The sequence below is a fragment of the Ovis aries genome, chromosome 4, assembly GCF_016772045.2.
Source record: "Ovis aries strain OAR_USU_Benz2616 breed Rambouillet chromosome 4, ARS-UI_Ramb_v3.0, whole genome shotgun sequence".
In the NCBI taxonomy this organism is placed as follows: Eukaryota; Metazoa; Chordata; class Mammalia; order Artiodactyla; family Bovidae; genus Ovis; species Ovis aries.
Genome location: NC_056057.1, coordinates 108,671,423 through 108,743,511, shown reverse-complemented (window position 1 = coordinate 108,743,511; position 72,089 = coordinate 108,671,423). Strand labels below are relative to the sequence as shown.

Genomic DNA, 72,089 nt, shown 5'->3' with positions numbered 1-72,089 from the left:
GAGATCAAACCAGTCCATTCTGAAGGAGATCAGCCCTGGGATTCCTTTGGAAGGAATGATGCTAAAGCTGAAACTCCAGTACTTTGGCCACCTCATGTGAAGAGTTGACTCATTGGAAAAGACTCTGATGCTGGGAGGGATTTGGGGGCAGGAGGAGAAAGGGATAACAGAGGATGAGATGGTTGGATGGCATCACTGACTCGATGGACGTGAGTCTGAGTGAACTCCGGGAGTTGGTGATGGACAGGGAGGCCTGGCGTTCTGCAATTCATGGGGTCCAAAGACTCGGACACGACTGAGCTACTGAACTGAACTGAATGACACAAATGAAATCTGGATTCCTTTGTCTTGGGAAAAGGCTCTTTTTAGACAATACTATCAGACTTCCATTCTGCCTGTTCTCTGCTGGTGAGGAACCAGTGAAAAACTGTGGCATCAGTCTTCCCTTGCACTGGTTCTCTTTCACTTCCCAGCTCATTTCCAGAGAACCATCTCCTTCTCTGACCCTTGGAGCCACAGTTCTTCCTTGTTACTACACCCACTGTTCACATCGCACTTTGGAGTCAAGCTGCTTTCTTTAGCAAATGCAATTCCTTTCTTTCGAAAGCCTAATGCCCTCACTGGTTTGAGTCACTTGCTTTGATTCAGCCTCTCGATTTCCCTGATTTTTACCCATGCTGCAGCTAAGTCACGTCAGTTCTGTCCAACTCTATGTGACCCCATAAATGATAGCCCACCAGGCTTCCCTGTCCCTGGGATTCTCCAGGCAAGAACACTGGAGTGGGTTGCCATTTCCTTCTCCAATGCATGAAAGTGAAAAGTGAAAGTGAAGTTGCTCAGTCGTGTCCAACTCTTAGCGACCCCATGGACTGCAGCCTACCAGGCTCTGTCCATGGGATTTTCCAGGCAGGAGTACTGGAGTGGGATGCCATTGCCTTCTCCCATAGGTATGCTCTAAAGAGGCCATTACCCAGTGGTAATGATTATAGGGTCAATAATCAGACTGCCTTAGTACAATCCTGAGTTGGATTGTCATTCGCTGTGAACTGGGTGAGTTACTCAGTCCCTCTGCCTCCATTTCCTTATGTGTAAAGTGGGGATTGTCTTTTGCCTCAAAGGGCTATTGTGAGGATGAAATGAAATAATTCTTGTAAAGTGCAGTGTCTAGCCGGTAGTGAGAGAAACAGAGAGACAAAATCAGAGATGGAGATAGAGAGAGAGAAAGACAGAGGGTGTTGATGTCTTTGTAATGACTTTTGATCTTTAGTTAAGTTCAGTCACTCAGTCATGCCCGACTATTTGCGACCCCATGAATCGCAGCATGCCCGGCCTCCCTGTCCATCACCATCTCCCGGAGTTCACTCACACTCACATCCATCGAGTCGGTGATGCCATCCAGCCATCTCATCCTCTGTCGTCCCTTTCTCCTCCTGCCCCCAATCCCTCCCAGCATCAGAGTCTTTTCCAATGAGTCAACTCTTCACATGAGGTGGCCAAAGTACTGGAGTTTCAGCTTTAGCATCATTCCTTTCAATAAGACCCAGGGCTGATCTCCTTTAGAATGGACAGTTTAGATCTCCTTGCAGTCCAAGGGACTCTCAAGAGCCTTCTCCAACACCACAGTTCAAAACATCAATTCTTTGGTGCTCAGCTTTCTTCACAGTCCAACTCTCACATCCATACATGACCATAGGAAAAACCATAGCCTTGACTAGACAGACCTTTGTTGGCAAAGTAACGTCTCTGCTTTTGAATATGCTATCTAGGTTGGTCATCACTTTTCTTCCAATGAGTAAGCATCTTTTAATTTCACGACTGCAGTCACCATCTGCAGCGATTTTGGAGCCCAGAAAGATAAAGTTTGACACTGTTTCCACTGTTTCCCCATCTATTTGGCATGAAGTGATGGGACCAGATGCCATGATCTTCATTTTCTGAATGTTGAGCTTTAAGCCAACTTTTTCACTCTCCTCTTTCACTTTTATCAAGAGGCTTTTTAGCTCCTCTTCACTTTCTGCCATAAGGGTGGTGTCATCTGCATATCTGAGGCTATTGATATTTCTCCCAGCAATCTTGATTCTAGCTTATGCTACTTCCCGTCCAGCATTTCTCATGATGTACTCTGCATAGAAGTTAAATAAGCAGGGTGACAATATACAACCTTGACACACTGTTTTTCCTACTTGGAACCAGTCTGTTGTTCCATGTCCAGTTCTAACTGTTGTTTCCTGACCTGCATACAGATTTCTCAAGAGGCAGGTCAGGTGGTCTGTATTCCCATCTCTTTCAGAATTTTCCACAGTTTATTGTGATCCACACAGTCAAATGCTTTGGCATAGTCAATAAAACAAAAATAGATATTTTTTTCTGGAATTATCTTGCTTTTTCCATGATCCAGTGGATGTTGGCAATTTGATCTCTGGTTCCTCTGCCTTTTCTAAAACCAGCTTGAACAACAGCTTTTGATCTTAGCTGAACTAAATCACCAATCTCAGTGAGAGTAGACTTAATTCTCACCTTCTTCATGGTCTGTATTCCTCTAGAAGTCCCATAACTCTTGCCACTCTGTCCATATATTTTACTTTCCAGGACAACTGACCTCTCATAAATTGTCTCTGATCTTCTAGGCCTCAGAGAGCAAAGAACAGCTCACTTTACATACATGAGACAGTGCAGAGATACTTCTTCAGTTAACATATTCTTCCTTGGGATATCTTAAACTTCTTCTTTATTGAATTACAATGATATTGACCTATGACATCGTTATGGTTAAGTACACAAGGCTCAGGAGTCAGACTGTCCAGGTAAAGGTCTGAACTGTTTTTCTGGTACATGCATACATAAAACAGACTGATAATAGGACCCTCTTCTGGGATATGTTATAATGACTGAGCGAGATGGTCCATGTAAATGGTTGATATGAGCGTGAAGTGTGCAGCATGGAGCGGTCAATTAAAGCCTTAACTCTTGTTGTAAAAGCCCACTGTTTCTACATTCAGTAAGCACTGTTGCCCACACACAGTAATTAAGAATAGGGCTGAGAAGTTATTAAAGCCCAAATGAAGGACACACCCTAATTCTACTGAACAAGCCTTCTGTTCAGTGTTATGATGAAATTGAGGAAGAGTCCGGGGGAAAGCGGCCATCCTTGTCTCAGGTCAAGTTATAAAGTGGATGTAAAAGTAACACTCTGAAAAATTACATCAAATATATGGGACTCAACTCTGACCGTTGGGTTTGTAAAACGGAATTAATTACAAGGCAGAAGAGCCAGTCATACCATGCTAGCCGCTTATACTATCAGGTAGAATTTCCTATGAAATTACTGTTGAAAAGACACTAGAAAATAATATACAGAGACACTCCGTACATCTACATAACTTACATTCAACCCACAAAATTTTCTGGGAATCTAAAAAACAACAGAAATTTTTTGTTTGTACCCATTATCTGCCTAGTTTTATTCTTTTAGCAGCCATGAGCTAATCAGTTTACCTCCAAAGCTGTAAACAACATACTATTTCCACCCCATCAGCAAGCTTTCCCTTTATCTTCCCTGCTTTCTCCAAAATCAGTTCAGTTCAGTTTAGTCGCTCAGCCGTGTTTGACTCTTTGCGACCCCATGGACTGCAGCACGCCAGACTTCCCTGTCCATCACCAACTCCCAGGGCTTGCTCAAACTCATGTCCATCGTGTAGATGATGCGATCCAACCACCTCATCCTTTCTTGTCCCTTTCTCCTGCCTTCAATACTTCCCAGCATCAGGGTCTTTCCCAAGGAGTCAGTTCTTCAGATCAGGTAGCCAAAGTATTGGAGTTTTAGCTTCAGCATCAGTCCTTCCAATGAATATTCAGGACTGATTTCCTTTAGGATTGACTAGTTGGATCTCCTTGCAGTCCAATTCCTTTTGGATTGACTAGTTTGGCTCTCCAAAATACCTTGTATTAATTATGTTCCTTCATAATTATCAGCCTGCTCCCCAATATGACTCAACAATTTTCATATGAGATTGTTCAACATTATGGAGCACAACTAGCTAGACATCTCTGACTGACTCTTGAACAGGGGGAGTGCAATTTTTGTGAGTGGACAAGGGTGCATCCAGGCTTTCAAGATCACCTCCCTTCATAACTCTTTTTTTCTTCCAAATCTTGTGACCTAAACCATTGATAAGCTCATATAGTTAGGGCAGTGGAAAGACTATTCAAATTTGTAGACTCAGGAAATCAATTTAAATAAATGTTAATTTCAGATATATTAAATTCAGAGCAATCAAAGAAAAAAGATCATAGTATAATCCAAGCTATGATTTTTCCAATAGTCATGTATTGATATGAGAGCTGGAGCATAAAGAAGGGTGAGTGCCAAAGAACTGATGCTTTGGAAGCGTGTTGCTGATGACAGCTCTGGAGAGTCCCCTGGACTGCAAGGACATCAAACCAGTAAACCCCAAAGGAAATCAACCCTGAATGTTGACTGGAAGGATTGATGGTGAAGTTGAAGCTCCAATACTTTGGCCACCTGATGTGAAGAGCTGACTCATTGGAAGACTGTGATGCTGGGAAAGACTGAGGACAGGAGAAGTGGGTGACCGAAGATGAGATGGTTGGATAGCATCACTGACTCAATAGACATGAGTCTGAGCAAACTCTGGGAGACAGTGAGAGACAGGGAAGCCTGGAGTGCAGTTCATGGAATTCATGGGACATGCTTAGTGACGGAACAATAACAATAAAAACACATCTGAAAGAAAAATCAATGAAAGCAATATAGCTAAAACATCAAAGGAAGAGGGAAGTCTTATTCTTGTATCATCACGGCACATATAAGAGAGCAGAGAACTTTTTTGGATTCAAATGTCACCAGTTAGAAATGACTCTTCTTGAATGGTGCTCTCCTCAGGGCACCCTTGACCTCTTTGCTCCTCAGGCTGTAGATCAGCAGGTTCAGCATGAGGTTGAAAAGATTATAAAACAGGAAAGGATCTTCTGCTGCTCCTCAGGGTGGCGGGACTTGGGGGCCATGGACATGACGATGGCACTCCAAGGCAGAGCCCGACCACGCAGAGGTGGGAGGAGCAGGTGGAGAAGGCCTTCCTGCGGCTCTCAGCGGACTGGATCCTCAGGATGGAGGCCAGAATGCACCCATAGGAGCCCAGCACCAGGCAGAGGAGCCCGACTAAGACAAACACGGAAGCAGCAAAGAGGACAAGTTGGTTGAGCCTGGTATCAGCACAGGCCAGCTTGAGGACAGACAGGATTTCACAGAAGAAGTGGTTGATTTCATGAGGCCCACAGAAGGGCAGCCTCAGGACAAGACCCATATGGACCAGGGCCAGGAGGGAGCCACATGCCCAGGAAGTCCCCACCAGGCTGATGCCGACTCTCCAGCTCACAATGACAGAATATCAGAGAGGGTGGCAGATGGTCATACCGGTCATAGGACACCACCACCAGGAGCAGACACTCAGTGTGAGCGAAACTCAGAAAAAGAAAGGTCTGTGTGATGCAGCCAGCAAAGGAGATGGGCTTGGCTGGACTCAAGAGGTTGACCAGCATCTGGGGCACTGTGCTGCAGGCATAGGCCATGTCAATAATGGCCAGGTATGAGAGGAAGAAGGACATGGGTGTGTGCAGTCTGCAGTTCAGTGAGATGAGCTCCAGGATGACCCTGTTCCCCAGCAGGGTGAGGACATAGAACAGGGAGAAGAGCCCAAAGAGGAATAAGTGGATCCTTGGACCAAGACAAAATCCTAGTAGGATGAACTCTGTAACCATCATCTGATTTTTCTCCATTTCACTATTAAGAGAGAATCAGACAGCTATGCGACATCTATTTTATTTAATACTTCATATATTTTTGGTGTATGGAAAACTATTAATAAACATCTTTAAGAACTCATTGAATTATAAATAAGGAAAGAAAGAATAGAAAGTTTAGGAAGGGGAAAGGAAGGAAGAAGGAAGCAGAAAAGGAAAGACAGACAGACTTATCTATCTAAATAAAGTTAAGTGTCCAATGAATTAAATTTTCAATCTCATATTCAATTTTACAGAAGAGAAATGTCATCAGTAAAGACTTACCTAGAGCCACTGACACTGTCCTGAAATTAAGAAATATCAAACCAAATTATGAGAAAATAATCATGAAATATGGATTGTCTAAGGTGTCCAATATGCTACTGGAGATCAGAGAGTCTGAGTGAACTCCGGGAGATGGTGATGAACAGGGAGGCCTGGCGTGCTGCGATTCATGGGGTCGCAAAGAGTCGGACACGACTGAGCGACTGAACTGAACTGAACTGAAGAGCTGCTTATGTTAAAATCAGTGGGAGAACTACCCGGTAGTAGAAAGAATCAGAAGTAATTGGTATTTAAATCCCATGTTCACGGATTAGATGAATTAGTACATGCTGCCAAAAGCCATAGATGGATTCAATGCAGCCCCTATCAAAATTCCCATGGTATTTCTAACATGAATTAGAAAAATAATCCTAGATTTTTAAGGAATTGCCAAAATCCCAGAATAGCCAAGGCAATCCTGAGAAAGATCAAAGCTTCATGCTTTCTACTTCTAGATCTCAAGCTATATTACAAAGTTACAGTAGTCAAAACAATACATTACTGGCCTAAAAACAGAAACACAGACCAATTAAACAGGATTGAGGGCACAGAAATAAATCCCTGCAAATACATTCAACTAATATTTAACAAGGGAGCCAAGAATACCCAGTGGAGAAAGGACCGTCTCTTCAGTAAATGTGCAAATTGGATATTCATATATAAAAGAATGAAAGTAGACTCCTATCCTACACCACTCACAAAAATTAGCACACAGTGGATTAAAGTCTTAAACAAAAGAACTGAAACTACAAAGAAATAAATGAAACATAAAATAAACAATCCTTGACATGGCTCTTGGCAATGAATTTTTTGACATAACATCTAAAGCAAAATAAAAAATAAACAAGTGGAACTACCTCAAACTAAAAAGGTTCTGCACAGGAAAGGAATAAAAAGATTAACACAATGAAAAGACAACAAAAGGCATGGGAAAAGATACTTGCAAACCATATATATTGAACAAGGGGTTAATATTCAAAATATATATTTTAAAAACCCCATACAACTCAGCAGCAAAAAAGCCAATCACTTCAGTTCAGTCACTCAGTCATGTCCGACTCTTTGTGACCCCATGAACTGCAGCACGCCAGGCCTTCCCATCCATCACCAACTCCTGGAGTCCACTCAAACCCATGTCCATTGAGTCGGTGATGCCATCCAGCCATCTCATCCTCTGTTGTCCCCTTCTCCTCCTGCCCTCAATCTTTCCCAGCATCAGGGTCTTTTCCAATGAGTCAGCTCTTTGTATCAGGTGGCCAAAGTATTGGAGTTTCAGCTTCAACATCAGTCCTTCCAATGAACATTCAGGACTGATTTCCTTTAGGATGGACTGGTTGGATCTCCTTGCAGTCCAAGAGACTCTCAAGAGTCTTCTCCAACACCACAGTTCAAAAGCATTAATTCTTCGGTGCTCAGCTTTCTTTATAGTCCAACTCTCACATCCATACATGTCTACTGGAAAAACTATAGCCATACTAGACGGAACTTTGTTGCCAATAATCCAATCTAAATATGAATAAAGAATCTGAATGGACATTTTCTTAAAGAATACATACAGATAACCAAAGGGACCTGAAATGTTACTCAGTATCACTCAATATCAGACAAATGCAAATCAATATCACAGTGACATATCGCATCATGCCTGATAGAATGGTTATGATCAAAAAGATGAAAGATGACAAATGTTGACAAAGATGTGAAAAAAGGGATCCTTTTACACTGTTGGTGGAAGTGAAAATTGTTACAGTTACTGTTTAAAACAATATGGAAGTTTTCCCTGAAAATGAAAATGCAATTACCATACGGTCTAGCAATTTCTCCTGGGCATTTATCTGAAGGAAAAATAAACACTAACTCAAAAACTTACCTGTGCCCCCATGTTCATATCAGCATTACTCACAATAGTGAAGACATGGAAATTACCTAAGTGTTCACCAGCAGATGAGAGGATAAGAAGTAGGGAGTGTGTGTGTGAGTCCAGCACAAAAATATGGGAGTCCTGCCATTTGTGACATGAACGGACGTTGAGGGCCTTCTGCTTAGTGAGATAAATGAGACAGAGAAAGACAAATACTGCATGATCTCATTCGTATGTGGGAGCTAAAAACCAACCACCAAACTTACAGACAAGGGATTAAATTTGTGGTTAAGGATCGAAGGGTAGGTATGGAGCAGAAAGTAGCTGAACATACTCAATAGGGACTAGTGACTATAGCTAACATAATGAAAATAATTGACATTACTCTACGGTATATTTAAAAGGTGTAAGAGAGTAATGACCCTATGACTTCTAACCACAAGAAAAAAAACAGTTTCTCTTTTTATGGTTATCAATATGTGAGATGGATTTTTAAATTCATTTTTTAGTTTTAAAATTTAAAAATAAATTTATGCTAGAGTACCAATTAACAATATGCTATGATAGATGTTTACTAGATTTATTGTGATCATTGTACATAATACTGTATGTTAATGATATCTCAATAAAACTGGAAAACATTTTTTAAAAGAGAATAAGATTGATCATAGCTTAGAATCAGGAACTAGACCCATCTTACTATTGATTCAATCCTTCATATTTGGGAAATGTTTTATATCTGAAATCCAAAACATATTACCATTTAAGCAAAAAAAAAATAGTTACTGAAATCAGCAGTAAGGATTAATACATACTTTATAAGTATCTAACAGAAACAATGATAAATTCAGCTTGCCTCTTGACAAATGGCAGCATTAGTATGTTAGTGGTAAGATATCTAGTCTATGAATTTGTGGTTTGGTAAATTAAACTTTTTTTCCTTACCTTGTATCTTGGATGATAGTTTCCTCTATAAACTATGTCAAAATTCAACATTATTTCTAGTGCAAACATTTGTCAGTGCCATTGCAAAAAACAAGTAACTTGAGGTTTAGCTACACTTTTAGGATTAGTGTTGAAAAAGGTGCTGTTTTTGGCCACACCTAATTTAGCTGTCCTCAATACCTGTGGAGATATCAACATGGATGTAAGAGACAGAACTGAATTTTGAGAGAGAAACTTGGAAGCATATACCGAAGTGATGAGAATAACAACCTATAGGTTAAAAAGAAGATAATACCAAGAAACACGTGACTGAAGCGTTTGGGGAATCTCCAGAAGTCCACCTAAAGTGCTTTGAAACAGTATCAGGGAGGCAGGACAGAAAGATGCGACTGAACCCAAATGTAGTCAGTTGAGTGAGTGACCTGTTAGAGAAAGACTGTGGGTGAAAGACAGGAGCTGCTCAGTACAGAGCACAGACATAAGGTCAGAGAGGCAGCGCTGTCTGTGCGCCTTAAAGACCTTCAGGGAAGGGGAAGCCTGACCAGTTGACAGGATTCTATGCATCAGGCAATTCTATGTCCACAGTCTAGATGGATGGTTTGGATGACCAGTACTCAGTAACGCTAGTCAGTAAGATCCCTGATTAGCCCTCCTGCTCTGATTTTGTGTTCACCAATTCACCAGTTAACTTAACACTTAAGAGAACGCTCAGTTGTGTCCGACTCTTTACGACCCCACGGACTATTCAGTCCATGGAATTCTCCAGGCCAGAATACTGGAGTGAGAAGCCTTTCCCTTCTCCTGGGGATCTTCCCAAGCCAGGGATCAAACCCAGGTCTTCTGCATTGCAGGTGGACTCTTTACCAGCTGACCAGGGAATAAGATGAAGGCATCAATCAGCAAAGTTGTTTGCTTATTATGCAATTGCATTTCAAATTCTAAACGAATGAACATTTAGATGTTCTGGCTTATGCATTATCCAATTGTGGTTTACATAGCATGACTTAGTTCCTGAACACTTTCCAAAGCTGGATCTAAAAAGTGAGGACCAGACGCCAGACCAAGGTAACCTCACTAAAGCAAAACTCGGAAAGAAATGGATCCCTTCCTAACAACGACAGATGAGATGTCTGTTTCCTCCTAAACATTATTCATAAGTTGTCAAATTGCCTGGACACAAAAGTAACCTAACTAATACAATAAAAAGTCCTTATATATCACCAGGGATTATTTGACTTTAGGTTAATATTACAGATTTCTATGCATAACAATGTTTCTGTATTTTTTAAGCACATAAAACATGGAAGAATATTTGACTGTGAAAGATATACAATATATTTGAATCCATCCCCTTCTGAAACAGCAATTTCCTTTTCCAATTGTCCTTCACAGGAACATATAAATGGAAAAAGAAATACAGTACAAATCATGATTTTTTTTTTAGTGAAATTGAAAGACAGATGAAAAAGGTCAGAATGAGTGTATATTCTTTTAAGCACAGTAGCCATATTTATTTCAAATTTGATTTATTTTAAAGCACAGGAATAGGCTTGTTCATTTTTATACCTCTGGCAGTTAATAAATATTTGTTGAATGGCAAAGTAATAAACATAAACAAATGAGTAAATATCTACATTGTGATGTCCTTATCTCAGGTCTGATGTCTTTTAAAATATGTTCTACTCTCACTATTTTGAGTTCAGCTCATTTGTCCCAAACAAAGTATAGAAATTCAAAAGAATAACTAAAGAATTTATAAATTGTTTTAAGTAATTAAATTTTGGATATACTTCTTTATTTTTTCTTATTTTTATTTGCTACCTACATATCTACTATTAGTTCAAAACAGTCAAATGGAATACAAGCAGATTAAACTGCTGGTGGGGTTAAAGGGGAAGTATCATAGTTCCAAGCATACCTTATAAGCATAGTGATGTCTGTTAATTCATATATGTACAGTTCCAGAGTTAAAAAATGCCAAATTATTATCTGGTTAATAAATAATCAGGTGACTCTAAAGTTCTAAAATAAATATTCAAGAAGGAAATCATTTCATATATAAATAAAACATCAGAACCTGATGAAACCTGTATCTTAAAAAATAAATCTTGAAGCAATAGCGAGCTGGAAAGTTCTTTTCTAAAGTAGCAGGCATGTGTGAAGAAGAACCCCTACGATGATCATCCATGTTTATCCATAGCTCAGTTCAACTGTAAGGGTGTTTACTTGCAAGTAATAAGAAAGAACTGAAAGCTAATTCATCTTAGTGCTTATGTAGGGCTAAGCCAAGACTTTGCAAAGTTGTTGTATGGGGTAAGGACTGATAAGTGACTTTTCCCAGATATAAGAACTACTGCTGAGCACAAAGAACTGTCAGTTTCACGTAATGAAAGGCTATTTGAGAACCTGTTAAAGGATAATAATAATTGATCATACTATTGAGTGCTTCCTATATACCAGGTCCTGTGGAAGTACATAGTGAATCACGCTGATGATTCTGGGCTCTGTGAAGACACGACTGTGAAAATATGCTGAAGGAGAAAGAGTGGGGATATATATTGAAAATGTGCATGTAAAATGGAAACATCCTATAAAAAGAAAATGTAAAGAATTATTGATGATCTCATTCTCCTTCCTTGCTATTCCACTTCTTAACATCTTGGTCCCTTTCTTTACTCTTTCCATCCCCATCACAAAAACTTATCCTCCAACCTACAGAAAATGTAAGTTACTCATATTTATTGAGTACATTCTAGATGCCTGATAGTTTTTAATGCTGCACTTAATGAAAGATAAATATAAGACATGGATTTAGTGCCCATTTGGCTTCATAACAACTGTAATAAATATGTTCTCATAGATTTAGCATATATTGTGACTATGCCTGCCATAATACAAATGCATAATTTATACAATAGCCAATATGCTGATAATTCTGAAATGTAACACCGTTCCATAATATACCTCCAATGGTTTCCTTCAGCTTGGAAAATTTCCAAATGTTCCATTTAAATCCACGAAACAGAAATTTCTTTCTTCTCTTTTTTAGTGTCATCTTTTTCAAGTAAATCTTTATCACATGGATATTTCTCCACCAATAACACAAAAATAACCAAATCTTAAACACCTTTGCATATTTTGTTTATAAAATGTGCATCTAATTACTCATACAGAATATGAGTGATGAGCATGTATTTTTAGCATTAACAGAGAATATTTATTTCTCTTTCTGAGATTTGTAGTGATAACAATGATAGCTAATAATAATAATAAAAAAGCCACATGCCATAGCAGACGTAAGAGAAATAAATGGTAAAATAAAATATGGCAACCTGGTTAGCACCCCCATTTGAACTCAAGACCTCAGAAGAGGAAAGCACCTGAAGGCTGGATGGGGTCCTGCCTTGGCGAGCTTCTGTAGGAGCTGTAGAGCCCTCATCTCTGTTGCAGATTGGAAATGGGATCAGATCCTCAGAAAAGGAGGATAATTCTCTGATGGGCTCAACCTCGCTGTAGCTCTTGAGGGTTCACTGGAAGGGGTGGCTGTGACATGTGGTGCACGCCCACCTCCACTGGGGAGGGGGACAGAGCCACTCTCCTTTTCTGTTTCCCTTCTCATCCCCAGCAGGACAAGATTAGGAAACACAGAGGGCCCCAGGGCACACCCTGAGAAAACAGCACTGCTTACAGTCCCTGAATAGTTGGCATTATTTGGATTTCATGAATTCCAGCACTGCTGTCTCAAATCTCCAGATGGTTCAGCTGAATCTGTAAGGAAGCAGAAGCAGTGTGACATGGAATAAGCTCCTGGCATTAAGTTCTATAGTTTCAGCTTCTCTTCTCCCCAGTGTGATCTGGGTCCCTTGTGTTGAGGAGAGGTGGGCGGAAAGCACCCTGAAAAAGCAGCTGATTCCAAGTAACAACTTAAGGTGTGGAGATGCTGCTGAGAGCTGGTTATAGAGGCAGGGAATGGATTGGGGAGTCTAAAGGGACAAGGTGTCCCAAGGTACTTATTAGATGCCACCTAAGGGAGGGTTTTCTGAGAATCTCTAATCTCCATTCAGAGTCCAGTCCCTAAGAGGAGTGGAGGAAAGGACCCTCCCCAAGACAGCTTCCCTTAGCAGTCTCCTGCCTCTTCTGGGAGTTAGAGAATATTTTGTATCTCAGATGTTGTCATATTTATTTGTATTTTGCTGCATTCTTTTACTGAACATAAAGGAGTTAAAATGCTATTTTTGAAATTTTAGGCAATCAATCAATCAGGTAATTTAAGGACTAATAAGTGCATCATAGTGTGATTCCTAACTTGCTAGGATCATGACATAAACTTGGGTGAAAGTGGGCACAGTTACCAAGTTTTGAGAACGTGTCCACCTGTGTTCCTGCTCTACGGACCCACTGTGAGAAGAAACACACATTTGAGGATACCAAAGCTGGCTCCTAATTGTGTGAAATTCCAGGTGCATATTAGGCAATCCATAAATATTGGGACTTTTCTTTCTTTCTTTTAATGTTCTTGGTGACCTGCAGAAATGTGGAAATCAGGAAACCAACACATAAAAGAAAAACCCAAATATTGTGAAAACACTAGATTACAACATGGTTTCTACGTTCATTTGCCCTGGAGAAATGTGGAAATCAGGAAACTAATACATAAAAACTAAAATACTGTGAAAACAACAGATTAGGACATAGTTTTTTATGTCCTCTTGACCATTATAAAAAGTAAAATATTTAACTAAGACAGTAATAAATATAAATGTTTATGATACCAAACCCCATCACTTCATGGCAAATAGATTGGGAAATAGGGAAATGTATCATCCCAAAGTTATAATTTTTTTCTACATATCAAGGTGACATAGCTTTTAACTCATGGACAACTTCTAAAGGTGATCAGAGTAACCATATACAAAACATAAATGTATACAAAGGAAAAGAACATACATAATATAGTCACCTTTTAATTACAATAAATATGTTTTCAAATATTTATATTATCTGTCAGCATTGGGCATTTTATATAATCACTGAGCTTAAGATTCTGATGCTGGGAAAGACTGAGAGTAGGAGAAGAAGGGAGCGACAGAGGATGAAATGATTGGATGGCATAATCAACTCAATGGAGATGAGTGTGAGCAAACTCCTGGAGATATTGAAGGACAGGGAAGCCTGGGATGTTGCAGTTCATGGGGTCGCAAAGAGTAGCACTCGACTTAGCAACTGAACAGCAACAATAACCATTATGGTTATAAGAAGGTCCACTGAGATTGAAGATAATTTCCATTTGAAAGTAGAATAAATAAAAATCAACACATTGATAATATAAACATCTCCCAAATTATCTTAAAAATTGGTGTGCAAATTAGTGGCTCTTAAAAAATAACTAGTGGCTTTTAATTGATAAAATAAATATCCAAGTCAAAGATGAACCTATCTTCAGAAAGTCATCAAAGTCTTGGAATTGTAATTCATGGAAAGTTACAATTGTAAAATATTTTTATTAAGTTTATTTCTGGAGTAATTATGTGTTGAAAGATCAAAAGTTCAATGTATCATTTGGAATACTAAAAAATGGGAATTTAAAGTAGAATTTGCTTACTGATCACTGCTCAAGAAAGAGAAACTTTATTTAGTAGATACTGCTTTTTGATTATGAGAATTGTGACATATTTGGCACAATTTATTCTAAATTTGGGCTTCCCAGGTGGCTCAGATGACAAAGAAACTGCATGCAATGCAGGAGATGATGATTCAATCCCTGGGTTGGGAAGAATACCAATCCAGCATTCTTGCACGGAGAATTCCATCATATATGATAAACATGCCAAAAATACATTACCAGGTGTGACAAGTTCTCATATGCAAAGTAGACATGTTCAAGATATCGTACAATTGTGCTCATTTCACATGCTTGCAAAGTAATGCTCAAAATACTTAAAGCTAGGCTTCAACAGTATGTGAACCGAGAACATCCAGATGAACAAATTGGATTTAGAAATGGCAGAGGAACCAGAGATCAAATTGCCAACATCTGTTGGATCACTGAAAAGGCAAGAGAATTCAAGAAAAACATCTACTTCTGCTTCATTGACTATGCTAATGCCTTTGACTGTGTGCATCACAACCAACTGGGAAGTATTTCAAGAGATGGGAATACCAGACCACCTGACCTGCCTCCTGAGAAACCTGTATGCTGGTCAAGAAGCAACAGTTAGAACCAGATATGGAAAAATGGACTGGTTCCAAATTGGGAAAGGAGTACCTTAAGGCTGTATATTGTCACCCTGTTTATTTAACATACATGCAGAGTACATCATGCAAAATGCGAGGCTGGATGAAGCGCAAGCCAGAATCAAGATTGCCAGGAGAAATATCAATAACCACAGATATGTAGATGACACCACCCTTATGGCAGAAAGCAAAGAAGAACTAAAGAGCCTCTTGATGAAAGTGAAAGAGGAGAGTGAACAAGTTGCCTTAAAACTCACCATTTAAAAAACTATGATCATGGCATCTGGCCCTATCACTTCGTGGCAAATAGATGGGGAAATAGTAGAAACAGTGATAGACTTTATTTTCTTGGACTCCAAAATCACTGCAGATGGTGACTGTATCTATGAAATTAAAACATGCTTTCTCCTTGGAAGAAAAGTTATGACAAACCTAGACAGTGTATTCAAAAGCAGAGACATTACTTTGCCAAAAAAGGTCTGTCTAGTCAAAGCTATGGTTTTTCCAGTAGTCATGTATGGATGTGAGAGTTGGATCATAAAGAAGGCTGAATGCTGAAGAACTGATGCTTTTGAACTGTAGTGTTGGAGAAGACTCTTGAGAGTCCCTTGGACTATAAGGAGATCAAAGGAGTCAATCCTAAAGGAAATCAGTCCTGAATATTCATTGGAGGGACTGATGCTAAAGCTGAAACTCCAATACTTTGGGCATTGGATTCAAAGAGCCAACTCATTGAAAAGACCCTGATGCTGGGAAAGATTGAAGCCAGGAGGAGAAGGGGACAACAGAGGACAAGATGGCTGGATGGCATCACTGACTTGGGAGATGGTGAAGGACAGAGAATACTTGTTGCAGTCCATCGGATGCAAAGAGTCAGACATGACTGAGCAACTGAACAACATTCTAATTTTAGAAAATACCCTTCAGTATTATTGAAATGCATTAGCTCTGACTCCAGGCTTATCGAAGCATGATTTTTTAAAATTCGTTTCTCAGATTTTTGAAAGGAAAACTGGAGGATCTTAGACAATGGGTATAGGTAATTCTTTTCCTGAGAAGAAATAGCCATCATTCAGTTCAGTTCAGTTCAGTTGCTCAGTCGTGTCTGACTCTTTGTGACCTCATGAATCACAGCACGCCAGGCCTCCCTGTCCATCACCAACTCCCGGAGTTCACTCAGACTCGCGTCCATTGAGTCAGTGATGCCATCCAGCCAGCTCATCCTCGGTCGTCCCCTTCTCCTCCTGCCCCCAATCCCTCCCAGCATCAGGGTCTTTTCCAATGAGTCAACTCTTCACATGAGGTGGCCAAAGTACTGGAGTTTCAGCTATAGCATCATTCCTTCCAAAGAAATCCCAGGGCTGATCTCCTTCAGAATGGACTGATTTGATCTCCTTGCAGTCCAAGGGACTCTCAAGAGTCTTCTCCAACACTACAGTTCAAAAGCATCAATTATTCAGCGCTCAGCCTTCTTCACAGTCCAACTCTCACATCCATACATGACCTCTGGAAAAACCATAATTATAAAGGTTCAAACTGACATCTACATTAAACATGATTATGTCATGAGTTATGTTAAAGTCAGTCAATTCGTCAGTGACAATAACCTCCTAGTGAAAAACGCCCACACTGGATAAACACTAATGTTCTAATTATGATCCCATAGTCTGATCATCAAAAATTCCCACAGATATGGTTAATTAATAGGGTTAGAACAGTATTTTCTGACTTAAGTATAAACTTCATTAAGGACTAAACATTAACACAAACCAACATTAAAGAAGAACACTGATCCCCTTGTTGAAATCATATTTGTTCAATAATATAAATAAAACTTTGATACAATTAACTAGTCTCTCTTAATTTCCCAAACTCTTAATTGTTCAGCAGAGCTTAACTCTACTAAAGTTTAACAGAACTTATTTTTTCAATCTACTCTAGGATTTAACCTACAGTCAAACATTTCTGTAACTGTGCTTAAAAGCCTTTACTTATCTCCAAGCTTTATCACTTTCCAAGTAGTTGGGACTTGACTATATTCCAAAATAATATTTAAAAATATACAATCAATGAAAGATGCAATTTATTTTTATATCCCTTAAAAATATTGTTATTTTCTTCCAGCAGTAGAAAACTCAGGTTAACAAACTTCTTAAAGTTTTGTCTGTCAAGGTATTTAGCCACAAAATATCAATACTTAAAAAAATGTTTTTTCACTAGGAGGAAATTTTTAAATTAATTAATTAATTTATTTTTTACTTTACAATACTGCATTGGTTTTGCCATACATTGACATGAATCCGCCACAGGTGTACATGAGTTCCCAACCCTGAACCCCCCTCCCACCACGCTCCCCATATCATCTCTCTGGGTCATCCCAGTGCACCAGCCCCAAGCATCCTGTATCCTGCATCAAACCTAGACTAGTGATTCATTTCTTACATGATAGTATACATGTTTCAATGTCATTCTCCCAAATCATCCCACCCTTTCCCTCTCCCACAGAGTCCAAAAGTCTGTTCTTTACATCTGTGTCTCTTTTGCTGTCTTGCATACAGGGTTATCATCATTATCTTTCTAAATTCCATATATATGTGTTGGTATACTGTATTGGTGTTTTCCTTTCTGGCTTACTTCACTCTGTATAATCTGCTCCAGTTTCATCCACCTCATTAGAACTGATTCAAATGTATTCTTTTTAATGGCTAAGTAATACTCCATTGTGTATATGTACCACAGCTTTCTTATCCATTCGTCTGCTGATGGAAATCTAGGTTGCTTCCATGTCCTGCCTATTATAAACAGTGCTGCGATGAACATTGGGGTACATGTGTCTCTTTCAATTCTGGTTTCCTCGGTGTGTATGCCCAGCAGTGGGATTGCTGGGTCATAAGGCAGTTCTATTCCAGTTTTTTAAGGAATCTCCACACTGTTTTCCATAGTGGCTGTACTAGTTTGCATTCCCACCAACAGTATAAGAGGGTTCCCTTTTCTCCACACCCTCTCCAGCATTCATTGCTTGTAGACTTTTGGATCGCAGCCATTCTGACTGGTGTGAAATGATATCTCATTGTGGTCCTGATTTGCATTTCTCTGATAATGAGTGATGTTGAGCATCTTTTCATGTGTTTGTTAGGCATCCATATGTCTTCTTTGGAGAAATGTCTATTTAGTTCTTTGGCCCATTTTTTGATTGGGTCGTTTATTTTTCTGGAATTGAGTTGCAGGAGTTGCTTGTATATTTTTGAGATTAGTTGTTTGTCAGTTGCTTCATTTGCTATTATTTTCTCCCATTCCGAAGGCTGTCTTTTCACCTTGCTTATATTTTCCTTTGTTGTGCAGAAGCTGTTAATTTTAATTAGATCCCATTTGTTTATTTTTGCTTTTATTTCCAGAATTCTGGGAGGTGGATCATAAAGGATCCTGCTGTGATTTATGTCGGAGAGTGTTTTGCCTATGTTCTCCTCTAGGAGTTTTATAGTTTCTGGTCTTACGTTTAGATCTTTAATCCATTTTGAGTTTATTTTTGTGAATGGTGTTAGAAAGTGTTCTAGTTTCATTCTTTTACAAGTTGTTGACCAGTTTTCCCAGCACCACTTGTTAAAGAGATTGTCTTTAATCCATTGTATATTCTTGCCTCCTTTGTCAAAGATAAGGTGTCCATAGGTGTGTGGATTTATCTCTGGGCTTTCTATTTCTTTGTGCCAGTACCATACTGTCTTGATGACTGTGGCTTTGTAGTACAGCCTCAGGTCAGGCAAATTGATTCCTCCAGTCCCATTCTTCTTTCTCAAGATTGCTTTGGCTATTCTAGGTTTTTTTGTATTTCCATACAAATTGTGAAATTATTTGTTCTAGCTCTGTGGAAAATACCGCTGGTAGCTTGATAGGGATTGCATTGAATCAGTAGATTGCTTTGGGTAAGTATACTCATTTTCACTATATTGATTCTTCCAATCCATGAACATGGTATATTTCCCCATCTATTTGTGTCCTCTTTGATTTCTTTCACCAGTTTTATAGTTTTCTATATATAGGTCTTTAGATATATATGCACCCAACATAGGAGCACTGTAATATGTAAGACAAATGCTAACAAGTATGAAAGGGGAAATTAACAATAACACAATGATAGTGGGAGACTTTAATACCCCACTCACACCTATGGATAGATCAACTAAACCGAAAATTAACAAAGAAACACAAACTTTAAATGATACAATAGACCAGTTAGACCTAATTGATATCTATAGGACATTTCACCCTAAAACAAGGAATTTTACCTTTTTCTCAAGTGCTCATGGAACCTTCTCCAGGATAGATCACATCCTGGGCCATAAATCCAGCCTTGATAAATTCAAATAATTGAAATCATTCCAAGCATCTTTTCTGACCATAATGCAGTAAGATTAGATCTCAATTACAGGAGAAAAACTATTAAAAATCCCAACATATGGAGGCTGAACAACACGCTTCTGAATAACCAACAAATCACTGAAGAAATCAAAAAAGAAATCAAAATATGCATAGAAATGAATGAAAATGAAAACACCAAAACAACCCAAAACCTGTGGGACACTATAAAAGCAGTGCTAAGGGGAAAGTTCATACCAATACAGGCATACCTCAAGATACAAGAAAAAAGTCAAATAAATAACCTAACTCTACACCTAAAGCAACTCAAAAAGGAAGAAATGGAGAATCCCAGGGTTAGTAGAAGGAAAGAAATCTTAAAAATTAAGGCAGAAATAAATGCAAAAGAAACAAAAGAGACCATAGCAAAAATCAACGAAACAAAAAGCTGGTTCTTTGAAAGAATAAATAAAATTGACAAACCATTAGCCAGACTCATCAAGAAACAAAGGGAGAAAAATAAAATCAAAATTAGAAATGAAAATGGATAGATCACAACAGACAACACAGAAATACAAAGGATCATAAAAGACTACTATCAGCAATTATATGCCAATAAAATGGACAATGTGGAAGAAATGGACAAATTCTTAGAAAAGTACAACTTTCCAAAACTGAATCAGGAAGAAATAGAAAATCTTAACAGACCCATCACAAGCACAGAAATTGAAACTGTAATCAGAAATCTTCCAGCACACAAAAGCCCAGGTCCAGACGGCTTCACAGCTGAATTCTACCAAAAATTTTGAGAAGAGCTAACACCTGTCCTACTCAAACTCTTCCAGAAAATTGCGGAGGAAGGCAAACTTCCAAACTCATTCTATGAGGCCACCATCACCCTAATAACAAAACCTGACAAAGATGCCACACACACACACACACACAACTACAGGCCAATATCACTGATGAACATAGATGCAAAAATCCTTAACAAAATTCTAGCAATCAGAATCCAGCAACACATTAAAAAAATCAGACAGCATGACCAAGTGGGCTTTATCCCAGGGATGCAAGGATTCTTCAATATCTGCAAATCAATCAATGCAATTCACCACATTAACAAATTGAAAAATAAAAGCCATATGATTATCTCAATAGATTCAAAGAAAGCCTTTGACAAAATTCAACATCTATATATGATAAAAACTCTCCAGAAAGCAGGAATAGAAGGAACATACCTCAACATAATAAAAGCTATATATGACAAACCCACAGCAAACATTATCCTCAATGGTGAAAAATTGAAAGCATTTCCCCTAAAGTCAGGAACAAGGCAAGGGTGCCCACTTTCACCACTACTATTCAACATAGTTCTGGAGGTTTTGGCCACAGCAATCAGAGCAGAAAAAGAAATAAAAGGAATCCAAATTTGAAAATAAGAAGTGAAACTCTGATTGTTTGCAGATGACATGATCCTCTACATGGAAAACACTAAAGACTCCACCAGAAAATTACTAGAGCTAATCAATGAATATAGCAAAGTGCGGGATATAAAATCAACACACAGAAATCCCTTGCATTCCTATACACTAATAATGAGAAAGTAGAAAAAGAAATTAAGGAAACCATTCCATTCACCATTGCAACGAAAAGAATAAAATACTTGGGAATATATCTACCTAAAGAAACTAAAGGAGGAAATTTTTAAACTGTGTAAACACCTCACTTAAGTCTGTCTTTTGAGATTATAGGAATCTATATGTGTTATGACCAACCTAGATAGCATATTAAAAAGCAGAGACATTACTTTGCCAACAAGGGTCCATCTAGTCAAGGCTATGGTTTTTACAGTGGTCATGTATGGATGTAAGAATTGGACTGTGAAGAAAGCTGAGCGCCGAAGAATTGATGCTTTTGAATTGTGGTGCTAGAGAAGAGTCTTGCAAGTTCCTTGAACTTCAAAGAGATCCAACCAGTTCATCCTGAAGGAGACCAGTTCTGGGTGTTCATTGGAAGGACTGATGCTGAGGCTGAAACTCCAATACTTTAGACACCTCATGCAAAGAGTTGACTCATTGGAAAAGACCCTGAGGCTGGGAGGGATTGGGGGCAGAAGGAGAAGGCGATGACAGAGGATGAGATGACTGGATGGCATCACCAACTTGATGCACATGAGTCTGGGTGAAATCCAGGAGTTGGTGATGGACAGGGAGGTCTGGTGTGCTGTGATTCATGGGGTCACGAAGAGTCGGACACGACTGAGCAACTGAACTGAACTGAACTGACTGATATGGCATTCTACATAGAGTATCGGGAAATCTCTGTTTGTGTTGCTATCATTTGAGTTTTTTCATTGTAAGAATAACCAATAAGTAGTAAATCATGTATTTTCCCTATTTTGTTTTGTTCTTAATCTCCAAATGATCGACTAGCCCCTTGGGCATTCTATCTTTATTCATTTCCTTTTCACCCATCATATTTATCATGTACCTGTTCCTATGATTATTCTCTTATAGAACTTCTCCCATGTGTCTATTTTCTAAACACAGCAATCAAACTTTTGTAAAGCTTATACACTAGTTAGGTAATCAGCTTTGCAAATTCTTTCAGATTCCTTTGAGAAACTTGGTTTTCTCTTTATATCCTTGAACGAGAAAAATAGATTGATTTCATATAGTTGGTAAGTAAGAAAATATATACAGAATAAATTTTTAAATCTTAGGGTTAGAAGACTGTGAAATTGAATGAGGTCATTCCCTGAGATGTATTTTGGAATACTTATGCAAGAAGTAGAGGGTTTTATCATTTCCAGATAACAGAGAAGAGTACTGTGTATTTAGACCTACATCCTCTTTACAGGATCACTCTGCAGGAACAAAAAATCATTTGACTCGAGAAGACAGTTACAGGAAGTGTTCACAATAAATCAGTAAATATCAAGATTCCTGGTTCTAATAAACTTCTAATGAAATGTTATTTAAAAATATCATGTGAGCAAGTAAGTTTCGAAAACACTGGCTAACAACTGGAATAGAATTTTTCTGTACTTACCATAGGAATTTTTATAGTTTTCACTGTGACAGTATGAATTGTGAGCCCCCTAAAATGAGTCATCTATTATGCAATAACTCTCAAACTCATTTGACCCCAGAATTTATTTTGAAAGCCCTTTTCAAGAGCTGGAGATTTGAGGAAAACATTTTGGGAGATATGGGGCTGGAACATAGCTTGATGAAGAAATTATAAAGAGTGTTATTCTAGATCTGTGACTTCCAAATATTGGTCTATAACATTCAGAAGCATCACAAATTGCTATTGGTAATATTTGGATAATGATAATATTTAAAGGTACAGTTTTCTAAAACACTTCCCACATCTACTGAATCAGTGATCTAACGGTGGGTCAGGAGATTTACTCTATTTTAAATACCATCTCAGATAATCTTATGTGGGGTTGGGCTTAAGAGCTTTTGAAATAATATCCTCCTAGGTCATTGTCAACCCTGATGCGATCATCCTTTCATAAAACTCTTTATTCCCAGCACTCTTTTCATGGCATTCTTAACTTCTGAATTCTTAAGGGTATAGATAAGGGGATTGAGCATGGGGTTGAAAAGGCTATGAAACAGGAGAAGATATTTCTTCTGTTCCTTGGGGTTCCCATATCTGGGTCCAACATACATGATAATGGCTGTGCCATAAAAGAGTCCGACCACACAGAGGTGAGATGAGCAGGTGGAGAAGGCTTTGCTTTGCCCTTCCCCCGACTGGAGCCTAAGGATGGCACGGAAGATGCACACATATGAGATTATAACTGAGGAGAAGGGTCCCACTAGCACAGAAACTGCTCCAGCCAGTACCATAAGCTCATTGATGTGTGTGTCTGCACAAGCAAGTTTGAGAACAGCCATGATTTCACAGAAGAAATGATCGATTTTCTGGGTCATGCAGAAGGGTAAGGGTATAAGCAACACTAGATGAACCAAAGACAGAAGGACTCCAGTGGTCCAGGAGGTCACCACCAGCATGATGCAGACTCTCCAGCTCACAATGACTGAATACCGGAGCGGGTGGCAGATGGCCACATACCGATCATAGGACATCACCACCAGGAGAAGACATTCTGTGACAGCAAATGTCAAGAAGAGAAAGGTCTGTGTGATGCAGCCAGCAAAGGAGATGGGCTTGGCTGGACTCAGGAGGTTGACCAGCATCTGGGGCACCGTGCTGCAGGCGTAGGCCATGTCAACGATGGCCAGGTGTGAGAGGAAGAAGTACATGGGGGTGTGCAGTCTGGAGTCCAGTGAGATGAGCCCCAGGATGACCCCGTTCCCCAGCAGGGTGAGGACATAGAACTGGGAGAAGAGCCCAAAGAGGAGCATCTGAGTCCTTGTGTTAAGGGGGAATCCCAGTAGGATGAACTCAGTGACAGAGGTCATATTGTCTCCCATAGCCCTATGACAGAAGGAACTGAGTTAATGTCCAGGGTTAAAGAGAAGTCTCTGCAAAGAGAGCTATGTCACCTTATACCTTTCTGTGGTGTAAAAATGTATTCAGAACCACTTTCAGTGATATTTTGTGTTTTTAAATGGAATTTTAAATAATATATTTGGTAATCCTAAAATGCATACATATACATAAACACATATATACTTATATTTTCTTTCTTGTTAAGAAATTTAAGAGGTTAAATTTTCAAAATAAGTATGTTGCCACATGTTAATCAAATATAGAGTTTTTGTTTCATTCAGTGAAATACCTCATATCATTGAAATAAATTCTATTCTTCTTTGCTTATATTAAAGTTATCTCCATTTTTTCCCCAGAAACTATGACACTTACCTGATATACATGCTAAAGTCCTTAAGCTGCTATACATTTTTATTGAGTTGGAAGGTTTTATCAAGGACAGTGCATTCTCTAGGTAGACATACCATTTTCCAAAATACACCATTAGGAATTAACCACTTACCTGCCTGTTGAGACACACTTTCCACTTCTGCATCTTAGTGATTACCTCCACAACTAATATTGCACAAAATCTCTGCTTGTTCAAGTATAAAAACCTATTTCCAGCCTACAATCTGTTCTTTGACATTTAGCTTTTCACAGTATTCAGATGAACATTTACACAAATGATTGAATAGATATATACTGTGCTGTTTATCTAAAACACAAAACAAAATCAATAATTTCATTAGATTAGGACTCATTATTGATAAACACTCTAGAAATACTCTGTTTCAGACATTGACTCTACACCAGGTGGTTGAGAATAGCTAGAGGACTTCTGGGAGGGATGCTGGAAAGGGGTCTAAATTCCTCTAAAGACTGAACTAACTAATCTTTCTTACTCTAAGATTCCACAATTAGAATGCAAGCATAAGCATAATATTGCCCCTCTTGCTTAAATTTTATTCTCATCTTTTATGCAAATCATCTTGTCTTGGAGAGAGTAAGAATGAATAATAACTCTCAATTTAAATGGCAACAGAACTATAAACATTTACAAATCATCCCATTTCCTTTGTTACTCCTCTGTTACTATTCCAGCGATAAGTGTCATATCCAGAAGGTTAAAAATAAATCATTCTATGTTTACTAAACTCTGTTTTACCCACCACTGTTCTGAGGGTGGAGTTATCAATGATAGAAACTTTAAGCTCATACCCATGGCTCAGACTCTTGTTTTTGCATATAAACATACAGCTATTTGTAACTTATCCAAAAACTGGAAAAAAAGCTATGACCAACCTAGACAGCATAAAAAAAGCATTACTTTGCCAACAAAGGTCTGTCTAGGGAAAGCTATGTTTTTTTCCAGTAGTCATGTATGGATGTGAGAGTTGGACCATAAAGAAAGCTGAGCACTGAAGAATTGATGCTTTTGAACTGGATGAAGAAGACTCTTGAGAGTCCCTTGGACAACAAGGAGGTCCAACCAGTCCATCCTAAAGGAGATCAGTCCTGAATATTCATTGGAAGGACTGGTGCTGAAGCTGAAACTCCAATACCTTGGCTACCTGATGCGAAGAACTGACTCATTGGGAAAGACCCTGATGATGGGAAAGATTGAAGGCTGGAGGAGAAGGGGATAAGAGAGGATGAGATGGTTGGATGGCATCACCGACTTGATGGACATGAGTTAGAGTCAATTCTGGGAGTTGGTGATGGACAGGAAAGCCTGGCGTGCTACAGTCCATAGGGTTGCAAAGAGTTGAACATGACTGAGCAACTGAACTGAATCCAAAAATGGAATATTTTTCCTTTAAATATTTAAATATTTGATTTCTTTCTGTATGTGATACTTCCAGCCTATTTTTTAAAAATAAAAAGGCATTGGCCTTCAAAAATATTAAACATTTAGCAGAAAGTTACACACACACTTCACTCCTTACTTTTAGTTGGCCAACAGTCAAAAAAAACCCATTCAGATACTGATTATATTAACACACTGATATTTTGCTTAATATACTATCAGTGGGCAAAATTGGAACGTGAATGAAAATATACTTTTGCATATTATTGAAGAGTGATGGTAAAAGCCTAACAAGCAATGAAAATGATGTTCAAATATATTTGACCAGAATTCACAAAGGCAATTAAGAAACCTGTGTGTTTAGAGATGAGTGTTGTATGGACCCCACAACACCTTCATGCAGAAAAAAGCAAACATACCCGGTGTGGCTAAGTTTCCTGATGATTCTGAAAGACTTGTTCCCCCTCTGAGAACTGTCGAAAAAGGACCTTGGTTACTCGTGTTGCCTAAGAGAAGAGAAGGCTTTGTTTGTTTATAATATCTACAGGGCTCCTTCCCAATTGTCATGAGGGTTTGTGTAGGGCACAGTAGGTCTCACACCAATGTGCTCCCTATAGAGACATACAGAAGTCAACCACTGCCCCCCTTCTGAGATGGAAGAGGATTTGTAGTCTCAGAGGAAACAAGAGAAATAGCAAGATCTTTAGAGGTAAAGAACAGGTAGTACCTCCATAATGAAAAGAATACACATGTATTAAGTTACACTCTTCTTGTTTTGTTCAGTCACTAAGTCATATCCAACTCTGTGACCCCATGAACTGCAGCACACCAGGCTTTCCTGTCCTTCACTATCCCCTGGAGTTTGCTCAAACTCAGGACCATTGAATCAGTGATGCCATCTAACCAGCTCATCCTCTGTCGCCCCCTTCTCCTCTTGCCCTCAATCTTTCCAAGCATTAGGGTCTACCAAGTTTGTATTTTACCATCAGTTCGAAACAAACAATTCTCATGACTCTCTTGAGAATTTAGATTTTCCAAGGGGCCCCATTAGTCATTACACCTTTCCTGAGAGAAAACCTTTCCTGAACATTCTCCCTGGAGGAAAACAGAGATTGCCTGTGTTTGACTGTGTGTGCACGAAATATTTGAATGAAAGTCAGGAGAAGACATGTCATCACAGATTTTAAGATTTTCAAACATCTCAAAGGCTTTCAGCTCAGTTCAGTCGCTCAGTCATGTCAGACTCTTTGCGACCCTATGAATCACAGTAGGCCAAGCCTCCCTGTCCATCACCAACTCCCGGAGTTCACCCAAACTCATGTCCATTGAATCAGTGATGCCATCCAGCCATCTCATCATCTGTCATCCCCTTCTCCTCCTGCCCCCAATCCCTCCCAGCATCAGAGTCTTCTCCAGTGAGTCAACTCTTCACATGAGGTGGCCAAAGTATTAGAGTTTCAGCTTTAGCATCATTCCTTCCAAAGAAATCCCAGGACTGATCTCCTTTAGAATGGACTGGTTGGATCTCCTTGCAGTCCAAGGGACTCTCATATTAAAATGCATCAATTCTTCGGTGCTCAGCTTTCTTCACAGTCCAACTCTCACATCCATACATGACCACAGAAAAAACCATAGCCTTGACTAGATGGATGTTTGTTGGCAAAGTAATGTCTCTGCTTTTGAATATGCTATCTAGGTTGGTCATAACTTTTCTTCCAAGGAGTAAGCATCTTTTAATTTCATGGCTCCAGTCACCATCTGCAGTGATTTTGAAGCCCCAAAAAATAAAGTCTGACACTTTTTCCACTGTTTCCCCATCTATTTCCCATGATGTGATGGGACTAGATGCCATGATATTCTTTTTCTGAATGTTGAGCTTTAAGCCAACTTTTTCACTCTTCTCTTTCTCTTTCATCAAGACGTTTTTTAGCTCCTCTTCACTTTCTGCCATAAGGGTGGTGTCATCTGCATATCTGAGGTTATTGATATTTCTCCTGGCAAGCTTGATTCCAGCTTGTGCTTCTTCCAGCCCAGCGTTTCTCATGATGTACTCTGCATAGAAGTTAAAAGAGTCAGGTTAAAATACACAGCCTTGATGTACTCCTTTTCCGATTTAGAACCAGTCTGTTGTTCCATGTCCAGTTCTAACTGTTGCTTCCTGACCTGCATACAGATTTCTCAAGAGGCAGTTCAGGTGGTCTGGTATTCCCATCTTTTCCAGAATTTTCCACAATTTATTGTGATCCACACAGTCAAAGGCGTTGGCATAGTCAATAAAGCAGAAATAGATGTTTTTTTTTCTGGAACTCTCTTGCTTTTTCCATGATCCAGTGGATGTTGGCCATTTGATCTCTGGTTCCTCTGCCTTTTCTAAAACCAGCTTGAACATCTGGAAGTTCTCAGTTCACATATTGCTGAAGCCTGGCTTGGAGAATTTTGAGAATTACTTTACTAGCATGTGAGATGAGTGCAATTGTGTGGTAGTTTGAGCATTCTTTCACATAGCCTTTCTTTGGGATTGGAATGAAAACTGACCTTTTCCAGTCCTGTGGCCACTGCTGAGTTTCCCAGATTTCCTGACATATTGAGTGCAGCACTTTCACAGCATCATCTTTTAGGATTTGAAATAGCTCCACTGGGATTCCATCATCTCCACTAGCTTTGTTCGTAGTGATGCTTTCTAAGGCCCACTTGACTTCACATTCCAGGATGTCTGGCTCTGGTGAGTGATCACACCATCATGATTATCCAAGTAGTGAAGATCTTTTTTGTACAGTTCTTCTGTGTATTCTTGCCACCTCTTCTTAATACCTTCTGCTTCTGCTAGGTCCATATCATTTCTGTCCTTTATCGAGCCCATCTTTGCATGAAATGTTCCCTTGGTATCTCTAATTTTCTTGAAGAGATCTCTAGTCTTTCCCAATCTATTGTTTGCCTATCTTTCTTTGCATTGATCGCTGAGGAAAGCGTTCTTATCTCTCCTTGCTGTTCTTTGGAACTCTGCATTCAGATGCTTGCGTCTTTCTTTTTCTCCTTTGCTTTTTGCTTCTCTTCTTTTCACAGCTATTTGTAAGGCTTCCCCAGACAGCCATTTTCTTTTTTGTATTTCTTTTCCATGGGGATGGTCTTGATCCCTGTCTCCTGTACAATGTCACGAACCTCAGTCCATAGTTCATCATGCACTCTATCTATCAGATCTAGTTACTTAAATCTATTTCTCACTGCCACTGTAAAATAATAAGGGATTTGATTTAGATCATACCTGAATGGTCTATTGGTTTTCCCTACTTTTTTCAGTTTGAGTCTGAATTTGGCAATAAGGAGTTCATGATCTGAGCCACAGTCAGCTCCTGGTCTTGTTTTTGTTGACTGTATAGAGCTTCTCCATCTTTGGCTGCAAAGAATATAATCAGTCTGATTTTTGTGTTCACTATCTGGTGATGTCCATGTTAGTCTTCTCTTGTGTTTTTGGAAGAGGGTGTTTGCTATGACCAGTGCATTCTTTTGGCAAAACTCTATTAGCTTTTGCCCTGCTTCATTCCATATTCCAAGGCCAAATTTGCCTGTTGCCCCAGGTGTTTCTTGACTTCCTACTTTTGCATTCCAGTCCCCTATAATGAAAAGGACATCTTTCTTGGGTATGTGTTCTAAAAGGTCTTGTAGGTCTTCATAAAATCATTCAACTTCAGCTTCTTCAGCATTACTGGTTGGGACATAGACTTGGGTTACTGTAATATTGAATGGTTTGCCTTGGAAACGAACAGAGATGATTCTGTCATTTTCCAGATTGCATCCAAGTACTGCATTTCAGACTCTTTTGTTGACCTTGATGGCTACTCCATATCTTCTAAGGAATCTGTCCATAGTAGTAGATATAATGGCCATCTGAGTTAAATTCACCCATTCCAGTCCATTTTAGTTCGCTGATTCCTAGAATGTTGACATTCACTCTTGCCATCTCCTGTTTGACCACTTCCAATTTGCCTTGATTCATGGACCTAACTAATATTCCAGGTTCCTATGCAATATTGCTCTTTGCAGCATCGGACCTTGCTTCTATCCCCAGTCACATCCACAACAGGGCACTGTTTTTGCCTTGGCTCCATCCCTTCATTCTTTCTGAGTTATTTCTCCACTGACCTCCAGTAGCATATTGGGCACTTACCGACCTGGGGAGTTCCCCTTTCAGTATCCTTCCTATCATTTTGCCATTTCATACTGTTCATGGGGTTCTCAAGGCAAGAATACTGAAGTGGTTTGCCATTCCCTTCTCCAGTGGACCACATTCTATCAGACCTCTCCACCATGACCCGCCTGTCTGGGTGGCCCCACAGGGCATGGCTTAGTTTCATTGACTTAGACAAGGCTGTGGTCCGTGTGATTAGATTGACTAATTTTCTGTGATTATGGTCTGTGTGTCTGCCCTCTGATGCCTCTTGCAACACCTACCGTCTTACTTGGGTTTCCCTTACTTTGGACGTGAGGTATCTCTTCACAGCTGCTCCAGCAAAGTGCAGCCGCTGCTCCTTACCTTGGATGAGAGGTATCTCCTCACAGTTGCCCCTCCTGACCTTTAACGTTGAGTAGGTCTTCTCGGCTCTCCTGCGCCCATGCAGCCACCCTGTGCCTCCTTGGACATGGGGCTGCTCCTCTCAGAAGCTGCCCCTGACCTCAGGGACTGTAACATGAGGTAAATATCACAATTCATAGTACATAACACTTGGTCCTATATAGCTTTGCAAAACGAAATGAAACTAAAAAATGAAAAGCACTTCATCATTTTAAAAAATTGATAACCTGCACTTCATTAAAATAAAATAAAAAAGCTTTTGCTCTGTGAAAGACATTGTGAAAAAATATTAAATGTTGTGCCAAAGATGAGAAAATCTGTTCACATGTTGGAAAAATGACTTGATTCCAAAATACACAAAGGAATCTAAAACAGAATAAGAAAATGAACAACTCAATTTAGAAATGGGTCAAAGTCCCTAACAGATACCCCTTTAAAGAAAATATACAGATGGTAAATAAGCGTATGAAATGATATTCCACATCCATGTCATCAGGGAAATGAATATTAAAGTAAGATTGAGACACCTCTATAGACCTAGTAGAATGGCTAAAATCCAAACATCAGTTCAGTTCAGTTGCTCAGTCGTGTCCGACTCTTTGCGACCCCATGAATCGCAGCACGCCAGGCCTCCCTGTCTATCACCAACTCCCAGAGTTCACTCAGACTCGCGTCCATTGAGTCCGTGATGCCATCCAGCCATCTCATCCTTGGTCGTCCCCTTCTTCTCCTGCCCCCAATCCCTCCCAGCATCAAAGTCTTTTCCAATGAGTCAACTCTTTTCATGAGGTGGCCAAAGTGCTGGAGCTTCAGCTTTAGCATCATTCCTTCCAAAAGAAATCCCAGGGCTGATCTCCTTCAGAATGGACGGGTTGGATCTCCTTGCAGTCCAAGGGGCTCTCAAGAGTCTTCTCCAACACCACAGTTCAAAAGCATCAGTTCTTCGGTGCTCAGCCTTCTTCACAGTCCAACTCTCACATCCATACATGACCACAGGAAAAACCATAGCCTTGACTAGACGGACCTTGGTTGGCAAAGTAATGTCTCTGCTTTTGAATATACTATCTAGGTTGGTCATAACTTTTCTTCCAAGGAGTAAGCGTCTTTTAATTTCATGGCTGCAGTCACCATCTGCAGTGATTTTGGAGCCCCCAAAAGTAAAGTTTGACACTGTTTCCACTGTCTCCCCATCTATTTCCTATGAAGTGATGGGACCAGATGCCATGATCTTCGTTTTCTGAATGTTGAGCTTTAAGCTAACTTTTTCACTCTCCTCTTTCACTTTCATCAAGAGGCTTTTAGTTCCTCTTCACTCTCTGCCATAAGGGTGGTGTCATCTGCATATCTGAGGTTATTGATATTTCTCCTGGCAATCTTGATTCCAGGTTGTGTTTCTTCCAGTCCAGCGTTTCTCATGATGTACTCCAGTACTCTTGCCTGGAGAATCCCATGGAGGGAGGAGCTTGGTAGGCTACAGTCCATGGCGTTGCAAAGAGTTGGACACGACTGAGTGACTTCACTTTCACTCTGCATATAAGTTAAATAGCAGGGTGACAATATACAGCCTTGACATCCTCCTTTTCCTATTTGGAACCAGTCTGTTGTTCCACATCCAGTTCTAACTGTTGCTTCCTGGCCTGCATACAGATATCTCAAGAGGCAGATTAGGTGGTCTGGTATTCTCATGTCTTTCGGAATTTTCCACAGTTTATTGTGATCCACACAGTCAAAGACTTTGGCATAGTCAATAAAGCAGAAATAGATGTTTTTCTGGAACTCTCTTGCTTTTTCGATGATCCAGTGGATGTTGGCAATTTGATCTCTGGTTCCTCTGCCTTTTCTAAAACCAGCTTGAACATCAGGAAGTTCATGGTTCACGTATTGCTGAAGCCTGGCTTGGAGAATTTTGAGAATTACTTTACTAGCATGTGAGATGAGTGCAATTGTGTGGCAGTTTGAGCATTCTTTAGGATTGCCTTTCTTTGGGATTGGAATGAAAACTGACCTTTTCCAGTCCTGTAGCCACTGCTGAGTTTTCCAGATTTCCTGACATATTGAGTGCAGCACTTTCACAGCATCATCTTTTAGGATTTGAATAGCTCTACTGGAATTCCATCACCTTGACTAACTTTGTTCATAGTGATGCTTTCTAAGGCCCACTTGACTTCACATTCCAGGATGTCTGGCTCTGGTGAGTGATCACACCATCATGATTATCCAAGTCATGAAGATCTTCTTTGGACAGTTCTTCTGTGTATCTTGCCACCTCTTCTTAATATCTTCTGCTTCTGTTAGGTCCATATCATTTCTGTCCTTTATCGAGCCCATCTTTGCATGAAATGTTCCCTTGGTATCTCTAATTTTCTTGACGAGATCTCTAGTCTTTCCCATTCTGTTGCTTTCCTCTATTTCTTTGCACTGATCGCTAAGGAAGGCTTTCTTATCTCTTCTTGCTATTCTTTGGAACTCTGCATTCAGATGCTTATATCTTTTCTTTTCTCCTTGGCTTTTTGCTTCTCTTCTTTTCACAGCTATTTGTAAGGCTTCCCCAGACAGCCATTTTGCTTTTTTGCATTTCTTTTTCATGGGGATGGTCTTGATCCCTGTCTCCTGTACAATGTCATGAACCTCATTCCATAGTTCATCAGGCACTCTATCTTTCAGATCTAGGCCCTCAAATCTATTTCTCACTTCCACTGTATAATCATAAGGGATTTCATTGAGGTCATACCAGAATGGTCTAACAGTTTTCCCTGCTTTCTTCAATTTAAGTCTGAATTTGGTAATAAGGAGTTGATGATCTGAGCCACAGTCAGCTCCTCGTCTTGTTTTTGTTGACTGTATAGAGCTTCTCCATGTGGTTCACTGGAGAAGGGAATGGCAAACCACTTCAGTATTCTTGCCTTGAGAACCTCATGAACAGTGTGAAAAGGCAAAATGGTAGGACACTGAAAGAGGGACTCCCCAGGTCAGTAGGTGCCCAATATGCTACTGGAGATCAGTGGAGAAATAACTCCAGAAAGAATGAAGGGATGGAGCCAAAGCAAAAACAGTACCCAGCTGTGGATGTGACTGGTGATAGAAGCAAGATCCGATGCTGTAAAGAGCAATATTGCATAGGAACCTGGAATGTCAGGTCCATGAATCAAGGCAAATTGGAGTGGTCAAATAGGAGATGGCAAGAGTGAACGTCGACATTCTGGGAATCAGCGAACTAAAATGGACTGGAATGGGTGAATTTAACTCAAATGACCATTATATCTACTACTGCAGGCAGGAACATCTCAGAAGAAATGAAGTAGCCATCATGGTCAACAAAAGAATCTGAAATGCAGTACTTGGATGTAATCTCAAAAACGACAGAATGATCTCTGTTTGTTTCCAAGGCAAACCATTCAATATCATATTAATTCAAGTCTATGCCCCAACCAGTAATGCTGAAGAAGCTGAAGTTCAATGATTCTATGAAGACCTACAAGACCTTTTAGAACACATACCCAAGAACGGTGTCCTTTTCATTATAGGGGACTGGAATGCAAAAGTAGGAAGTCAAGAAACACCTGGAGTAACAGACAAATTTGGCCTTGGAATACGGAATGAAGCAGGGAAAAGACTAATAGAGTTTTGCCAAGAAAATGCATGGTCATAGCAAACACCCTCTTCCAACAACACAAGAGACATGGACATCACTAGATGGTCAACACCAAAATCAGATTGATTATATTCTTTGCAGCGAAAGATGTAGAAGCTCTATACAGGCAACAAAAACAAGACCAGGAGCTGACTGTGGCTCAGATCATGAACTCCTTATTACCAAAATCCAAACATGGATAACATCAAACACTGTTTAGGATGTGGACCAACAGGAATCTTTATCCATTGCTAAGGGAATTCATTTTCAGTCACTGCAACCTAGTAGAGTCAGTTTGGAAGGCAGTTTAATAGTTTCTTAAATACTAAACATACTCTTACTCTCTGAACTACCAATCACCCTACATGGTTTTCCTTCATTGAAAGGAGGTGAAAACATGTCCACACAAACCCTGCAAACAAATGTTTATAGCAACATTATTCACAATTATTAAAACTTGGGAGTAAAAATGATCTCCTTCAAAATGTGAGTGGATAAACAAACTGTACACCAATACAATATTATTTTATCAGTGATATTATTCAGTGATATAAAGAAATGGCCTATTAAGTCCCCCAAATATGGAGAAACCTTAAATGAATATTGCTGTGTCAGTTCAGTTCAGTTCAGTTGCTCAGTCGTGTCCATCTCTTTGGGACCCCATGAATTGCAGCACGACAGGCCTTCCTGTCTATCACCTCCTCCCAAAGTTCACTCAGATTCACGTCCATCGAGTCCGTGATGCCATCCAGGCATCTCATCCTCTGTCATCCCCTTCTCCTCCTGCCCCCAATACCTCCCAGCATCAAAGTCTTTTCCAATGAGTCAACTCTCCACAGAGGTGGCCAAAGTAATGGAGATTCAGCTTTAGCATCATTCCTTTCAAAGAAATCCCAGGGTTGATCTCCTTCAGAATGGACGGGTTGGATCTCCTTGCAGTCCAAGGGACTCTCAAGAGTTTTGTCCAACACCACAGTTCAAAAGCATCAATTGTTCGGTGCTCAGCCTTCTTCACAGTCCAACTCTCACATCCATACATGACTACTGGAAAAACCATAGAGAAGTCAAATTTAAAATGCTATATACATTGGATGATTTCAACTATATGACTTCCAGAAAAGGTAAAACTATGGAGATATGGCTAATAGATGGGGAAACAATGGAAACTGTGAGAAACTTTATTTTGGGGGGCTCAAAATCACTGCAGATGGTGACTGCCGCCATGAAATTGAAAGACGTTTGCTCCTTGGAAGTAAAGTTATGATTGATCTAGACAGCAAATTGAAAAGCAGAGACATTACTTTGTCAACATAGGTCCATCTAGTCAAAGCTATGGTTTTTCCAGTGGTCATGTATGGACGTGAGAGTTGGACTATAAATAAAGCTGAGTGCCGAAGAACTGATGGTTTTGAATTGTGGTGTTGGAGAAGACTCTTGAGAGTCCGCTGGACTGCAAGGAGACCAAACCAATCTATCCTAAAGGAAATCAGTCCTGAATATTCATTGGAAGGACCAATGTTGAAGCTGAAATTCCAATACATTGGCCACCTGATGCAAAGAACTGAGTCATTGGAAAACACCCTGATGCTGGGAAAGATTGAAGGCAGGAGGAGAAGGGGATGACAGAGAATGCAATGGTTGGATGGCATCACTGACTCAATGCACATGAGTTTGAGTCAACTGTGGGAGTTGGTGATGGACAGGGAAGCCTGGTTTGCTGCAGTCCACCAGGTCACAAAGAGTCAGACACAACTGAGTGCCAGAACTGATGGAGATATTTAAAAGATTAGTAGTTGTCAGAGGTTTTGGGGAGATAAAGTGGGGTGCACTGTTGAGACACAGCAGATCTGTAGGGCTGTGAAACTATTTGGTATGGTGTTATAACGGTGGATATAAGTCCACCTTTATATGTAATAAAGGTATATACATGATACCTTTGTCAAAACTGATGGAATATATAACCCAAAGAGTGAACTCTAACTATGAAATTTTGTTAATAATGTATCAATATTGGCTCATCAGTTTAAACAAACACAACACACACATTGCAAGATATTAACAATATAAGAAACGGGAGGAAAAGAGGGAATATACAGAACTCTGAGTTCAGGACTCAAATTTTCTATAAACCTAAATGTGCAACCCCGTGTCCAAGAAGCAGTGGCTCTGTGGGCACAGGAGGGCTAGAGGAGCTACTCCACCCTAAGATCAGGAGGGGCGGCATTGAGGAGATACCTCTCATCCAAGGTAAGGAGCAGAGGCTGCACTTTGCTGGAGCAAACATGAAGAGATACCTCACGTCCATGGTAAGAGAAACCCAAGTAAGATGGTAGGTGTTGCAAGAGGGCATCAGAGGACAGACACACTGAAACCATAACCACAGAAAACTAGTCAATCTAATCACACTAGGACCACAGCCTTGTCTAACTCAATGAAACCAAGCCATGCCTGTGGGGCAACCAAAGATGGGTGGGTCATGGTAGAGAGGTCTGACAGAATGTGGTCTACTGGAGAAGGGAATGGCAAGCCACTTCAGTATTCTTGCCTTGAGAACCCCATGAACAGTATGAAAAGGCAAAATGATAGGATACTGAAAGAGGAACTCCCCAGGTCGGTAGGTGCAACTCCCCAGGTCCAATATGTTACTGGAGATCAGTGGAGAAATAACTCCAGAAAGAATGAAGGAAAGGAGCCAAAACAAAAACAATACCCAGTTGTGGAGGAGACTGGTGATAGAAGCAAGATCCGATGCTGTAAAGAGCAATATTCCATAGAAATCTGGAATGTCAGGTCCATGAATCAAGGCAAATTGGAAGTGGTCAAACAAGAGATGGCAAGAGTGAACATCGACATTCTAGGAATCAGTGAACTAAAATAGTCTGGAATGGATGAATTTAACTCAGATGACCATTATATCTACTACTGTGGGCAGGAATCTGTCAGAAGATATGGAGTAGCCATCATGGTCAACAAAAGAGTCTGAAATGCAGTACTTGGATGCAATCTGGAAAATGACAGAATGATCTCTGTTTGTTTCCAAGGCAAAGCATTCAATATCACAGTAATCCAAGTCTATGCCCCAAACAGCAATGCTGAAGAAGCTGAAGTTGAACAATTTTATGAAGACCTACAAGACCTTTTAGAACACACACCCAAAAAAGATGTCCTTTTCATTATAGGGGACTGGAATGCAAAAGTAGGAAGTCAAGAAACACCTGGAGTAACAGGCAAATTTGGCCTTGGAATGCGGAATGAAGCAGAGCAAAGACTAATAGAGTTTTGTCAAGAAAATGCACTGGTCATAGCAAACATCCTCTTCCAACAACACAGAGAAGACTCTACACATGGAAATCACCAGATGGTCAACACCGAAATCAGATTGATTATATTCTTTGCAGCCAAAGATGGAGAAGCTCTGTACAGTCAGCAAAAACAAGACCAGGAGCTGACTGTGGCTCAGATCATGAACTCCTTATTGCCAAATTGAGACTCAAATTGAAGAAAGTAGGGAAAACCACTAGACCATTCAGGTATGACCTAAATCAAATCCCTATACAATCCCCACTATACAGTGGATGTGAGAAATAGATTTAAGGGCCTAGATCTGATAGATAGAGTACATGATGAACTATGGACTGAGGTTCGTGACACTGTACAGGAGACAGGGATCAAGACCATCCCCATGGAAAAGAAATGCAAAAAGAAAATGGCTGTCTGGGGAGGCCTTACAAATTGCTGTGAAAAGAAGAGAAGCAAAGGAGAAAGAGAAAGACATAAGAATCTGAATGTAGAGTTCCAAAGAATAGCAAGAAGAGATAAGAAAGCCTTCCTTAGCGATCAATGCAAAGAAATAGAGGAAAACAACAGAATGGGAAAGACTAGAGATCTCTTCAAGAAAATTAGAGATACCAAGGGAACATTTCATGCAAAGATGGGCTCAATAAAGGACAGAAATATGGACCTAACAGAAGCAGAAGATATTAAGGAGAGGTGGCAAGAATACACAGAACTGTACAAAAAAGATCTTCACGACCAAGATAATCACGATGGTGTGATCACTCACCAGAGCCAGACATCCTGGAATGTGAAGTCAAGTGGTCCTTAGAAAGCATCACTACAAACAAAGTTAGTCAAGATGATGGAATTCCAGTAGAGCTATTCAAATCCTGAAAGATGATGCTGTGAAAGTGCTGCACTCAATATGTCAGGAAATCTGGAAAACTCAGCAGTGGCCACAGGACTGGAAAAGGTCAGTTTTCATTCCAATCCCAAAGAAAGACAATGCCAAAGAATGCTCAAACTACCGCACAACTGCACTAATCTCACATGCTAGTAAAGTAATTCTCAAAATTCTCCAAGCCAGGTTTCAGCAATACATAAACCGTGAACTTCCTGATGTTCAAGCTGGTTTTAGAAAAGGCAGAGGAACCAGAGATCAAATTGCCAACATCCGCTGGATCATGGAAAAGCAAGAGAGTTCCAGAAAAACATCTATTTCTGCTTTATTGACTATGCCAAAGCCTTTGACTGTGTGGATCACAATAAATTGTGGAAAATTCTGGAAGAGATGGGAATATCAGACTACCTGACCTGCCTGTTGAGAAACCTATATACAGGTCAGGAAAAAACAGTTAGAACTAGACATGGAACAACAGACTGGTTCCTAATAGGAAAAGGAATATGTCAAGGCTGTATATTGTCACCCTGCTTATTTAACTTATATGCAGAGTACATCATGAGAAACGCTGGGCTGGAAGAAGCACAAGCTGGAATCAAGATTGCCAGGAGAAATATCAATAACCTCAGATATGCAGATGACACCACCCTTATGGCAGAGAGTGAAGAGGAACTAAAAAGCCTCTTGATGAAAGTGAAAGAGGAGAGTGAAAAAGTTAGCTTAAAGCTCAACATTCAGAAATCTAAAATCATGGCATTTGGTCCCATCACATCATGGGAAATAGATGGGGAAGTAGTGGAAAAAGTGTCAGATTTTATTTTTGGGCTCCAAAATCACTGCAGATGGTGACTGCAGCCATGAAATTAAAAGTCGCTTACTCCTTGGAAGAAACGTTATGACCAACCTAGATAGCATATTCAAAAGCAGAGACATTTACTTTGCCGACTAAGATCCATCTAGTCAAGGCTACGGTTTTCCAGTGGTCATGTATGGATGCGAGAGATGGGCTGTGAAGAAAGCTGAGCACTGACGAATTGATGCTTTTGAACTGTGGTGTTGGAGAAGACTCTTGAGGGTCCCTTGGACTGCAAGGAGATCCAACCAGTCCATTCTGAAGGAGATCAGCCCTGGGATTTCTTTGGAAGGAATGATGCTAAAGCTGAAACTCCAGTACTTTGGCCACCTCATGCGAAGAGTTGACTCATTGGAAGAGACTCTGATGCTGGGAGGGATTGGGGGCATGTGGAGAAGGGGATGACAGAGGATGAGATGGCTAGATGGCATCACTAACTCAATATACATGAGTCTGAGTGAACTCTGGGAGTTGGTGATGGACAGGGAGGCGTGGTGTGCTTCGACTCATGGTGTTGCAAGGCGTTGGATATGACTGAGTGACTGAACTGAACTGACTTGAAAAGTGCACTAGAGTCTATTTGAACTCAAAGCAAGATGGTAGAGTAAGAGGACAGAGAACTTACCTCCTCCCACAAACACATCAAAAATACATCTTAATGTGGAACAACTCTCAGTAAAAACTAACTAGAGATTAGCAGAAAGACTCCAGTACAACCAACGCTGCAAGGAAGATCCATACAGAATCAGACAGGAAGGTCAGAGAAGCAATACCAGGACCTACACATTTGGGAGGGAACTCAGATAAAATGGTAAATTACTTTAGTGGAGACCCTCCCTTGTGAGTGAGCTATTAGAACCACATATTGGGCTCTGGGGTCTGACAAAGTGAAGACAGGCCCCCTTGGGTGTTTGATGGCCCAGAGGATGCCTGAACTCTGCTTGTGGGGAACACTTGCTTGCTCCTGAAGCAGGGCAGGAAGGACAGGTTAAAACCAAAGAGTGATCTGACTGGTTCCTGAGACCAGCGAGGTGTCTGGTCCAGCCTGAGCCAAGCAAACACTCCAGCACCAAAGTGAGTGTTGCCAAGACGAAGGACAATTGCACAGGTCATCCATCAGAGACAATTTGGATTTCTGATGGTGATCAGACTGTAATGGCCTATGTCAGGACCCTCGTGCAATACCCCCGCCAGCCCCTCTTGCTCCAGCACTGCTCCCCTCTGGGGCAAGGAGTTGTTGGGTACAGGAAGAGCACACACCCAAAGTGAATTGAATCAGCTCCCCCAGGGCTTCTGTGCCAGCAGTGTGGACCTTGACCTTGTCCCTGACAGGGTGATGACAGTGGCCAAGCAGAAGGAAAGCCCTGCCTTACACCTGGTTCTACTCGAAGCCTGTGTCTGTGAGTCTGCTTCTGTTTCGTTCTACACATTTGCTTCATTTTTTTTTTTTTTAGATGGAAGTGACATCTAAGATGTCATGTAAGATGTCTTTCTGACTTATTCACTAATCATAATAATCTCTGTGTTCTATTCACATTGCTGCAAATGGCAAAATTTCATTTTCTATTCCTGAGTAATATTCCATTGTACATATACACAGTGTATCTTCTTTATCTGTTCATCTGTCAATGAGCATTGTTTTCATCTCGTATCTATTGTATCTACTATGCTGCTATGAACATTTGGGTGCGTGTATTTTTTTGAATTAACGTTTTCCTTTTCTTTGGGTAACTATCCAGCAGTGGAACTGCTGAACTGCATGGTAGTTCTATTTTTAATTTTGTGAAGAAACTCCATACTGTTTACCATGGTGCCTGCACTAATTTACATTCCCACAAACACTGCACCAGGGTTCCCTTTTCTTCAGATCCTCACTAACACCTGTCATTTTTATCTTTTTGATGACAGTCACTCTGACAGTTGTGAGGTGATACCCCATTGTGGTTTTGTTTTGCGTTTTCCTGATGATTAGTGATGTGGAGTATCTTTTTATATGTCTGTTGGTCATCAGTATGATTTCTTTGGAAAAAAACTATAATTGAGGTCCTCTGCTCGTATTTTAATTGTATTGTTTATTTTTTATATTGAGTTGTGTGATATATGTTCTTTGATATATATGTATATATATATGATATATATATCTTCTTTATATGTTTTGGATATCAACCTTTTATCTGAAATGTTGTTTGCCAAATATTTCTTCCCATTCAATAAACCGCTCTTCAGTTGGTGATGCTTTACTTTGCTCTATAAAAGTTCTTTATTGTGATTGGGTCCCAACTGTCTATTTTTACTTTTGCTTTATTTGCCTGAGGAGACAGATTCAAAAAATAATATTAAGACTTATTTCAAAATGCTTACTGCCTACATTTTCTTCTATGACTTTTACAGTTTCTGGTTTTACATATAAGTCTTTAAAGCATGTTGAATTTATGTTTGCATATGGTATGAGAAAGTAGTCCAATACTGCTTATTGAAGAGATCGATATTCTTTATTTTATATTATTGCTTCTTTGGTCATAAACTGGCCATATGTGTGTAGGTTTATATTTGGGTTCTCTATTCTGCTCCATTGATCTGTGTTTTTGTGCTAGTACCATACTGTTTTGATTGTCATAACTTTGTAGTATAATCTGAAGACAGGAAATTTGATTATCTCCAGTTTTGCTTTTCTTTCTGAAGGCTGGTTTGACTCTTTGATGATTATTTGTGGTTCCATACTAATTTTGAATGATTTGTTCTTGTTCCATGAAAAATACCATGTTATTTGAAGAATTGCATTGCATCTGTAGACTGCATTGGGTAATACGGGCATTTTAATAATATTAAATCTTCTAATCCATGAACATGGGGTATCTTTCAATTTATTTCTATCATCTTGAGTTTCTTTCACTAATGTTCATAGTTTTTGGAGTACAAATCTTTCCCCTTCCTGGTTAAATTTATTCCTAGGCATTTTATTCTTTTTGATGTGATTGTAAATGGGATTTTTTCTTGATTTCTATTTCTGATAGCTCATTATTAGAGTACAGAAATTTAACAAATTAGTGTGCATTAATTTTTTATCCTGAAGCTTTATTAAATTCATTTATTGGTTCTAATATTTTTTCGGTGGAGTCTTCAGAGTTGTATATATTATCACATCATCTCAAACAGCAACAGTTTTACTTCTTTCCAATGTAGATGCATTTTATACCTTTTTCAATTGTGGAGCATAAGTCTTCCAGTACTATGTTAAACAGACATGGTGAGAGTGGGCATTTTTGTCTTGTTCCTGATCTTAGAGAAGATTTCATTTCATTAGTGTGATGTTCACCAGGCATTTGTTATAAATGGCCTCTATTTTGTTGAGGTATATTCTTTCTATATCAATCTTTCTTAGAGTTTTTATCATGATTGGATGTTGAATTTTGTTATGTGCTTTTTTGCATCTATTGAGATGACCATGTTATCTCATGTCATTAACAAAATGACACCTCATTTGTTAATGCGGTGTCTCATGTTGACATATTTGTAGATACTGCACCCTCCTTGCATCTCTGAAATAAATCTCACTTGATCATGATGTATGATTTTTTATGTATTATTGAATTCAGCTTGCTAACATTTAATTGAGGATTTTTCTTCTAAATTAATCATGGATAATGGTTTGTAATTTTTATTTTATTTTTTTGAAATGTTTTTATATGCAGTTGGTATCAGGATATTGCTGACCTGGTAGAATGAATTAGAAAGTGTTTCCTCCTTTTCAATTTTTGGGAATAGCTGGAGAAGGATGGGTATTAAGTGAAAGTGAAAGTCGCTCAGTTGTGTCTGACTCGTTGTGACTCCATGGAATTCTCCAGGCCAGAATACTGGAGTGGGTAGCTTTTCCCTTCTCTGGGGGATCTTCTGAACCCAGCGGTTGGATCCAGGCCTCCCGCATTGCAGGCAGATTCTTTACCAGCTGAGTGACAAGGGAAGCCCAAGAATACTGGAGTGGGTTGCCTATCCCTTCTCCAGGAGATCTTCCCAACCCAGGAATCAAACTGGGGTCTCCTGCACTGCAGGTGGATTCTTTATCAACTGAGCTATTGAGGAAGCCCTTTTCAAGTTTTTGAAATTTGAAAAGTTTCCTACTTTCCAATTTTTTGGAATAGCTGGAGAAGCATAGGTATTAACTCTTCTTTAAATATTTGGTAGAATTTGTCTGTAAAGCCCTTTGGTCCCAGACTTCTGTTTGTTGGGAGATTTTATTACTCATTTAACATCATTATTTACTAATAATGACCTGTGAAGGCATCCTTTTTCTTCCAGATTTAGGCTTGGAAAGCTATCTATTTCTAGCAATTTTCAATTCTTCTAGATCACCCACTTTGTTGGTGAATAACGGTTTATAGTATCCCCTTATAGTTATTTGCTTTTTAGTGATATCAGCTGAAACTTCTCTTTAATTTCTGATTTTATTCATTTAAGCCCTCTTTCTTTTTTTCATGATGAATCTGTCTAAAGGTCTATTGAGTTTATGTTTTCAAAGAACCAGCTTTTAATTTCATTGATCTCTTTTATTTACTCATTTATTTGGTCACCATGTCATTAATTTCCACTCTGGTCTTTATTATTTCCTTCCACTAACTTTGAAGAATTTTGCTGTTTAGTTGCGAAGTTGTGTCCAACACCTTTGCGACCTCATGGACAGTCATGCTCCTCTGTTCATGGAATTCTACTGGCAAGAATACTGGAGTGAGTTGCCATTTCCTTCTCCAGGGGATCTTCTCAACCTAGGGATCGAACCAGCGACTCCTGCATTCAGTTCAGTTGCTCAGTCCTGTCCCACTTTTTGCGACCCTATGGACTGCAGCTCGCAAGGCTTCCCTATCAATCACGAACTCCTGGAGCTTACTCAAACTCACGTCCATCTAGTCAGTGATGCCATCCAACCATCTCATCCTCTGTCGTCCCCTTCTCCTCCCACCTTCAATCTTTCCCAGCATCAGGGTCTTTTCCAATGACTCAATTCCTCACATGAGGTGGCCAAAGTATTGGAGCTTCAGCTTCAGCATCAGTCCTTCCAGAGAATATTCAGGACTGATTTCCTTTAGAATGCACTCGTTGGGTCTCCTTGCAGTCCAAGGGACTCTCAAGAGTCTTCTCCAACACCACAGTCAAAAGCATCAGTTATTCGGTGCTCAGCTTTCTTTATAGCCCAACTCTCACATCCATACATGACCACTGGAACAACCATAGCTTTGAGTAGATGGGCTTTCTTGGCAAAGGAATGTCTCTGCCTTTTAATATGCTATCTAGGTTGGTTATGGCTTTTCTGCCAAGGAGTAAGCGTCTTTTAATTTCATGGCTGCAGTCCCCATCTGTAGTGATTTTGGAGCCCTTGAAATGAAGTCTCTCACTGTTTCCATTGTTTCCTCATTTTTTGCCATGAAGTGATGGGACCGGATGCCATGATCTTCGTTTTCTGAATGTTGAGTTTTAAGCCAACTTTTCACTCTCCTCTTTCACATTCATCAAGAAGCTCTTTAGTTCTTCACTTTCTGTCACAGTGGTGGTGGCATCTGCATACTCGAGATTATGGATATTTCTCTTGGCCATCTTGATTCCAGCTTGTGGTGCATCCTTGCAGTTTATTGTGATCCACCCAGTCAAAGTCTTTGGTGTAGTCAATAAAGCAGAAGCACAAGGCTTCCCTTGTGGCTCAGCTGGTAAAGAATCCACCTGCAATGGGGGAGACCTAGGTTCAATCCCTGGGTTTGGAAGATCGCCTGGAGAAGGGAAAGACTAGCCACTCCAGTATTCTTGCCTGGTGAATTCCACGGACTCTACAGTCCATGGGGTTGCAATGAGTCAGACACAATTGAGCAACTTTCACTTTCACTTTCTTCACTGCTGCATTACAGGTGGATTCTTTACAACTGAGCCACCAGGGACATCTATCATTCTTTTTCTAACTCCTTTAGTTGTAAAGTTAAGATTGCTTGAGATTTTTGTTTCTTGACATAGCCCTGTATTCTTTTTTTAACTGCTTTTGCTGTGTTCCATATATTTTGAAAAGCTGTGTTTCTCTTTTCATTCATCTTGAAGGTATTTTATAAATTTCTTTTTTTTCTTTCCAGTTGATCCTTTGGTAGCATCCTTTTTAGTAGCATGTTGTCTAGCCTCCTTACATTTGTATTTTTTCCAGTGTTCTTCTTATAATTTATTCCTAGTTTAATACTGTGTAGTCAGAAAACATTTAATTTCTGTCTTCTTAATTTAATGTCTTCTGTTATAGATGTTTCAAAAGTCTATTTTGTTTGATATGAGTATTGCTACCCCAGCTTTCTTTTCATTTCCATTTGCATAGGATATCTCTTTGTTTCCACTCCTTGTGTGTGTTTAGTTCTGTTCCAGATGTCTTGTAAGAGGCATATAGATTGGTGGGGTTTTTGTGTATTTTTTTGCTGTTGGTGGTTTTCTTGTCTCTCTCTCTCTCTCTCTTTTTGGCTTGTTTTCTGCTTTTCAACCCATTGAGCCATCCTATGTCCTTTCACTGGAGCATTTAGTCCATTTACAGTTAAAGTGATTATTGATGAGTATATGAAAGTGAAAGTCACACAGTCGTGTCTGACTCTTTGTGATCCCATAGACTATAGAGTCCATGGCATTCTCCAGGCCAGAATACTGGAGTGGGTAACCATTCCCTTCTCTAGGGGATCTTCCCAACCCAGATATCGAATCCAGGTCTTCCACATTGCAGGTGGATTCTTTACCAGCTGAGCTACCAGGGAAGCCCATTTGAAGTATATAACTACTGCTATTTTGTTACTCATTTTCTGTTATTTTTTTAAAGGTATTTTCACTTCTCTATATTTATGTGTATAGTTTTACATATATATGTATGTGTTTATATACAATATAAATATATTTCAATATTTATATTGATAGCTGTTCAAGTTTAAACATTTTAAAGGCTCTACATATTTACTCCCTTTCCCACAAGTTTTGTCTTTTGGTATCAAATTTTACATGTGTTTTCACATCCCTTAACTGATTATTTTAATTATAGTTGGTTTTATAACTTTTGTCTTTCAAGCTTTATACTACCTTATTTGAGTGGTTGATACACTGTCTTTAATTTACCTCTATCAGGGAGATTTTTCATACACGTATTTTCTTATTTCTTGTTATGGTCTTTAGTTTTCACCTGAGGGCCATTTAACATTTCTTATAAGGCTGGTCCAGTAGTGATGAACTCAGTTTTTGTTTGCCTAGGAAACTCTTTTCTTCAAATCAATGCTAACCTTGCTGGGTAGAGTATCCTTGGTCATAGGGGCTTTTATTCAGCACTTTATATAATGCCAGTCCCTTCTGGCCCGCAAATATTCTGCTGAAAAATCAACTGATAGCCTTATGGAAGTTCCTTTATATGTGATTCTTTGTTTTTCTCTTGTTGCCTTTGAAATTCTTTATCTTTAAATTTTGCTATTTTAATATTGATATGTCTTGGTGGGTATTTGTGTTACCTGAACCTGTATATCTAGTTCCTTTAGGTTAGGGAATGTTTCAGCAATTATGTCATCAAGTACATTTTTTACCCCTTTCTCTCTTCACCTGGGACTCCTATAATGCAAATATTAGTATAGTTATTGTTGTTTCACAGGTCCCTTAAATTTTCCTGATTTAATTATCTTTGTTTTTGTTCTAGTTGAGTGATTTCGCAATCAACCTTGCAGATCACTTATGCATCTATATTACCTAATCTATGTACTAATGTGCTGTTGATTCCTTCTAGTGTATTTTTTATTTCAGGCATTGTGTTCTCCAGCTCTGATTTGTATTTCTTATATTATTCTTTTTTTTTTTTTTTTTTAGTCTTAAAGGCATGTCTTGTGTGGGAGACTCCTTATGTAGTCTACATGTGCCCAGTGCCTTTGGGCAAGATCTGGAACTGGCACAAGTCTGTGCTGAGGCTTTTTTCAGGGCCTGTTGGGGCCTCCACTTACAGGGGTCAGAACTGGAGCCAGGGCTGGGTGGGGCTAGAGCTAGAGTCTGACGTAGGCTGAGGCCCTTTTGAGGGCACACTGTGAGGCCTTGCTTCAGTGAGCCATGAGCTGCTGCTGGGGACTAGACCTAGGATTAGTCGTGGGCTGAGGCTTCTCCTGGATCACACTGAAGTAACCATTTTGGTGGGTGCAGAGCTGGAGCCCGAGAGACGGGAGCCATTAGCTGATGAGAGCCCCCAGGCCGTGCTCGTGGCCACTACCGTGACCGGGACTGTGGCCATGGAGGGAGTGGCCGGGGCCCGGGGCCTGAGGAGAGCTGCTGCTTCTCCTGGGGGCAGGGGTATTGGTGGCCACTGCCTTAGTGGGATATGTGGCCAGAGCCAGAGAGGCTAGAGCTACAGTCCAGGAAGACTGGGGGTGGGGCCTACTGGGGTGGTCTTGGCAAGCTGGCCATAGCACCGGGCACTTTTCATCTTGCTGTTTCTGCACAGGACCTGGGAGGAAGCAAGTCCATGAGTACACCCTTTAACAGGGAAATTTAGATTTCCAACAGCCCCTGGGCTCTCTCAGTTATAAGCCTCACAGGTTTCAAAACCAGCAAAAGCGTTTTGTCTTGCTAGTGCAGGGCCCCAGGGCTGGGGTGCCCAACATGGTGCTTGAACTCCTTGTTCCTTGGGGAGGATGCCCATCTTGGGATAACCTCCTCCCCTTCCAGGATGCACAATGGGTGTGTGGGTCCCAACTAGATTGTTTCTCTTTCCCTCCTACATGTTTGGTGTGGAGTTATTTCTTTTGTATTCACGGTTGTACAAAACTTGTTCTACTTTAGTTCTCAAAGAGAGAGAGCTCTTTCATATGTAGTTTCAGCTTTGGTATATTCATGCGAGATATACTCAGGGTCTTACAACTCTTCTGTCTTGAACTTGTCTTCTAAAATTTTAAATGTACACTTCAGTGACATTGTCAATAACACTGTGGCGCCATCATCAATATCCATCTCCAGAACTTTCCCACCTCAAACAGACTCTGTACCAATTAAATAACTTCTTATTCTCGTCTCCTAGTCACTTGTAACCATTATTCTACTTCATGTTTCTAGGTATCTGAATATCCTACATATATCTCTTTTTCTTTCAGTTTAGATAAGGGTTTGCCAATATTTTGAGTTTCTCGGGATACCATTTCTTAGTTTCATTGACTTCTTTTTCTACCAGTTGGCTGTTTTCTATTCTCTATTTTGCTTATCTACATTCCAGTATTTATCACTTTCTTATTTCTGCCATATTGGGGTTGATTTTTCTTCTATTTCTGGTTCAGATGTAAAGTGAGGGTGTTGGTTTTCAATCTTCTCTCTTTATAAATGCATGAGGACATGCTACTGAAAGCTCCCTTCTCAGTACTGCTTTTGCAGCCACACATTTTTGGCATGCTGTGTCTTGTTTTCATCAGTCTCCAACCAGTTCCTAATTTCTCGCTTGAACCCCTGTAATCAATTTTTCAACTCAGTCCCAGAATTTATGTTTGGTTCTTCTTATAGTTTTTATCTCTTTGTGATACTTTCATTTTGTTCATGTATCATTTTATTTGTCTATATGTTTTATAGATTATTCAATATCGTTAAAATGATGATCCTGGATTTTCGCCAGGTGACTCATATCTACATCTCCTTAGGGATAGTTTCTTGAGATTTAGTTTGCTCCTTTAATTGGTCCATGATTTCCCTGTTTCACTATATATCTTATGAACTGTAGCTGAGATGTGGGCGTTTGGAAAAACAGCTACTTCTCCTAGTCAATTGACTGACTTTGAGAAGGGGAAGGTCTTCAGCAATAAGCTCTCCTAGAGATTCTAGGGACCTCCTAGCCTTGACTGTGGATGCAGCTTCTCTGAATCGGTTTATGTACTTTCTCAGTTAAAGAGGTTTGCCCTTTATTTTTTTTTTTCCTGGAGCCTGTACAGACTTGCTCTACCTGGTGTTTGTCTGACATGCTACAATCTCTATATATCTATAAAAAGTTGGAATGCTTGCGATGTTTCCCAGTGGCCCCTACAGTTCAGTTCGGTTCAGTCGCTCAGTCGTGTCCGACTCTTTGCGACACCATGAATCACAGCATGCCAGGCCTCCCTGTCCATCACTTAATACCAGAGTTCCCTAGACTCACGTCCATTGAGTCCGTCATGCCATCCAGCCATCTCATCCTGGGTCATTCCCTTCTCCTCCTGCCCCCAATCCCTCCCAGCATCAGAGTCTTTCCCAGTGAGTCAACTCTTCCCATGAGGTGGCCAAAGTCCTGGAGTTTCAGCTTTAGCATCATTCCTTCCAAAGAAATCCCAGGGCTGATCTCCTTCAGAATGGACTGGTTGGATCTCCTGGCAGTCCAAGGGACCCTCAGGAGTCTTCTCCAACACCACAGTTCAAATGCATCAATTCTTTGGTGCTCAGCCTTCTTCACAGTCCAACTCTCACATCCATGCATGACCACAGGAAAAACCATAGCCTTGACTAGATGGACCTTAGTCGGCAAAGTAATGTCTCTGCTTTTGAATATACTGTCTAGGTTGGTCATAACGTTTCTTCCAAGGAGTAAGCGTCTTTTAATTTCATGGCTGCAGTCACCATCTGCAGTGATTTTGGAGCCCCCAAAAATAGAGTCTGACACTGTTTTCACTGTTTCCCCATCTATTTCCCATGAAGTGATGGGACCAGATGCCATGATCTTCGTTTTCTGAATGTTGAGCTTTAAGCCAACTTTTTCACTCTCCTCTTTCACTTTCATCAAGAGGCTTTTTAGCTCCTCTTCACTCTCTGCCATAAGGATGGTGTCATCTGCATATGTGAGGTTATTGATATTTCTCCTGGCAATCTTGATTCCAGCTTGTGTTTCTTCTACTCCAGCATTTCTCATGATGTACTCTGCATGTAAGTTAAATAAACAGGGTGACAATATACAGACTTGACGTCCTCCTTTTCCTATTTGGAACCAGTCTTTTGTTCCATGTCCAGTTCTAACTGTTGCTTCCTAACCTGAATACAGATTTCTCAAGAGGCAGGTCAGGTGGTCTGGTATTCCCATCTCTTTCAGAATTTTCCACAGTTTCTTGTGATCCACATAGTCAAAGACTTTGGCATAGTCAATAAAGCAGAAATAGATGTTTTTCTGGAACTCTCTTGCTTTTTCCATAATCCAGGGGATGTTGGCAATTTGATCTCTGGTTCCTCTGCCTTTTCTGAAACCAGCTTGAACATCAGGGAGTTCACGATTCATGTATTGGAGAATTTTGAGCATTACTTTACTAGCATGTGAGATGAGTGCAATTGTGTGGTAGTTTGAGCATTCTTTGGCATTGCCTTTCTTTGGGATTGGAATGAAAACTGACCTTTTCCAGTCCTGTGGCCACTGCTGAGTTTTCCAAATTTGCTGCCATATTGAGTGCAGCACTTTCACAGCATCATCTTTCAGGATTTGAAATAGCTCAACTGGAATTCCATCACCTCCACTAGCTTTGTTCGTAGTGATGCTTTCTAAGGCCCACTTGACTTCACACTCCAAGATGTCTGGCTCTAGATGAGTGATCACATCATCATGATTATGTGGGTCTTGAAGATCTTTTTGTACAGTTCTTCCATGTATTCTTTCCACCTCTTCTTAATATCTTCTGCTTCTCTTAGGTCCAGACCATTTCTGTCCTTTATCGAGCCCATCTTTGCATGAAACTTTCCCTTGATATCTACAAGGAATCCAAATTGCCATTCGCATCAGTGCTCTGAAACAAGTGAGAAAACTAACCTTCAGGCCACTCTCCGAAAAGCTACAAAATATCCACATTGTTCAGTTTTCTTTTTCCCTCTTGAAGAAGAGATGGGAGTTGGGAATTTTCTCCTGATCTGGACACATGGTGGCAGATACAGGAGGTAGCTATAGGAGGTAAAGTGTCATCAATTTGCGTAAACTCTTCACTTACTGTATCTCTTCTTGGCGTTGTGTTTGTCTGGGGTGCTGACACCTCTTATCTGACTTCTGTTATTTTCAGAAAGGAAATATGGCTGGTATATTCTGGTCTCCATGGAGGAACAATGGCTTAGGGGATCTTACTCTGCCATCATGTTGATGTTCCTCTTGAGTAATTGTCATCATGAAATCATGCATCTTCTCGGGAAATTTTGTTGAGTTTTGTATACCAGCAATCACATCTCACTGGGGGAAAATGCAGTGAACCAAAACTGGACCCTTCCTCACACTGTCCTCTTTTTCTGCAATACTCTGTGGAAGGCAGCCTTCACTTGAGCATTCCGTACGCTGTAGACAAGAGGGTTCAGCAATGGGTTGAATAGAGTGTAAAACAGGAAAAGGATTTTCTTCTGTTCCTCTCGGTGGCTACTGTCAGGGGCCAAGTACACCATCATGGCTATGCCAAAGTAGAACCCAACCACACAGAGGTGGGAGGAGCAGGTAGAGAAGGCTTTCTTGCGGCCCTCCTTTGACTGGATCTTCAGGATTGCCCAGAGGATGTGCACGTAGGAGACCAACATCAAGGAAAGGGGCCCAACTAAAATAAACACACCTTCAGCAAAGAGAAACATTTCATTGATCCAGATGTCACCACAGGTCACTTTGAGAACAGATTGAATCTCACAGAAGAAATGGTTCACCTTCTGGGGCCCACAGAAGGGCAGCCTTAGAAACAGACTTACTTGTACTATCGCCAGCGAAAATCCACACGCCCAGCAAGCAATGGCCAGGAACGTGCACACCCTCCAGTTCATGATGACCATGTACTGTAGGGGGTGGCAGATCGCCACAAACCTGTCATAGGACATCACCACCAAAATCAAACACTCTATTGAAGCAAAAGTCAAATTAAAAATCATCTGCAAAGTACATAAGATAAAGGAGATGTCTTTTTTGTGTTTCACTAGATTTGCCAGCAAATTGGGCAAATTGCTAGAAGCATAGGATATGTCAATGATGGCCAGATGAGACAGGAAGTAGTACATGGGGGTGTGCAGTCTAGGGTCGAGGCAGATGAGACCCAAGATCATGCCATTTGCCAGCAGGTTGAAGGTATATAACAGGGAGAAGATACCAAACAGGACCAATTCCATGTCTTCACTGAGCTGGAATCCTACCAGGATGAATTCTGCAATCCATGATTGATTGCCCTCCATTCCTAAAGACAGTCTGTCAAGGAGTGAAGTGTGATGGCAAGGTCACAGCTGGATAACAATGAAAACAGGAGTTATTTATCAGAAGGGAATGAAGAAGAAGCTGGTATACTTGTCCCTGCATTACTGATTTTAATTTTTCTAAGTTTCTTCGCCCTTTTTTTTTTTTTAATGTGAAGTAATCCAAAATTTCAGATAAGTATCAGGGACTATAAACTATACTACTATATAGATTTTACCAGACTGTTTTTTTAAATTTTGCCTTATCATTTATCTTCTTTGTGTGCACATAGTGTTAATTTCCTGGAGACCCCATAAGACTAACAGGAAACCATATTCACCTATTGGCGATTTACATCTAAACCTTTTGGAATTTTTTCTCTGTAACATGGATACTTGCTAATGTATTCTCAGTATAATTACCAAAAACAGGAGATGTAACATTAAGATGATTCACTACTCTAAATACAGCATTTCCTGCCCTGGTAGTCTAAGGTTCAAATTCAACATCACATATCCTACCATTTCCTCTAATTTTACATTCTTTGCATTTCTTGCCTTGACGGTGATATTTTTGAAGAGTATGAGTTCTTGTTTTGTAAAGTGTTTCTCAATGCATTTTCCATTTATTGTCCATGTTCTAACTCAGATTAAACATTTTTTTAGCAGAAACAAAAATGTCCTTCTTAATGCCCTCCATTAATACACAGATAATTTGTCCCAGTAATGTTGATGTTGATCATTGGCTAAGGTGGTTCCTCAATGTTATTTCCATTATAAAGGTTTTAATCCGTAAAGTTTTAAGTACTTTCTTCTGGCTTAACAAACTATCCTATACTCATCTTGTACATTTCCCATTTCAGGTTGGAAGCAATTATTTCACTTAAAATATGTCTTCTTGTATTGAAGAATCATTTAAAAATATCTGCTTATATCGAGTGTTTAATAATAATTTTTTTATCATCACTTTTGCCACATTTCTGATATCCCCATGCAATAGGGATAAACATAATTTGGGACAGTATATAGATTGCTAAGTGGATAATGGATTCTTACCTTGACTTGTTTAATCTTAACACGTTTACTGACTTCTTTTGGAGATCAAAATCTATTTTACTAAATTAACATTATATCATAAAGAGCAATCTCAATCTTATACAGTAGTTTTTTTGGCAATGTAGATTTAGTATCACCAAATCATATTATCTTGCTAACCGTTTTTTATTTTCTTGGTTTTCAGGTAATTATAGTCTTCTGGAAATTTTAGACTTATAAATTAATGTTTCAATGATCTGGTTTACACTATGGGTAAAGAAGCATCTACATCATATGAGATTCTAACATCAAGTTTTCTAATTATCTTAGAGAAACATACAAATTCATAAAACATTGAAGAGAAAATACATATGTGAAATATATGTCCAAAGCTGATGATTGTTAATAATTTCTATAAACAATTTTCCATTTTCACTATACCTATATTTTCACATATATATTTAAAATTATATGAACAATACTGTGTATCTCAGTTCAGTTCAGTTCAGTCACTCAGTCGTGTCCAACTCTTTGCGACCCCATGAATCGCAGCATGCCAGGCCTCCCTGTCCATCACCAACTCCCGGAGTCCACCCAAACCCATGTCCATCGAGTCGGTGATGCCATCCAGTCATCTCATCCTCTGTCTTCTTTCATTTAGAATAACATCATGTATATTTTTCATATCAATTATTTATTTGCAATACACTTTAAACATCTGTACAATATGAACATTTTATTTAGTATATCATTTTCTAACTAGGTTGTGTGGATTATAGTGCTACAGTGACTATATTTTCTACATATACTTTCATGTCTACATTCCTTTCTTACACTAATTTCTAGGACATGGAAATTCTTGGTCAGATCTATTCCTTCCTTCCTTCCCTCTCTTCCATCCTTCCTTCCCTCTCTTCCATCCTTCCATGCTTCCTTTCATTCTTTCTTTCTTCCTACTAGCTATTTATCTATCTTTCTGTTAACCTATCTAGTTTAAAATAGCCTAAATAAAGTTTCTTCTTTCCAATAGAGTCATTAAAATAATTGCAGCTCAGTAAACAAAGGATATGCTATTCTTTACTGGGACAGCTCAGTAACTGAGCTAGGGAGCTTTAAAATATTCCTTTAGCCAGTGGATTGGCACACTCATTCTATCCTCTTTTGTGGTAGGACACATATTTCTATCAGAACAGTAATCTTGAGTCCAATAATTATCCATATTAGATGATAGTGTAGGAAATAGTAAGAAATAACTATATTGTAAAACTCTTATACTGTTTCAGTAAAGAGCTTACTATAACAGTTATCCGAATTCTGTTTTCCAGCATCAGTCATTACTCTATTAACACATTTATCTATTAGGTTATAAGGTCCTTTTGCTTTTTTGGCCATGTCAGAGCCCTATTCAGAAGAAATATCTGTATATGAAGCCTGTAGCCAGGTTATTCTCAAAACAATAGAGTTGGTCTATTGGCTGAGAAGGACCACCACTCAACCACACTGGGAAGGGATGCCAAGAAAGCTGCTGAGGAATAGAAGACACCTGCCACAGCCCAGCACTCAGAAGCTCTAGGAGCTGGGGTGGAGGTAGTCATTACTGTAATACATTTAGTAATATGATTATAATAATAAATAGTTATTAAACAAATATGTATATATACACACATATATGTAATTTCTATATACACAGAAATTTGTAAAATATGCCCTATTAGATATTATGAAAAATTATTTCTCAGTCGATTGCAAATTACAGATATATACATAAACTGTGATAGCAGGACTATTGTGCAACATTATTCATTTAAATAGAGAAGAAACAGTCAAAATTGTGAGCATGATGGTGGATAAACAGAATATAAATAACAAATCCTGGTGGCTCAGACAGTGAAGAATCTGCCTGCGATGCAGGAGACCTGGGTTTGAACCTGGGTTGGGATGATCCCTTAGAGAAGGGAATGGCAACCCATTCCAGTATTCTTGTCTGGAGAATTCCATGGACAGAGGAGCCTGGTGGGCTACAGTCCATGGGGTCACCAAGAGTCAGACACAAGTGAGTGACTAGCGCTTTCACTTTCTTACATTTACAATGTAAAAATAGCATTAAAGAATCCGAAAAAGTCACCTGTTAGAGAAGTATGAAAAATCATAAAAAAAAACACAAAATCTCCCCATTTTGAAGTGGAAAGTTAAAAACCAAAGGTTCAAATTTGAAAGAGTTCACAAACTCTGAGATTTAGACTTTAGTTTCTGGCAAGAGGAGAGACTACATGCCCTGCACCATACTCGTCTATTAAAAACAACTAACCCTACCCTTGAGCAGAGCCAGCCTGGATTCAACTCTTCTCACTGAAGGAAATTCTAATATTTCATTTCAAGCAGAAAAGAAGTAATCCCAGAAAGAAAGTTCACACTGTAAAAAGAAATAAAGAGCAAAGAAGGTAGTACATATGTCTGTAAACTAAGCAGATATTGATGGTAGGAATACTGGTGGTGTTCTAGTACCTAAAATAAGACTGAACTAAATACACAACAGTAGCACACATGCGGGGCACAGGCTGATAGAAGGTAAAAGGTTCTAATTTCCATGCATTTTGACAGAAAAGTACAACTACTGACTTTTATTAGCCTTTCTTTCTACTCAATATTAATTACTTAATTACACTGATAAATTTAGCCCATGAGCAGTTCATATTCCCATTCAAAAATGTAAGGATTCTTCTTTTAAAAAATTGGATGAGATTAAAGCCTGTCACATGTCTTTACAAATCAACATGTTAAATCTACATCTGAGTTAGAAGATCAAGAAAACATTAACTCTGCGGAGGGACACAGGGAAAAGAAAAATGGAACAGAAGAATTAGACGTAGTTCTCTCTAGAAAAGCAACATATAGAATGGAAACACCTGTCAAAATAATCCTTTTTGGAATTCTGGAATCTAATCAAAAGCCATAGCAACCACACTCTTGCTTAATATGGAAAACAAGCCTGAAAATCAACCTGAGAGATCTGTAGCATTTTAACTTGCCCTGATACCATCCCCTACTCCCTAGCTCAGGAGCAGTTCTAAGCAAGATAGTCTGCATTTTTGATGTACACTCACTACCAAAAGGAGCAGAATATATTTTATACTCACAGAATTCTGGATGTTGGATTTGACCTGTCCTTGAAGGATGCACTCACAGAACTTCCTTTATGTAATTAACTCAAAACTCTCCCACTGCAGAGGTGGCTCAGTTCACTTCAGTTCAGCTCATTTGCTCAGTTGTGTCTGACTCTTTGCGACCTCATGAATTGTAGCACGCCAGGTCTCCCTGTCCATCACCAACTCCCGGAGTTCACTCAGATTCACGTCCATTGAGTCAATGATGCCATCCAGCCATCTCATCCTCTGTTGTCCCCTTCTCCTCCTGCTCTCAGCCTCTCCCAGCATCAGGGTCTTTTCCAATGAGTCAACTCTTCGCATGAGGTGGCCAAAGTCCTGGAGTTTCAGCTTTAGCATCATTCCTTCCAAAAGAAATCCCAGGGCTGATCTCCTTCAGAATGGACTGGTTGGATCTCCTGGCAGTCCAAGGGACTCTCAAGAGTCTTCTCCAACACCACAGTTCAAAAGTATCAATTTTTTGGCGCTCAGCTTTCTTCACAGTCCAACTCTCACATCCATACATGACCACTGGAAAAACCATAGCCTAGACTAGATGGACCTTAGCTGGCAAAGTAATGTCTCTGCTTTTAAATATGCTATCTCGGTTGGTCATAACTTTCCTTCCAAGGAGTAAGCGTCTTTTAATTTCATGGCTGCAGTCACCATCTGCAGTGATTTTGGAGCCCCACAAAATAAAGTCTGACACTGTTTCCACTGTTTCCCCATCTATTTCCCATGAAGTGATGGGACCAGATGCCATGATCTTCATTTTCTGAATGTTGAGCTTTAAGTCAACTTTTTCACTCTCCTCTTTTCACTTTCATCAAGAGGCTTTTTAGTTCTTCTTCACTTTCTGCCATAATGGTGTCATCTGCATATGTGAGGTTATTGATATTTCTCCTGGCAATCTTGATTCCAGCTTGTGATTCTTCCAGCCCAGTGTTTCTCATGATGTACTCTGCATATAAGTACCCAGAGGCAACTGTTGAAAGTCTTTGAAGGCAAAACTATCAGCTGCTGCCACATGAGGCAAGTAATAAAAGTTGGGGGTAAACTATAGACTAACATAATACCCTGAGTGGAAGAATTGGAAGTAAGATGATTTGGTAAATAGATGTTTTGAATAGCTCCCCAATACTATTCAGAGAAAGCAATGGCACCCCACTCCAGCACTCTGCCTGGAAAATCCCATGTATGGAGGAACCTGGAAGGCTGCAGTCCATGGGGTCCCTGAGGGTCAGACACAACTGAGTGACTTCACTTTCACATTTGACTTTCATGCATTGGAGAAGGAAATGGCAACCCACTCCAGTGTTCTTGCCTGGAGAATCCCAGGGACAGGGTAGCCTGGTGGGCTGCTGTCTATGGGGTTGCACAGAGTCAGACACGACTGAAGCGACTTAGCAGTAGCAGCAGCAGCAGCAGCAGCAGCAGATACTGCTGGGAAACTATAAGGCCAAACACATGACCAGGGCTGGGAAAATGCTCAGAGGAATCTGAAAAGGTCCTGATGCCTTGCCTCCGTCTAAAGTCCAGACTCTGCAAGGGCAGGAAGCTGTCAGAGTTGTAAGTGACCTGGATGAGGGGTGAAGGCATGTCCCAACACATAAAGAGGGCCAGTTATAAAAAGATGAAAGGAGGTTGAAAATACCTATAGAGTTGCTGAATTAAAGGCATATATATAATATTCAATATGCTTGCTTTCTCATTGGTTTATCAGAGCCTGAAATGCCCTTAATGAGATCCGGTTCTCTATTAGGAGATTATGATAGAAGGAAGGAAAACAAAAAGTCATCATCACAAAACAGAGGGAAGATAGGATGAAAAATCAAATTAATTTTGAATAATACTAATAAAACTTTCCTACTCAGAATGTGATTAAAAAAACAATATTCAAATACAAACCAGTTAGTGCTAAAGGTGTACGAGTTAAACAATGAAACCTTTTGTTTACCCAAGTTGTAACTGAATGTGTTGAACAGTCTTACAAAGAATCTAATGTAAGCATGATTAAATAGTCCAATAGATCAATGAAAGTCTTGCATTTACTAAAGTTCTAATAAATTATAAGCAGTAAAGAAAATGGAGGTATAAAATAGTCACTGCACATGAAAAAAGAATCTATGAGTCATTCAGGAAATAAGCAGTGTCATTCATTTTTAAAACTCAATAAAGAGGATAAAATACTGGAGATTAAAAGAGGGAAATAATGCACTGAAAGATTATATTTAATACCTGTGGCTGATCCATGTTAATGTTTGGCAGAAACCAACACAATACTGTAAAGTAATTATCCTACAATTAAAAATAAATACATTTATATTAAAAAGAATCTACCTAGATTTCAACATGTATAGACAAGGGGTAGATTCTTCATTTGGATATTTTATTTAATTTATTTATTCTCTTCTAATGGTATCAAGTTACAGCTGACATGCAACACTTTATAAGTTTAAGGTGTATGGCATAACAATTTGACCTACATACCTTGTGACCTGATGACCGTGATAAGCACAGTAAGCATCCAGCCTCTCATATAGATATAAAGGTATTTCTTTCTTGTGAGAATCTTGGGATTAACTCTCTTATTCACATTGACATGTAGTATACAGCTGTGTTAATTATATTCTTCATGTACATTACATTCTTAGAAGACTTACTTATCCTATAACTAAAAGTTTGTACCTTTGGATCACCTTCATTCAGTCCCCCTCAACTATTCCTCACCTTCAGCCCTACAAATCTGATGTCTTTCTCTACAAGTTTGCTTTTTTGTTATTTGAAGTAAAATTGACCTGTAACACTACATTAGTGCCAGGTGGAAAATAGGGGGAGACCTTGAAAATTTAACTCACAGGCATGATAAAGATGGAGAGGTGAAACATAAACAAGATAATATTTCCAGAGAGATAATAAGGGATGTGATTTTTTAAAAAGCAATATTTGAAGAGACTTTACCAAGAATGTTCCAAATTGAACAAAGACTTAATTTCCAAATTGATAAAAATGCATCCTGAAAGAAAACAGTAAAGGTAAATGCACCCATAAGGACTTGAAGACCTTCTAATAATTAAAGATAAAATCTTTAGATCAAAAATTTGAGATTAAGATTGGTTAAAAACAAGTTCTCAATAAATATAAATAAACAAATGTTTGCTTATCTTTGCCTAGGGCTGCCATAACAAATTAAAATCTTAGTTTTTATTTCATAAGTTTTGCAATTTTTAAGAAAAGTGATAGTTTCATTTGTCTCTTAAAATATTTTGTTGCATTATTGTCTGAAGATCAAAAGGAAATATTAAAAACATTAGAGATAAAAGTGTCTATATAGGATCAACAATTTGACTAACAGTGAATTTCTTATCAGCAAGATCTGAAGACAAAAAGGTAATATCTTTAATGTCTCAAGAGGCAGAGAAGTTCTCAATCAAGAGTTTTATAACTGCAAGAACTCTCTTGAATGAATGAGAACAAAATGAAATTATTTCACATGTAAATTACAAATGTTTAGAGCCTATAACTATTTAGCATACCAATAAAAAGTATTCCGCACTGAGTAGAAGTGAATTCAGAATGAATCAAATACATACAAATAATACTGAACAAAGTAATAAAATATAATCTTATATTTGATAACTTATGGGCTATGAAATAATTATTTTTATATTTAAAAAGGGTGAAACTAAAATTTGAAAAACATAAATGAAGGAAAAGAGACTATTTAAAAATAAAGAGTGCTAAATTCTTGAGGAGGCTCAAAATATTGAATATTCTAAATTTATTACTGTACATCATGCATTTTTATGTTAACACTTCAAAAAACCATGAATCAAAAAAGGATGGAATCAATGATTTTCAAAATTATACTGCAAACAAATCAAGCATTAAAAGCATTGTCAATCAAACAAGAAGGTAGAATACAAGGAAAAAACAGAAAAAAAATGGTTGATATTCAGAAAGCACAAAATACAATAACAGAAATAAGTGTTTCCATTAATGTATTAAATGTAAATGAATTAAATATATTCATCAAGATAGAGATGGTCATATCAGATTAAAAACAGAAAATCCACATACAAACCTTTACAACAGTCACTTTTAAACACAAATACACAGAGACATGCACGTACACTCAAAACCAAAAAAAGTGATTGATGGCAAAATGATGAAAAAACATGCTTCATGCCAACAGTGACTGGTAATAGCAATATTGATATCAGACCAAAGGATAGAAGGATATATACAAGATACTGTGCTGTGCTTAGTTGCTAAGTCGTGTCCAGCTCTTTGTGACCCCGTGGACTGTAGCCTGCCAGGCTCCTCTGTCCATGGGGATTCTCTAGGCAAGAATACTGGGGTGAGTTGCCATGCCCTCCTTCAGAGGATCTTCCCAACCCAAGGATCAAACCCAGGTCTCCTGCACTGCAGGAGGATTCTTTACTGTCTGAGCCACCAGGGAAGCCCATATAAGATACTACAAAGTTGTAATAAAATAAACAATTTGCCAAAAGAAGAAAATTCACTATAAAATAATTTAGCAAATTTTATATAGAAGACAAGTTTTTTCATCTATTCAAACAAAAACTTTACTTTTTTATTAACAGTAAAACTTTAAAATTTTTCCTTTAGAGTTAGAATATGATTTTAACATGCTCCCCTAAAACCAATTCTTTTTAATATGACCTAAGAACTAGCTGTCAATAAGGCAACAGGAAGAAAAAGAAGGGCTAGGATTTAAAGTGGAAAATAAAATATAATTACTGATAAAAATTGTGTATGTTAAGAACAGAATCTCTATGGATGATCTATTATTACAGATGTACACTAAAAAAAATAGGCATTCATGGATGATGTACAAAATGGGAGGACTTATATACCCTGCTTATGGAATGAGCATTTTATAAAGACTGCAAATCTATTCAAACTGTTCTTTTGGGTCAATAAAGCCAAAACCAGAATGCAAGAAGAAATTTCATGTATAGAAATTGAGAATCTCATTATAAATTTGATGTGAAATTATCAGAGTTCAAGAAGAGACAGAGCAATCTTGAAGAAGAATGAAGTATCAATAAAATGACCCACTTGGGAATATTGATACCTACAAGGTTACAGTGACTTTACATTTTCAATCAATGTTGTATTGGAACAAGGATAAACAAACACAAAAAATAGCATGTTTAACTCAGAAATTCAGAAATGTGTACACACATGCACACACACATACATACTTGAACCAAGATAAAGGCACCAGTGATTTTAATAAATAATGCTGAATCAGTTGGCTAGCTATGAGGATAAAGACGAACCATGACTTCTCCCAACACACTAAAAAAATCAGATGGGTTTCAGATCTAAGCATCACATATTTAAAAAAAAGCTTTGTAGAATATTAGTGACATAGTGAAAATGTCAGAGGGAGAAAAAATTTATGAAAGAGAATTAAAACGGTATTAAAGATCTGGTCCCATCACTTCATGGGAAATAGATGGGGAAATAGTGGAAACAGTGTCAGACTTTTATTTTGGGGGCTCCAAAATCACTGCAGATGGTGACTGCAGCCATGAAATTATATGACGCTTACTCCTTGGAAGGAAAGTTATGATCAACCTAGATAGCATATTGAAAAGCAGAGATATTACCTTGCCAACAAAGGTCGGTCTAGTCAAGGCTATGGTTTTTCCAGTGTTCATGTATGGATGTGAGAGTTGGACTGTGAAGAAAGCTGAGCGCCGTAGAATTGATGCTTTTGAACTGTGGTGTTGGAGAAGACTCTTGAGAGTCCCTTGGGCTGCCAGGAGATCCAACCAGTCCATCCTAAAGGAGATCAGTCCTGGATGTTCACTGGAAGGACTGATGCTAAAGCTGAAACTCCAATACTTTGGCCACCTCATGCGAAGAGTTGACTCACTGGAAAAGACCCTGATGCTGGGAGGGATTGGGGCAGGAGGAGAAGGGGATGACAGAGGATGAGATGGCTGGATGGCATCATAGACTCAATGGACATGAGTCTGAGTGAACTCCGGGAGTTGGTGATGGACAGGGAAGCCTGGCGTGCTGCGATTCATGGTGTCGCAAAGAGTCAGACATGACTGAGCAACTGAACTGAACTGAAAGAATAGATTGATAAAATTAAGAATCTAACTTGCATTTTATCAAGAGCCATCATTAAGAGAGCAAAAATGAAATCCACAGAGTGGAAGGAAATATTTACAACATGTATAACTTATACAGGTTGTGCTAGTAGTAAAGAATCTACCTGCCAAGAGACACAGGTTCGATCCCTAATATCAGGACGATCCCCTGGAGATGGGAATGGCAATACACTCTAACATTTTTTCCTTAAGAATTGGACAGACAAGCCTGGTGGGCTACAGTTCGCAAAGAGTCGGACAAGCCCGAGCAACTAACACATAACCAATACAGGGCTCATATTCAGAATACTTAAAGATTTTCTGCACATTTTGAATGCAAAGATAGATAACCCATTTTAAACTGAGCAAAATACTTGAACAAACATTTCACATGAAAGACTATCCGAATAACCCCTGAGCACATTAAAAGATTAAGAGGTACTAACCTTCCTAGATCTCCAAAGAGAAAGAAATTAAAATGCAAAACACACTGACGGGCAAAATTCAAAAGTTTGGAACTACAAGGACTTGGCAAGGATATGGAACAGGGATACATTACTACTGAGAGCATAATACAGTGCCCCCGTTTTGGAAAAGTCAAGAAGAACTGACTCTATTCGAACATATGCATAACAATGGCTCATGGATTCTATCTTCAGATATGGCCCCCATAGATACATACAAATGTCATATACATATTTAGATTTATATATAAAGTTTACATATGAATATTCTTAAAATAATTATAATAACTTTTTTTTAATACCTTCCAAAGGAAAACTCTATCATTGCTTATAAGAGAAGATTGAAACATGGACTTATCTTTGGGCTTGACTTTACAATCCATGTGACCACATAAATATTTACTGCAGGACTCTTATAACTAGTTTTAGAAATACATGATTTAATTTAATTATTTCAGGATTTCTTTGGAAGGAAAGATGTTAAAGCTGAAACTCCAGTACTTTGGCCACCTCATGCGAAAAGTTGACTCATTGGAAAAGACCCTGATGCTGGGAGGGATTGGGGGCAGGAGGAGAAGGAGACCACAGAGGAGGAGATGGCTGGATGACATCACTGACTTGATAGACATGAATCTGAGTGAACTCCGGGGAGTTGGTGATGGACACAGAGGCCTGGCGTGCTGCGATTCATGGGGTTGCAAAGAGTTGGACACGATTGAGTGACTGAACTGAACTGAAGAGAATATATGTTTTGGAAAACTACTCAGTGAAAACAATGGGCCTATTTGGATATGCAAAATTTTCTCCAGAAATAAAAAAAAATAGTCAAAGTCACATTCCTGAAATTATATAGTCAATAAGGATTTTTATAAAAGGTGCTCTGAGTTCAAAATCTATGACCATCAATGAACACTGTTTAATCTGTCCTTGTAATATAAATGAAATGACATAAATGAATTTGAACTTGTAGTGAAATATATTCTGACAACAAAGCATTTCGTTGCTAAATAATGAGTCTTCTATAAATATATTTAATATTTGTAAACATAAAATTCACCATGTCAATTTTCTCTCCATGTTCAAAATTACCAATGTTGGTGAATATTGTTTGCCATTATGCATTAAATAAATATAAATATTGGTCCAGTTAAGAGAAGCATTGGTTGGGATCCTCCAGAGGCCAACCCCTGAGACAGTTATTCAACTACAAGTAGTTCTTAGGAAGTAATACCAGGACTCAATATGCCAGCAAATTTGGAAAACTCAGCAGTGGCCATAGGACTGGAAAAGGTCAGTTTTCATTCCAATCCCAAAGAAAGGCAATCCTAAAGAATGCTCAAAACCTCAAAATTGCACTCATCTCACACGCTAGTAATGCTCAAAATTTTCCAAGCCAGGTTTCAGCAGTAGGTGAACCATGAACTTGCAGATAGATGTTCAAGCTGGTTTTAGAAAAGGCAGAGGAACCAGAGATCAAATTGCCAACATCTGCTGGATCACCGAAAAAGCAAGAGAGTTCCAGAAAAACATCTATTTCTGCTTTATTGACTATGCCAAAGCCTTTGACTGTGTGGATTACAATAAACTGTGGAAAATTCTGAAAGAGATGGGAATACCAGACCACCTGATCTGCCTCTTGAGAAATCTGTATTCAGGTCAGGAAGCAACAGTTAGAACTGGACATGGAACAACAGACTGGTTCCAAATACGAAAAGTAGTATGTCAAGGCTGTATATTGTCACCCTGCTTATTTAACTTCTATGCAGAGTACAATATGAGAAACACCGGGCTGGAGGAAGCACAAGCTGGAATCAAGATTGCCGGGAGAAATATCAATAACCTCACATATGCAGATGACACCACCCTTATGGCAGAAAGTGAAGAGGAACTAAAGAGCCTCTTGCTGAAAGTGAAAGAGGAGAGTGAAAACGTTGGCTTAAAGCTCAACATTCAGAAAATGAAGATCATGGCATCTGGTCCCATTACTTCATGGCAAATAGATTGGGAAACAGTGGAAACAGTGGCTGAATTTATTTTGGGGGGCTCCAAAACCACTGCAGATGGTGATTGCAGCCATGAAATTAAAAGACGCTTACTCCTTGGAAGGAAAGTTATGACCAACCTAGACAGCATATTTAAAAACAGAGACATTACTTTGCCAACAAAGGTCCATCTAGTCAGGGCTATTGATTTTCCAGTGGTCATGTATGGATGTGAGAGTTGGACTGTGGAGAAGGCTGAGCGCCAAAGAATTGATGCTTTTGAGCTGTGGTTTTGGACAAGACTCTTGAGAGTCCCTTGGACTGCAAGGAGATCCAACCAGTCCATTCTAAAGGAGATCAGTCCTGGGTGTTCATTGGTAGAAATGATTTTGAAGCTGAAACTCCAATACTTTGGCCACCTGATGCAAAGAGCTGACTCATTTGAAAAGACCCAGAAGCTCGGAGGGATTAGGGGCAGGAGGAGAAGGGGACAACAGAGGATGAGATGGTTCGATGGCAACACTGACTCAGTGGACATGGCTTTCAGTGGACTCCAGGAGTTGGTGAGGGACAGGGAGGTCTGGTGTGCTGTGGTTCATGGCGTCCCAAAGATTCGGACACGACTGAGAGACTGAACTGAACCGAATCCCAGGAAACACAGGTAGAAGATTGGCAAAGGGGGACAACTGAGAAAAGGTGGTCACTGAAGGTTGGATGACCAAGTAGATCAAAATTGTTGTAACTGAAGATAGATCCCAATGGGAAAATCTTGGAGCCAGGGTAGAATATGTTTCTCAGTGTTAACCTACCTTTAGTTGGAAGGGAGCTGGGGTGTTTATACACCTACTAGTATCTGTTATTGGATAAGTGCCTTGAGGTGGGTGGACCAAGGATTGATATCAGGGCTCCTTTTCCCGGTTTAAGAAGGTAGTAAAGTGTCTCTGGTTTTCAGGAACCTGTCCAGGCAAACAATAGAAGTGCTGGCATTGGGAAATCAGGCCAGTGTGCACCAAAGTGGGAGAGCACGGTGTTATGGACAGGGCACCCACAGCATCAGCTATAAAGTCCCTGTTCATCACCTCTGAAATCCAAAATTTGATTGAACATACTTAGGCAGATGAACAGGTGTGATTTTCTGGTTCTAAATGGAGCAGGTGATTGCCAAACTTTTTAAAAAAATATTTTCTAATGATTTTTAAATGTTAGAGCAACACAGATATTTATCCATAGCTAAGTAAAAAGAAAGTTTAATTTTTTAATTTCAAAAGTTGACTTTACTTACACCTAACCTACTAGCATAATTTATTTATCTTGCATCTGAAGGAATTTGACAAAACTTCTGTATTTGGATAAAATATAATCTAGGGGATATTACTGAATATTAGCTCTATTGCTCACCATAAATAAAAAGAGAATAACATTTAAGTTCATCACTATTTTTTGAAAATTATATGGTAAATCTATGTAAATGAATTATTTTCTGGCACATTTACCACATGAAAAGTGCTCAGCGTATTTTTAACAACAGGAAGGCACATTTTAGATGGGATGTAGGCTATATAATCTGTACAAATTCATTTCAGGGACACTCACCAAGGAATACAGTCATCCTTCAAAGCCTGAAACTACAGAAAAGTCTTATTTTTATTCATTGCTGTTGGAGTAAAACAAACAGATAATCAGACACTGATTTAAAAAACAACCCCTAAGTTAAAAACCAAATGGGCACCCATGGCTGATTCATGTTGATGGGTGGCAAAATCAACCACAATATCATAGTGTAATCATCCTTCAATTAACATAAATTAATTAATTAAAAGGACACAAATGGGCAAATACAGCATATTTCAGGCATTGATTTACTAACTTCTTAGAGTGACAGGTCTCTATGTTGCGTACCAGGCAGAATTAACCAGAGATTTCTCTACTGAATGTCTGTGGATGAGGCTCTCAAGCAGGCTGTCAGCCAGCTGGTAAAGTGACGTCAAGGCCCGCGTCCATTTTCAGTGCGTGTCTCTAACCCCCAAGTTTTAGGTCCTAATGTTACAGCTAACCTTAGCATAAACATCACATGTTAGAAATGTCAGCAAAGCATTAAGAGCTTACATGGTACCTGTTAGTTCTGGTCTGTTCTCCTGTCCTGAGTTGTCTGCTGAGGGACTTAGTAACTGAGTTTATGAAGAATCTGCTCCTAAACAAATTCATGTATTTGCAGACAAATCTAATCTCCATTAGCCAGTGTAATTTTACAAGTAGTCACACCCTGGTAACACTGCCTGATTTCTTGGCTTCCAGACTTGTGCTCGCGAATGTCTGTCTGTTTTCATCATCTCTCCAAGAAGCCCAGTTATCTGCTATTACCTTCTAAGTCCAGCTTTCAAGAGATTCAGTATATCTAAAATTCATTCTACAGTCCAGGCATGTTGTTATTGTAAGTTAAAAGAAAGTATTTGTCGCATTCTACATCATATAGTAACATGCCATTGAGGAGAGTCAGTTAATACATTTAAATTTCTATACAATTATATATATGCTTAGAAAGGTTCATTTAGTAAGAAAATAATAAACAACATTAATAAACATGTTGCAAGATGATTATCAGAGGACTATATCCTTATCTTCATTAGTCTTTGAACATCTCCCATCTTCCCAGGTGTCTACAGAGAGATCCCTGCTTTCTCTGACCTGCTGCAGAAGTGATACCCTTTGCTCTAATACCTCACACCTCAGTGGACTCTGACCACTTACAAACTCAAGTCAGGGATACCTAGAATGCTCTTCCAGTAACTTCCTGTTAGCAAACCATCAGTTCTCCACTTTTACACAGCACAAGCCAGATTAGTATGAATATGAAGACTCTGTTAGCCTCAGTAATATTAACTTGAATCTTAAGGTTAGAATGCTGAAATATGGATGAAAATAGCCAAATACTGCAGCTTAGAGAAAGTCTGTGGGAGTCCTGTGATTTCTGTAACATTATAAACACTGACAGGATTCTCCTGACTGTATTTTGCATCAGCAAAATTTAAAAATGATATATTTTCATTATTTTAAAAAATTGACTTAAATGCGAAGAGAATAAAAGCAAAACCATTCACTGAAAATCTTCCAGGTACAAACACATTTCAAACTAAGACATTGGTTTTATAGTAGGGATATTTTGCCATATTTTTAACACCTAGAACGTTCCCACCACATTTGATAAGTGACAATGGTAGTCATGTTAACCTACTCCAGGAGATGCTGCAGGCTTTTCCTCAGATGAGGACAACCATCCCTGGAGAGAAATTCTGGAAAAGGAATCAAGGTAAGCTAAATGGGCTCCTGTACCCACTTTCCTGCTATAAAGGAAATAATGATGAGATCTTCATCAAGTAGCTATAGGATTCCATCCTGCCACTTACTAACATCTCCCTCGTGGGCAGAAGAAGGGGATGCTAGCTTTCCTCACTTCCCTGCAGGAGGATGCTTCCAAGATGTAGTGTGAGAAGCTGGCCAGCAGAGGAAGAAATGGAAAGTAGTAAATGGCACACCCCCAGCTTCAGGAGGCAACAGGGTCAGAGGTCTCTTTCATCCCTTTCAGCTTGATACCATGACTCAGGGACACTGAGTTTCACCAGCTTTTTCCCATACGTGTGACCAGGGAAGGGGTCTGATTAAGAAGAAAAAGAAGCCTATGTTTAGACAGCGTGGGTATCAGATGTGACTCTGAGACCTCAGCACCAGTTCAAGAAAGGGGTCTTCACAAAGGTGGCTTTTCCTCCTTCATAAACCTGACGATTTCTGCCAGCTTTCTGTCCTGCTCCTTTGTCAGTCATTAACCAGTATAAAAGTAATGATTTCTATTAACATAAAGAAGATTCGTGGTACTCATTCTGGTATTTTTCCCAAGCTGGGCTGGAAAACTCACAGAGATGGGGAGTGGCTGGAGTTAAATCACCTGCTCCCAGAAGCAAGTGCAGTAGATGATGAGTGATCCCTTTTCTGCCCTGACGGAGAGGGCAGGACTCAGGGGTGCCCGGGATCTTCTATATATGTGAGGGCTTTATGGTCTGATTAAATGAAAGCAACCCATTCCCCAGAGACATGCTTGTGGCGTCCAGGGAACAAATTACAAACCATATTCTCACCATTCTGTGTCTTTCCTCCTCCTCCTCTCTTGGGTCTCTTGCATTATTATCTGTGAGTGTGTGTGTGTGCACACGCGTGTGTGGGCACACGTGTGAACCTGCTTTTGCAGAGAAGTAAGAACTGAGGAAGAATGGCAAAGACGTCTGTACTCAAGAGACTCTTGAAATAGAACTCTAAGCGATACATTTCATTTCATTAATTATGTCCCACAGTAGAATTCCCAAGGATATACGTGTATTATGTCTTTGATATTGAAATTGATCCTGTCTCCATATCCTACTTTTGGAAAGACGGATTCATGATGCAATAAATGTGATCTCCCATGGAGATTATTAACGTAGCCCCTCTAAAGACTGGGTCTTTCTTAGGGAGTGTATTATCCCCATCTGCTGAAAAGTGTTAATATGTAATAATTATTAAAATTTTCCGTTGCAAATATTACTCACTACTTGGAAAATCATGTAGACTGAATCTTATTGCCTAAATACTTTCCTGCTCTACCCTACTCCTTCAGTATGTGTCCCATTTTGAAAACATTTTCCCCTAAATACACATCTTACATTTAGAGAGGCCATTGTCCCCTCTCTGTTGTAAGTGCAGTGTTGTAAGCATTGAGTTTAGATGATGCAAGGCTTTGCCTGCGTCCACAGATCCCCAGAAAAACACACACACATGATGACTCCGTCCCTTAAATTCATGAGAATTCACATCGATTTGGCCTTTGAGGTTCCCAGAAATCCTACTGCATTTCCTAGTCTCTTCTCTCAGGTGTGTGTGGTTTTTTTTCCTCTTTCAATAAATCTCCCATAATCACTTCCACCCATAGTCTTAGCTACTGAGTGAGAGTAACTGAGAAAATGGATGCAATCAGATGACAGTTCATTCAATCCTAACACACACACTGACTAAGTTACTAAATCTGTGCATTTATCTTAAGTTATCTGCTCTTCCTATGGAGTTATTAGTTTTTTTTTCATCAAAGGCCAGTCTACAACTTATTCTATAAATGTCATCCCTCTTGACAACTCAAGAACTTCTCTCCAGCAATTTCTGTCTCAAATGTCTTACCCCTATATTTTCTTGAATACACCGAGTCAGCAAGTGAGACTCTTCAGGGAGAACAGGGCAGCCTACGGGGCAGCAGCTACTGCCTTCTCTGCAGCTCGGTAGCCAGGGGTGGAAAAGACAGCACAGCAGAAACCTTAAGTCACCCCTGCTTCCCTGTGCAATGTCTAATTTCCTCCTGCTTGAGGCTGAGAAGCCCCCAGGCCTGCACTCCTCAAGCTGGATATTCAAGAGAACCAGTGCTGCAGTTCAGTCTGAATCAAAGGTCTGGTTACCAGGATAGCAGATAGTATAAGCTGTAGTCTGAGGGAAGAAGCAAAAGGCCAGTGTCCTAGCCCCAAAGTGGGAAGTTCGTGGACCATAAGGGCCACAAACAACTATATGCCAATAAAATATATAACTTAGAAGAAATGGGCAAATGCTTAGGAATGTACAGTCTCTCAAGACTGAACAGGAAGAAATGAAATAATATGATCAGACCAACTATAATACAAGCACTGATATGGAATCAATGATTTTAAAATTCCCAGTAAACAGAAGTCCAGCATAAGTTGCCTTCACAGGTGAGTTACATCCAAAATGTAGAAAAGAATTAACACCTAATCCTCCAAAGTTATTCCAAAAAAATTCAGAGGAAGGAATACTTCCAAACTCATTCTATGAGGCTGCAATCACCCTGATACCCAAACTGGACAAAGACACCATGAGAAAAGAAAAGTACAGCCAATATTATTGATGAACATAGACAGAAAATCCTCAACAAAATACCAGGAAATGAATCTAACAGTACATTACAAGGATCATACACCATTATCCAGGGGGATTTATCCCAGGGATGCAAAGAGTTTTTCAGTATCTGCAAATTAATCAGTGTGATACACCACATTAATGAACTGAATAATAAAAATCATACTATTATCTCAGTAGATGAGGAAAAAGTTTCTGATAAAATTCAATATCCATTTATGATTTAAAAAAAAAACTCTTCATAAAGTAGGCACAGAGGGAACACACCTCAACATAATACAGGTCATACATGACAAACTCTAACATCATACTCAAGAGTGAAAAGCTGAAAGCACTTTTTCTAAGATCAGGAACAAGACAAGGATTCCTCTCTTGCAACTTTATTCAATGTAACTTTGGAAGTCCTAGACATGGAAGCCAGTGAAGAAAAAAATAATAAAGTGAATCAAAACTGGAAGAGAAGTAAAAATGTCACTGTGTGCAAATGACATTACAGTATACATAGAAAATCCTAAAGATGCTGCCAGAAAACTGCTAGAGCTCATCAATGAATTTGGTAAAGTTGCAGGATACAAAATTAATACACAGAAATCTGTTGCATTTGTATATACTAATAATACAAGGTCAAAAGTAGAAATTCAGAAAATAATTCTATTGATCTTTGCATTAAAAAAAATAAAGTACTGAGGAATAAACCTACTTAAAGAGAAAAAGACTTGTATGCAGAAAACTCTAAGACACTGTTGAAATAAATCAAGATGACACAAACAGATGGAGAGAGATATCAGGTTCTTGGACTGGAAGAATTAATATTGTCAAAACGACTATACCACACAAAATAATCCTCAGATTCAATGATGTGAAGTGAAGTGAAGTGAAGTCGCTCAGTCGTGTCCGGCCCTTTGCGACCCCGTGGACTGTACCCTACCAGGCTTCTCTGTCCATCAGATTTTCCAGGCAAGGGTACTGGAGTGGGTTGCCATTTCCTTCTCCAGGAGATCTTCCCACCCCAGGGACTGAACCCCGGTCTCCCGCATTGTAAGCAGATGCTTTACCATCTGAGCCACCAGGGAAATCAACCATTAGCTTGAAGGTAGCCAAAAATGGTTTGGCTCCAACACTGCCCTGTCTAATTCTGCTCAGTGTAGCTCATTACACTAGGAAGCAGCGAGGAGGAGGTGGACATGCTGTCCAAAGACCATTCCTTCTATCCACAGTGCTCAGATCAATATCGTTTCATGA

The 72,089-nt window shown here is 39.3% G+C and overlaps 2 protein-coding genes and 1 pseudogene across 2 annotated transcripts; all 3 read right to left on the bottom strand.

Annotated features, from left to right (window-relative positions):
* Positions 1–4,726: 4,726 nt before the first annotated feature.
* LOC101105567 (olfactory receptor 2A1/2A42-like) lies at positions 4,727–5,796 on the bottom strand (annotated as a pseudogene).
* A 10,330-nt stretch (positions 5,797–16,126) lies between these two features.
* LOC101105325 (olfactory receptor 2A7-like) lies at positions 16,127–23,967 on the bottom strand. Its single transcript, XM_012177319.4, has one exon. It carries the CDS (start codon positions 23,965–23,967, stop codon positions 23,029–23,031), a length of 939 nt encoding a protein of 312 aa, XP_012032709.1. The 3' UTR covers positions 16,127–23,028.
* A 27,249-nt stretch (positions 23,968–51,216) lies between these two features.
* LOC101119716 (olfactory receptor 2A2-like) lies at positions 51,217–52,149 on the bottom strand. The gene has a single exon (XM_012177318.3). The coding sequence runs from the start codon at positions 52,147–52,149 to the stop codon at positions 51,217–51,219; it is 933 nt and encodes a 310-aa protein (XP_012032708.2).
* Positions 52,150–72,089: the final 19,940 nt, after the last annotated feature.

Bases quoted from the DNA above. Each gene is read 5' to 3' on its own strand.
- LOC101119716 (XM_012177318.3), bottom strand. From the start codon at position 52,149: ATGGAGGGCAATCAATCATGGATTGCAGAATTCATCCTGGTAGGATTC.
- LOC101105325 (XM_012177319.4), bottom strand. From the start codon at position 23,967: ATGGGAGACAATATGACCTCTGTCACTGAGTTCATCCTACTGGGATTC.